This window comes from Ursus arctos, unplaced genomic scaffold (assembly GCF_023065955.2).
Source record: "Ursus arctos isolate Adak ecotype North America unplaced genomic scaffold, UrsArc2.0 scaffold_23, whole genome shotgun sequence".
In the NCBI taxonomy this organism is placed as follows: domain Eukaryota; kingdom Metazoa; phylum Chordata; class Mammalia; order Carnivora; family Ursidae; genus Ursus; species Ursus arctos.
This window is the reverse complement of record NW_026622908.1, coordinates 36,266,067-36,338,155: the sequence shown is the minus strand read 5'-3', so window position 1 is coordinate 36,338,155 and position 72,089 is coordinate 36,266,067. Positions and strand designations below refer to the sequence as shown.

At 40.6% G+C, this 72,089-nt stretch overlaps 5 protein-coding genes across 5 annotated transcripts; all 5 read left to right on the top strand.

The window, feature by feature from the left end:
* Positions 1-8,295: 8,295 nt before the first annotated feature.
* On the top strand, positions 8,296-9,240 carry LOC113246421 (olfactory receptor 5B2-like). Its single transcript, XM_026487031.3, has one exon. The coding sequence runs from the start codon at positions 8,296-8,298 to the stop codon at positions 9,238-9,240; it is 945 nt and encodes a 314-aa protein (XP_026342816.3).
* Positions 9,241-20,590: 11,350 nt separating this feature from the next.
* LOC113246403 (olfactory receptor 5B12-like) lies at positions 20,591-21,538 on the top strand. The gene has a single exon (XM_026487012.3). It carries the CDS (start codon positions 20,594-20,596, stop codon positions 21,536-21,538), a length of 945 nt encoding a protein of 314 aa, XP_026342797.2. The 5' UTR covers positions 20,591-20,593.
* Positions 21,539-31,432: 9,894 nt separating this feature from the next.
* LOC113250048 (olfactory receptor 10Q1-like) lies at positions 31,433-32,392 on the top strand. Its single transcript, XM_026491453.3, has one exon. It carries the CDS (start codon positions 31,433-31,435, stop codon positions 32,390-32,392), a length of 960 nt encoding a protein of 319 aa, XP_026347238.3.
* Positions 32,393-43,908: 11,516 nt separating this feature from the next.
* Positions 43,909-44,853, top strand: LOC113249982 (olfactory receptor 10W1-like). The gene has a single exon (XM_026491409.3). The coding sequence runs from the start codon at positions 43,909-43,911 to the stop codon at positions 44,851-44,853; it is 945 nt and encodes a 314-aa protein (XP_026347194.2).
* An 18,871-nt stretch (positions 44,854-63,724) lies between these two features.
* LOC113249981 (olfactory receptor 10W1-like) lies at positions 63,725-64,669 on the top strand. The gene has a single exon (XM_026491408.3). It carries the CDS (start codon positions 63,725-63,727, stop codon positions 64,667-64,669), a length of 945 nt encoding a protein of 314 aa, XP_026347193.3.
* The last annotated feature ends 7,420 nt before the right edge of the window (positions 64,670-72,089 follow it).

The following is a 72,089-nucleotide window of genomic DNA, read 5'->3' as shown; positions in this document are numbered from 1 at the left end:
GATTTCAATCTTTTTAATTTGCTAAGACTGGTTTGCAACCTAACTTAGTATCTGTGTTGGAGGATGCTCGGTGTGCATGTGAGAAGAATGTATATTCTCTTGCTGTGGGATGTAATGTTTTGTATATGCCCATTAGGTCCATTTGATTAAGCATAGTTCAATCCAAAGTTTCTTCATTGATTTTCTGTCTTGATATTTGTTCAGCATTGAAAGTAGAGTACTAAAGACCTTTACTATTATTGTATTGAGATTACTCCCTTCAAATTGTTAGTATTTGTTATATTTCCCTAATCTATTTAGGTGCTCTGATGTTGGATGCATATATACCTACAACCATTATATCCTCTCAATGAATTGATGCTTTTATAATATGTAATGATCTTCTTGGTCTCTTGTCAGTTTTTTTTTTTTTAAGATTTTATTTATTTGACAGAGATAGAGACAGCCAGCGAGAGAGGGAACACAAGCAGGGGGAGTGGGAGAGGAAGAAGCAGGCCCATAGCAGAAGAGCCTGATGTGGGGCTCGATCCCAGATCGCCGGGATCACGCCCTGAACCGAAGGCAGACGCTTAACCGCTGTGCCACCCAGGCGCCCCTCTTGTCAGTTTTTGACGTAAAACCTATTTTATCTGATATCAGTATAGCTACCTCTGCTCTCTTTAGTTTCCATTTGCATGAAATATCTTTTTGCATCCCTTCTCTTTGAACTTATGGGTGACTTTGAAACTGATATGAGTCTCTTGTAGGTAGCATATACTTGGGTCTTATGGGTTTTTTTTTTTTCATTCATTCAGACACACTATATATTGTGATTAGAGAATTTAATGCATTTATACTTAAAGTAGGGACTTACTATTGCCATCTTGTTCATTGTTTTCTGTTTTTTAATTCCTTCGTTCCTTTTTTCCTCTTGCTCTCTTCCTTTGTGAACTGATGATTTTTCTGTAGCATATATTTTGATTCCTTTTTCTTTTTCTTATTTGTTTCTACTATAGGTTTTTGTTTTGTGGTTACTCTGAGGCTTACTTGAGACATCTTACAGGTATAGCACTATTTTAAGCTGATTACAACTTAACTTCAATTGCACACAAGTCTACTCTTGAATTCCCCCTTCACATTTTATGTTTTTGATATTACTCTTTTCATCTTTTTATATTGTGTGCTTATTAAGAAATTATCTTAGCAAGAGCTACTTTAATAGAATATTCTGAATCTGACCACAAACTTACCTTTAACAGTACATCATTTCTATTTATATGCTTTTGTTACTAATTAACACTCTTTCACTTCAGCTTGAAGAGCTCCTTTCAGTATTTCCTGTAAGGCAGTTCTTGTGGTTTTGTTTGTTTGGGAGAGACCTTATCTCACCTTCATTTCTAAAGGACAACTTTGCCAGGCAAAGTATTCTTGGTTGGCCATTCCTTCTTTCACTTCAAATATGTTATCCCATTTTTTTCCTGAACTGCAAGGTCTCTGCTGAGAATACCCTGGTAGCATTATGGGGGTCCCCTTGTGTGAGATCATTTTTTTCTCTTGCTGCTTTAAACATCCTCTCTTTGTGATTTTAGTTTGAAAATTTGAGGTGATCTATAGCAGTGGAGGCCAGTGACAGGAATTAGGCCAGCACCGTACAGGTGCACAGCTGGAGGGGCTAGCCCTCAGTGCACTCACAGTTGTGCAGGTCAGCTTCAAGGGTCTAGGGTGGCATCTTACTCCCAGCACAGCTGCAGAGGCCTGTGTTGGCTGGTACTACATGTTCCAGGCTTTGGCAAGGAGATGGGACTGTTAGATCTTCCAATCATGAATACAGAATGCCTTTCATTTATGCATGGTAGTTCTTGGATTCTAACAAAATTCTGTAAATTTAGTGTAGAAGTCTAACATCACCTTGGTTAAATTTATTCCTGGGTACTTTATTCATTTGGATGCTGTCGTAAATGGAATTATATTTTAATTTCTATTTTGTATTGTTCACTGCTAACCTTTTTTGTGGATTTTGTAGCCTCTAACTTTGCTGATGTGTTTATTAGCTCTAAACTTTTTTGTGCAGCCTTTAGAATTTTGTATGAATGCAATCATGTTATCTGTGAATGGAGATAGTAATTCTTGTTTTTCATTTCAGATGCCTTCTATTTTTTTTCCTAATTGCTCTGGATAGGACATCCAGTACAATTTTGAATAGAAGTGGTGAAATTAATATCCTTTTCTTGTATTTTAACTTAGGGAAAGATTCCTGTCTTTCATTTTTGAGTAATATGTTAGGTGTGGTTTTCTTCGTAAATGCCCCCTCATCAAGCTGAGGAATTTTCACAGTCTTCTAGATTTCTGAGCTTTTCTTTTTATAGTAATAGTATGAAAGATTTTGATAAAAGCTTTTTCTAAATAAATGAGGTGATCATATTCTTTTTTCCTTGATTCTATTTAAGTGGTTTTGCTTTCCATATATTGAACCATCCTTGCATTCCGAGGATAAATCCTATTCGGTCCCGCTACACAATTATTTTATTACGCAGCTGGAATTTGGTTTGCTAACATTTTGTTGGGTATTGCTGCATCTATATTCATGAGGAATACTGGCTTGTGTTTTCATTTCTTGCAATGTCTTTGTCTGACTTTCATATTGAAGTAATATTGACTTCACAAAGTGTGTTTGTGATATCCCACTTGTGCATTGAGGAGCTACTTCAGTGGGGAGGTACATTTTTAAAATCAGATTTGGGGAAATTCTAGCCTTTATTTCTTCAAATAATCTTTCTGCCTCCTTTCTTCTCTCTTTCCAGAACTCTCATTATGCAAATGTGGGTACACTTGATGGTGATCCACAGGTCTCTTAAGTTCTGTTCAGCTTGTCTTCATTCTTTTTTCTTCCATTCCTTGCACTGATTAATTCAATTGAAATGTTTTGAAATTTGCTAACTCCTTCTTCTTTCTATTCAAATAATTGTCAAAGCCCTTTAGTGAATTTTTCATTTCAGTTATTATATTTTCAGCTCCAGAATTTATGTTTAGTTCTTTTATTATAATTTCTATAGCATTATTGATATTCTCTAATATTGAGACATAATTCTCCTTGTTTCCTTTAGTTCTTTCACTTTCCCTTTGCATCTCTCCCCTGCACTCACTCTCTCCCATGGATGGGACATATTTTCTTGTTTCACTGCATGTCTCAATTTTCACTGAAAAATGGATATTGTGACTGTATAGTTTGGTAACTCAGAAAAATCAGGTTCTCCCAACTCAGGATCTTTGGGGTTTTGTTGTTGTTGTTGTTAATTTAAATTCAATTAGCCAACATATAGAACATCACTAATTTCAGGTGTAGAGTTCAGTAATTCATCAGTTGCACATAACATCACACCAAGTGCCCTCCTTAATGCCCATCACCCAGTTACCCCACTCCCCACCCACCTCCCCTCCAGCAACCCTTGGTTTCTTTCCCATAGTTAAGAGTCTGTCATGGTTTGTCTCCCTCTCTGATTTTTTCCCATTCCATTTTTCCCTCCCTTCCCCTATGATCATCTGTGCTGTTTCTTATATTCCTCAGGTTTTTGGTTTTGCTGTTGTTTTGCTTGCTGTGGGTTGTATTTGTTTGTTTAATGACTTTATAAGCTATTTTTATTGACTGTGTATTTTGTGTGTGGTGTCTGATGTCTCTGTCACTTTAGCTTGAGGTCACTTACTTGTTTGACCTAATTGCCTTAAACACCATGGCTAAGTCATTTTCATGATTCAGTGTTTACTTGGTTGCTATACTTTTTGGTATTTTCCATATGTCTGAGTCCAAGTTTATTATGACAGTTTGGCTTGTATTTTATTTTATTTTATTTTATCTTTTTTTAATAATAATATTTTTTATTATATTATGTTAGTCCCCATACAGTACATCCCTGGTTTTTGATATAAAGTTCGATGATTCATTAGTTGTGTATAACACCCAGTGCACCACGCAATACGTGCCCTCCTTACTACCCATCACCAGTCTATCCCATTCCCCCACCCCCCTCCCCTCTGAAGCCCTCAGTTTGTTTCTCAGAGTCCATAGTCTCTCATGCTTTATCCCCCCTTCTGATTATTTTATTTTTGTTTTGTTTTGTCAGGGTTTCTGTGGAGTGCCAGGCCCTTGGAATCCTTACTCTTACATTTTCCTTGCCTTTCTCTTATAAGACACTGAATATTGCCTTTAGGGTGCAAAAATTAACCCATCTCCCATGTCTATGTGTTTAAGTTAACCGTAATTTCAAAGTCTTTGTTATATGGAAAACATTACATATTCCAGCCAAAAAGATCATATATTTGGGGGTAATTATTCAGTGTATTACAGATTTATTTCTCACATATGAGAGTATAAGTTTATAACACAGGTTGTCTGGGGAGGGGCAGGAGCTCTCCATGTCATCACTCAAAAACACAATTTGGCAGTTTCCATCTAATTAAACATATGCTTACTATCTGACCCCGCAATCCAACTCGACACATTTATCCAGATGAAATTAAAATCTAGACTAGGAAAAAATATTAGGTAAATGTTTAGCTATACTTTATTCCTAATTCTGAGACATTAGGTGGGACACAAGTGTCCCCTAACTGGGAAATGGATGAACAATCTATAGTGTCCATATAATGAAATATAGCCAGCAAGGAAATAAACAACTTACTACTAATATATTACGGGTTGAACTGTGTCTTCTAAATTTTATATGGTGAAGTCCTTACCCCCAGTACTTCAGAAGATGGTCTTTAAAAGTAGGGTCATGTCAAATGTATTAGTTAAGACGAGGTCCTACTGGAGCAGAGTGGGCTTCTAGGTCAATATGACTGCTGTCTTTTTTAAAAGGGAAAACTTGGAGAGACATAACACAAGGAGAACACCTTGTGAAGATGAACACAGAGATCAGAAGGAGGCAGCAGAAAACAAGGAAATCCAAAGATGGCCAGCAAACCACCGGGCAGCTAAGAGAAAAACATGAAGTAGATGCCCCTTAGAGCTTTCAGAGGGAACCAAGAGAACCATGTTGCCAGCTCCTTGATCTCAGACTTCTAGCCTCCAGAAATGTGAGACAATAAATTTCCATTATATAGGCCATCCAGTTTATGGTACTTTTTTATGGGAGCTCTAAGAAATTAATACAGCTAACAATACGGATGGGTCTCAGATGCCCCGTGCTAACTTGAAGTAGCCAGAGTCAAAGTCTCCATGTGCTAAGATTCTCTTTAAATGACTTTCTTGCAAAGGCAAAGCAATATGGACAAGAAATGGTCCAGTGGACACCATGGGCATTAGGTAAGAAAGGGTTGACCACAAAGAAACTCCGAGATTTTGTTTAGATGATGGAACTCTTCCACATTGTGATTTTGTTAATGGTTACATGACCATATAAATTTGACCAAGTTCAAAGAGTTGTTCAAGCTATAATATTAGAAACTATAAAAATTACTGTTTGTAAATTATGCTTTAATTATAAAGTGTGGGGGGAAACATGTAATACAAAAACATGCATGCACCCTCAACATATCCAAGTCCCCACAGGCAATTTAATTGATTTTTTCCTAGAAAAATAAGAGTTACAGATGCCCTCCTGGGAAGACATCCCCAGAGAGCTCATGTCTCTGGAACTCCCTCCTGATCCCCATGAGTTAGTCTCTAAAACTCCCAAGATGACTTAATGTGACCTCATTTGAGAAGGACCAGACTTGCTGAGCCCCTTTGGCCATCGTGTATTTATTTGTCTGAATGTTAGTGGTCTTTAGGACATGCAGCACTTTCCTCCCACCCCCAAATCCTGACCTGAGGATTTGTCATGAATCTCCAATCATGGCCAGGACAACACCTCAAGATGAAAATTATATTCATTGACTTTAGAATGATAACCCCTTGGACAGATGTTTTATAGAGGATCCCTCATTTGCTACTCACAGACACTATTCCTTGAATTATGTGGGAGAGGTAATTTTCTGCCTTTTTTTTTCTTTGAGATAAGAAGATTAGAGACTCCTCCAAGGGTACACAAAGAATGCATGGTGGATTCAGCATCTGAACATGGGTTCCTGGCTCCATCTTGTGTTCTTCCCCTCATTTACCTTAAAGATTTTGGAACTATTTGACCAGTACCTGATAGAGAATCTCTCTCACAGCATGTATGCACCATCCCATGGCTGGATTTCTGATTCCAAACTCACTCTTCAGGATTGACTGCACCTTCTTTTCCAGCAGCAAGGTAAGCTTCTATGTTCTATCTACACTTTTAGTGAGAAATGTCATTCAAGCAAAACTCATAGGGCATCGATCCCTGCTGCAAGTGATTTAAGTACAGAAATAAATTCTTAATGCACTGAGTTGAGGCTGTACGTATGTATCAAAACTTCCTCCTGTAGGGAGTTTGGTGATGATTTTGAAATTTACTGTGTTACTCTCCTAAAAGAGATCAGTAAAAATAGATGGATAGGGGATGCTCTGACTGGGTAGGTGTTAATTTTATCTTATTCACTACCTGTGGAAAGAATCAAGGAGGACTGCTGTAAACCAATGATTAACAAGTGACAAATGTCCTTCTAAAGGCTTCCAAGTCAAATGTAAAGATTAAAAACAAGATTCCTACATACAAGATTATATTCAAATAAACTATATTAAGACATGTAGGGGCACCTGGGTGGCTCTGTTGGTTAAGCATCTGCCTTAGGCTCAGGTCATGGTCCCTGGGTCCTGGGATCGAGCCCTACATTGGGCTCCCTGCTCAACAGAGAGCCTGCTTCTTCTCCCTCTCCCACTCCCTCTGTTTGTGTGCTCTCTCTGGCTCTCTCTCTGTCAAATAAATAAATAAATAAATATTAAAAAAACAAAACCAAAAACATGTACTTGTCCAAAACACAGATCTATGGGCTAAAGATACCAACAAACTAGGAACTTTCTACCCATTGATCCCTGTGATTCAACGGTGGGATAACTGTAATGAGAGAAACAATGAGTTTAAGAAAGGGGAACTTTCAACCCAAACTGAAACATGGATATTAAGAAAGAAATTAAGCAAAAGAATGACTCACGTGCAGTAACTGGAACAGCCACTTATGCAGGCAGAATATGGACAGACTGAGAAACACTGAGGACCCAGAAGATCCCGGAAGATCCAAGTGTGTCATATAAGGCATACTGAAGAGGAAGGCCAACTGGCTAAACATTCCTCCCCACCGAGCCTTGACTATCACCTCTGACCTTCCTGAAACCCACGGAGAGGCTACCATTCCATCCTAATACCAATAGTATACCTTATACTGACCAGGCTGTGCTAAATACTCAGCATTTTGCTCACTGGTTTTTATATATCATTTACCTCTTACAATCATACCTTGAGAAAAGTCTCATTACTATTTTCGTTTTATAGATGAAGCAAAACAGGTTCAGGGAGTTAAGTTAGGACCAACGACTCTTCAGGAGTGAATAGTAGGGCTGACATGCACCTGTTCCCAGAGCCCACCCTTTATACTCGATGCCATGCCATCCCTTCAGGCTGCCTCAGCTGGCTGTCTGAGCCCCTGCTGGTACCATTATCCAAGCACACGCACTATGCAAGTACCTCCCCATCACTTCCCTGTGAAACCCCAAACACTGAGGTTAGGGCATTGGAGACATAGAGTGATTGTTAACTGAATTAAATTCAATTTGATTTAAATTCAGTTGAGATTGATGGCCTTGAGAATCACTCTGCCTAGGCACAAAGTTTCGGGTTGGCAGTACTAATTTTGTAAGCCTAAATATAATATTCAAGCTCTGTGCTTCATAAATTACACGGGGATAACAAGTAATCAATCTCATAGGGTTGTTGAGAGTAATAAATGAATATTCATCCAGTGTCTAGAGCAGTTCCTGCCACATAACAACTATAGATATAAGCATTTACTTGGTTCAGGGAACTGAATTGACAGATTCATTCAAGACCTCTAATCATGATCAAGATGTTATATTTTCTACATCTCAGCTTATAAATTTACAAAATTGAAAAGTTAGAAAATAATCCGTGAAGATCCTTCACTTCAACAACATGAAACTTGACCAGTAATTTGTGCCTTAAATTTTATTATCTACTCCATATTTTAGATCTGGAGATATTAAAGTACAAATTATTGCTATAATGAAATATTGTGTGTGTGTGTATACATATATAGTATACGCGTGTGTGTGTGTGTGTGTGTGTGTACACACAAACAATATTGAATGAATCTCCATTCAATCTCTCATTTGTTTATGACTCTGTCCTTTTATTCCATTGCTACAGGGCTTCCTGTGATTCCCCAACAACACCCATGGAAAACAACACAGAAGTGACTGAGTTCATCCTGCTGGGACTAACCGATGCCCCAGAGCTGCAGATCCCCCTCTTTATCGTGTTCACCCTCATTTACCTCATCAATGTGGTTGGGAACCTGGGCATGATGGCGCTGATTCTCCTGGACTCCCATCTCCACACGCCCATGTACTTCTTCCTCAGTAACCTGTCTCTGGTGGACGTTGGTTACTCTACAGCTGTCACTCCCAAGGTCATGGCTGGATTGCTTATAGGAGACAAGGTCATCTCCTACAATGCATGTGCTGCTCAGATGTTCTTTTTTGCAGCCTTTGCCACTGCGGAGAGTTACCTCCTGGCTTCAATGGCCTATGACCGCTATGCAGCCGTGTGCAAACCCCTCCATTACACAACCACCATGACGACAGGGGTGTGTGCTTGTTTGGCCGTAGGCTCCTATGTTTTTGGCTTTCTGAATGCTTCTGTTGATGTTGGAGATACATTCCTTCTCTCCTTCTGTAAGTCCAATGTGATCCATCACTTTTTCTGTGATATTCCTGCAGTCATGGCTCTCTCTTGCTCTGATAAACATGTCAGTGAGCTGGTTCTTGTTTTTGTAGCAAGCTTCCACATCTTTTTGGCTCTCCTGGTTATCTTGATTTCCTACCTGTTCATTTTTATCACCATCCTGACGATGCACTCAGCTGAGGGATATCAGAAGGCTTTGTCCACCTGTGCCTCCCACCTCACTGCAGTGTCCATCTTCTATGGGACTGTCATCTTCATGTACTCACAGCCCGGCTCCAGCCACTCCATGGACACCGACAAAATGGCATCCGTGTTCTACACTATGGTCATCCCCATGCTGAACCCTGTGGTCTACAGCCTGAGGAACAAAGAGGTCAAGAATGCTTTCAAGAAGGTTGTTAAGAAGGCAAAATCATCTCTAAGCTTCACCTCTTAGGGTTGTAGGATCCACAGTAACCCAGTTCCATTCCTGTCAGTTCTTCTCCGTGCACTTACTCAGGGGTTACAGCCCACACAGCATTTAAATTACCAACATGATACTTTCCTCTTCAAAAGCCTGTCACTATGAAAGAAGATAGCATGTCCAGTTGTGTAACATCTGGATGAGAATAGCCACGAGGACCTTATATATTTAATGATCATGCTTATCAGGAACCTTATGAATTATAATTGATATATTCATATTGTTCACATTTTCTCCACCATATGTTAATGAAAGTATATTTGTAAAACAGGGCTCAAAACCATGAAAACAAATGCACGCAAGGATCCTATCTGTGTAGATACATACAAAAGTGGAAAATTTGCTTAAAAAGTAGCTAGAGTTGTGTATAATACCCAGTGCAACTAGTGGATTGTTGAACACTATATCAAGAACTAATGATGATGTACTATATGTTGGCTAACTGAACATAATAAAATAAAATAACAAAAAATAAAAAAGAATTATCAACATGTAAAAAAGTAGCTAGAGTATGGCTAGTTTTTAATACAAAAGTTAAAATAATTAATTATTGGATCAGAGTATAAGTTAACGTCTAGCATTTTTTGTTTTTTTTCTAGTTTAAAAAATTATTCCAGAATCATGGAACATTACATCAAAAACTAAGGATAGACTGTATGGTGACTAACATAACAAAATAAAAATTATTGTTAAAAAAAATAAAGACAAAGTGGCTAAAAAAAATATTCCAAGAGTCTAAAATGAAGAAAAACATGACATGGATTTTAAAAAAGATTTTATTTATGTGTTTATTTGAGAGAGAGAGAGAGACATAAAGAGAGGGAGAGAGAAGGGAGAGGGGCAGAAAGAGGAGGGAATCTCAAGCATACTCCAGGCTGAGCACAGAGCCCAACATGGGCTCGATCCCACAACCCTGAGATCATGACTTGAGGTGAAATTAAGAGTCAGATGTTTAACTGACTGAGCCACCCAGATGCCCCATGACACGGATTTTTAAATGAAAGTATGTATTTTTTTATTTAAATAAAAAATTTTTTAATTAAAAAAATTAAAAAGCATGTACTTTTTGTTGGAACATTTTTTTCAGAGCTATATGTCTGAGCTATAAAATCTTGAAGGAGTTAATATTTGTGTCTTCAGAAAGCCGTTTGGTAGAAAAAGTAATGAGAATTTTCGAAAGCTAGAAGACCAAGGTTTAAGAAGGGATCAATTGATGATAAAGAAATTTCTCAATCTTTCTGTGTAGGACTACCAACTCTTTGACTTTGTGATATAAATGCATGGAGTAATAATGATGTCATCCATACTATGAGACAGCTAATGCCACTCATGCAGGAATACTTTAGGTTCAGATAAATTATGTCTTGCTGTTCTCCTATTCATTCCCTCTTTACTCACACTGAGTTTCCTGTAGTTTCTGGACAATCCAAGCTCCTTCCTGTCTCAGCATCTTTCTACTTGCCAATGCTCAGAAAGCTCCCTTACTTCCCTTAGGTCTTCGTGTAAATGTTTCCATGCCATAGTCATCCCACCCCCCATGGACACTGTTCTCAACTTGCTTTATTCTTCATGGTTCTGATCACTCCTCAACTATTTCTATTTTTTTGTTCATTTGTTTATTCATTTACCTATCTACCTAGAATGTACACTGCACAAGAAGAGTGATTTTGTCTTGTTTACTAACAACTTCATCCCCAATACATAAAGTATAGCCTGGTTCACACTAATTTCTCAGTAAACATTTGTTAAATTAATCAATCAATCAATCAATCAATTGAGCTGTGAGTCCAACAGTTAATATATTTGAACTACTGATAATTTAGTTCATTACCTATTATGCATTCTTTAGAAAAGAATTCTAGAACATTTCATATGACACAACTAGTTTTGGGGCACTTGGTGGCTCAGTCAGTTAAGCGTCTGACTCTTAATTTCTGCTTAGGTCACGATCTCAGGGTTGCGAGATCAAGCCCTGTGTCAGACTTGACGCTGAGCATGGAGCCAGCTTGAGTTTGTCTCTTTCTCACTGCCCCTCTCCCTCTGCATGCTTGTGCTCTCTCTCTCTCTAAAAAAGAGGGAAAAAAGCCACAACTATTTTTTCACTCACTACTTGTATTGCCCAGATTTGGAAAAATTAATCTTTTGCAAACAACATTGTCAAATGGATAACATATAACCAACTTTTAAATTAAAATTTTCTCATTAAATGGCAAATAACATAAAATTAATTCTATTTACTAAATCATACAAAGGCAAAGTATATACAGTTTCTTAATTAAGAGAGCTTTAAAGTAAATTATGAAATCAGGTAAGAAGGTTATGCCAACTTTCTGGTTTTTAAGAACTACTTTAAGTAACCTACTAGCTTTATATCTTCATATACATTTTCAATCAGCTTGTTAGTATTTCCAAAATTCTTCCTCAAATTTTCGTTGAGATTAAGTCGAATCTGTAAATCAACATGAAAATGGCATATTAAAGTCTTCCGATCCATGAACATGAGACACCTTTCCTCCTGTATAGCTTCTCCCTGATTCTTTTCATTGGTGTTTTTGGTTTTCTACTTTCCAGTACGGCACATGTTAACTTAGATTCTACCTAATTGCAAATTAATGACCAGGGGGCCCTGCACACAGTCTGATTCCTCTACAATGACATCTTGTGGAGCCCTGTTGGGATTTCAGAGGATAATGATAAGAATGAGTAGGGACTTTTAGAGACATGGAGTTCTCAGGGGAACAGGACCCCTTGAGGGCATCCAGAGTTCCTCATCCAACTTACTTGCAGAAGAAGCAGTTTACTTCTAGGGACTTTGTTTGAGTTGTTAAGTGAGCACACAGATACATTGTCGTTTCTTCTTTTCCTATTTTTGAGAGACATTAGCTCTATAATATAAAGTTCTCACATTTCTGTATGCCCATTCCTGAGAGTTTAGAAAAATGTATGCAGTACCCACCCAGATCAATATACAAAACAGCCCCATCCACCCAGAATTGTCTCCTGCTTCCTTTGTGGTTAGCCCCTCCCATCCCCCCAGACCCTCATAACTTCTGATCTGCTGACCCCCCATATAGTTTCGCTTTTCACATTGTCATAAAATGGAATGATAACAATATGCAACCTCTTGAGTCTGGCTTCTTTCACTTAGCTCAGTGCAATTAAGATGCATGCATATCCTTGACTGTATCAGTAGTACGTTCCTTGCTGTCAAGCTTCATTCCTTTATTGAGATGTAATTTATCTATCATAAAACTCACCAAAGTATACAATTCACTGGTGTTTAGTATACTTACAAATTTGTGCAATCATCACCCTAGTTAATTCTTGAAGATTTCCCTCACCTCAGAAACACTCTACACACCCAACTAGCAGTCAATGTTCATTCCCTTGCAACCCCCTTCCTCTGGCCCTAGGCAACCGTTAACCACCTTCTATCTCTATGGAGTTGCCTAGTCTATACATTCCCACCATGTCTTGTGTAATATGAGATCAATTGTGAGAGACCTCTTCCACTTGTCATAATGGTTTCGACGTTTATTCATATCGTATCATGCACCAGTACTTCATTCTTTCTTGTTGCCTGGAAATACTCCTCAGCATGACTAAACCACACTTTGTTTATTCACTCTTCACTTGATGGGCTTTTGGGTGCAAGTGGTGTTAGTGTTTTAGGTATGGGTGCTCACAGAAGAGCCTTGGAGCTGGTGTTTGAGGAAGGCATGAACACAGCTCTGGGTCTAGTGTGTGGGTATTCCTGTGGCCACGGTGGTTCCAGTGTGCTAGGTGTAGGCACTAGTGGAGTGGCTGTGCAGTGGAGGTAACTATAAAATAATGCAGAAGAAATTAAGGAAGATCTAAATAAGTTGAAAGACATGCCATGTTCATGAGTAGGAAAATTTAGTTTTAGTGTAAGATGTCAATGCTATCCAAAGTGATCTAGAAATTAAATAAATTCCTTTCAAGATTCTAATAGCTTTTTTGGCCAACACTAAAATGCCAATCTTAAAATTAATTTGAAATTAGAAAGGACCCAGAATTGCCAAAACAAGCTTGGGAAACAAAGTCAGAGGAATCACACTTCTTGATTTTAAAACTTACTACAAATTTACAGTCATAAAAACTGTGTGGTAATGACATTAGGATAGACTAATCAATCAGTGGAATAGAATTGACAGTCCAGAAATAAACCCATACATATGTGATCAATTGATTTTTGCAGGGATGCCAAGTCCATTGAATGTGGAAAGAACAGTCCCTCCAATAAATGGTGCTGAGACAATAGGATTTTCATACATTAAAAAAAAATTAAAGTTGTATCCTTACCTCACATCATATACAAAAAGGGGACTCAAAATGGATTAATGACCTAATATAAGAACTAACCCATAAATTTTTAAAGGAAAACATAGAGGTAAATTTTCATGACTTTAAATTTATGTATGGACTTTTAAATATGACATCAAAAGCATAAGCAATAGGAGAAAAAAATAGACTAATTGGACTTCATCAAAATAAAAACACCAAGAAAGTGAGAAAATAACCAAGAAAGTGAGAAAATAACCCACAGAATGGGAAATACATTTGCAAATCACATGTCAGATAAAGGTTTGATCTTTAGAATGTATAAAGAGCTCATACAATTCAATAATGAAAAAAACAACACAAATTAAAAATGGGTAAACATTGCTGCTAAGAACATTGGGGTGCATATGGCCCTTCTTTTCACTACATCTGTATCTTTGGGGTAAATATCCAGTAGTACAATTGCTGGGTCATAGGGTAGCTCTATTTTTAACTTTTTGAGGAACCAAACTGTGGAAGGAGCTGAGATGCCCTTCAACAGATGAATGGATAACGATGTGGTTCATATATACAATGGACCTCCTTCTTTCTCTGCCTCTTTGCTTGCTTGTGCTTTCTCTCTCTCTCAAAAAAAAAATTAAACATAGAGTTACCATATGACCCCACAATTTCACTTATAGGTTTATGCCCAAGAGAATTGAAAACATACATTCAAACAAAAACTGGTATAATAATACTCATAGCAGCATTATTTACAATTGCCAAAAAGTTGAAACACCCCAAATATCCATCAGCTGATGTATCAAATGTGGTCTGTCCATATAATAGAATATTATTCAGCCAGAAAAAGGAATGAGGTACTAACACATGCTAAAACATGGAAGATCCTCAAAAATATTATGCTAAGTGAAAGAAGCCAAACATAAAAGGACAAATATTGTATAATTCCACTTTTATGAATTAGCTAGAATAGGTAAACCAATAAGAAAAATGATTACTTGTTTACAGGACGTTAGGGAATAGGAGGAATGAGGGTAAACACTAACATATATTGGGTTTAATTGTATGGTGATGGAAGTGTTCGGGAAGAAGGTACTTGGATGTTGCAAAGCATGAATATGAAAAGCCATCAATGGTAGACTTCGAAATGGTGAATCTTATGTGATTTATATCTCAGTAAAAAATACTGAAAATAAAAAGAATGAAATTGAGCCCCTTCTTCACACCACATACAAAAATTAACTCAAAATATAAACCTGAGTGTAAAAGTTACACCTCTAAGATTCCTAGGAGAAAATACAGGAATAAATCTTCATAAACTTTGGTTGGACAAAATCTTTTTATGTATACTACCCAAACCACAAGCAATAAGAGAAAAGATATATATATTGGATTGCATCAAAATTAAAATATTTGTACTTCAGAAATCACCATCTAAAAAATGACAGGTCAATCTAGAGAGTGAAAGCAACTATTTGAAATCTTATATCAGATTAAAATCTGACAAAGAGGAATGAAGTATTGATACATGGTAAAAACTGGATGAACCTTGAAAACATTATTCTAAGTGAAAGAAGCCACTCACAAATGATCACATATTCTATTATTCTATTTATATGAAATTTCCATACAAGGCAAATCTATAGAATTGGCTTTGCGGTTTCCTGGGGCTGGGGTGCAGGTGGAAGGCAATGGGAGTGACCGATAATCAGTACAGAGTTTCTTTTCCATGTGATAAAAATGTTCTCAAGTTGTGGTGACGATTGCACAGCTCTGAATATGCAAAAAAATCATTGAATTATAAACATCAACAAGTGAATTTTATTTTTTTAAGAATTTATTTATTTATTTTAAGAGATTATGCCCAAGTTGGGGGGGAGGGAGAGAAAGAATCTCATGCAGATTCCACGCTGAGCATGGAGTCCAATGCGGGGCTCCATCCCAGGACCCTGAGATCATGAGCTAAGAGAATTGAAAACATACATTCAACTGACTGAGCCACCCAGGCGTCCCAACGGGTGAATTTTATAGTCTGTTAATTATATAACAATAAAGCTGTAATTTTAAAAAGACATAATAAATGATAAGGGGACCAGTACTCAAGGATCTGTTAAAAAAAAAAAAAAAGAAAGAAAGACACACAGACAACAAAACATACATAGCTTATTATATGCGTATTAGGGCAGGATAGACTTTGTCATTTGCAATAGCAAATCAGCCCCAAAGTCCAGGATTTAACACAACAAAGATTTATTTCTTACTTCTGCTGCTACGTGCCTCTCTGCATGTGTTCATTCAAACCCGCAGCTGGTGGAGGCTTTGTCGTCTGTAGCTACCCCCCTGGAACGGGGGTACCGTGGCAGGGGGAGGCAGAGGAGAGGCAGTCCATAGCTGTGTACTGGCTTTTCTATACTTCAACCCAGAAATGACACACATCACTTCTTGTCCAACCCATCACATGGAACTCGTTCATGGCTCTACCTGGTTGCTAGCAGACGAGGAAACGAGGGGAGCAGATGCAATGTTTGAGCACCACTATTTTTGTTCCACATAATGTATCATTTTTTACTGATGGTAAAGTAGTAGCGCTTAAATTTATTGACCTCTTGATATGTGCTGGACATCTCATTAAATCTTTAGGACACTCCTATGAGGGATATATAGTATTATCCTTCTTTTTATAGGTGATACTTTGAAGTTTTGAGAGACTGGATAACTTGGCCAAGGTCACCCTGCAACAGGGGGCAGAACTAGAATTTGAAGGCAGGCCCCATGACTACACAACTCAGACTTGCAGCAGCTACATTGCACTGCATTGATGAAGGAGAGATAATTCTACCTGGTGCTTGTTTATGGTCAAAGATGACTATGCAGATGAAAGAATGGATCCACACCCTTAGTTCTAAAAATGGGGGGGAATCCCCCCAAATATCCCTGAATCAGCTCTGTAGGTTAAGATAAATGAGTATTTTGTTTTAAAAAACTTTCCTGGAGGGACGCCTGGGTGTCTCAGTTGGTTAAGCATCTGATGCTTGATTTCAACTCAAGTAATGATCTCAGGATTGTGAGATCGAGCCCCATCTTGGGCTCTGTGCTCAGTGTGGAATCTGCTCGAGATTATCCCTCTCCCTCTGCCCCTCCCCACCACGCACTCTCTCTCTCCCAAATAAATAAATAAATAAAATCTTTTAAAACTAATTTAAAAATATAAATAAATAAATAACATTCCTGGGGATAATTGGAGGCCTTTAAGAAAGATGTAGATTTGAGAAAGCTCGCGTGAGTTCCTGACATCACCCAAGCCAAGATCTTAGTGAGGTTTTTTATTTTTGTTGCCTAGCATGGCTATGGTACTGCTGATTTGCCGATTGGAGGCTCCTCTCTAAGCTTCCATTCCCTTGTGTCTTCAAAAGCTCTCTCAGCTAAAATACACACAGACGCTATCCTCTGATAGGTCCTGTCAGGTTCAGGTCAGAAGGACCAATCCTGGATCGGGAGCCTCCTGAGATATCCACTCACCCAACACTAAATGTTCCCCTGAGATCTGTGGTATGAAAAGATCATTGTCTCAGCCCTGGTGTTTGTAAGGGCACAAATTATGTTCTACAGCACAGCGCTTCTCCAGCATGATGCTCCCCTGGTTAGGGACTTCCGGTCAACAGTGTGGCCATGAAGGTTTTCCGTACTCCCAACTTTGTATCCTCCTTTGTTCCTAGGACAAAAGTAAGTATCAAGAAAACACACAACCGTAACCGATTAGAAAGGAAAGGGGCTCTAGAAGGTCCAACGATGTTCATTTTACAAATGAGGAAAACAAAGCCAAATCAGCTAGATCACAGATCCCCTGTTAGCTGATCATTCACCACTCTCTCCGCTGATGGCAATCAGATGTCTTAAATGAATGGTTGGGGTGACAAAGTCAAAAAGGGAGATCGCGCCTCCTTATTCCTTTTATTTAGAGCATGCTAGAGGAATAGCAGTACAAATACAGCTCCCTTTCTGAACCTCAGGAGTTGTACAACTTTCAACATCTGTTTGGGTATCTTGAGCATAAAGTCATTTTCTTTGGGAACGTCAAAGTTTGGATTTTCAATATTATGGGCTGAATATCCTGCAGTAACCATGAGATGAGATAGACCGTGGAAAGTAATGGCTTAGAGTGCTTGACTAAAATGTTAGCATCTTTTATGCTTTTCAAAGAACTTTCATATTTCTTGTCACATCAGAGCAGAAAAGCAGCCTATGAGGAAGATGGACAGTGTTTCATTGTGAATTAAGAAGATATGGGCAGCATCAGGTCTATACCCAACTGATTATCAACAGAACCAGGATCAGAATTGGGCATGTATTTGTGGTAGAGTGGTATCCACACCCCTACATCTCAAATTCCTGCATCAGAAGAAGCTGTTTTGTGTCCTATTATACCTACAGACTGTATAGATAAGAAATTTGGTCAGTATGTTGGCCAATCTTGGTACATCAGTTACAGAAATTAACTTTTTTTCAAAACTAAATGCAATTGGATTCACATGTGCATTTGGGCCAAATCTAGAAACTCTAGCCAGCACAGACATTTACGAATTGAAGAACCAGTCTCAGAAGGAAGTAACTTCATTGTCACTAGGGTGTTCTGGCACATACCGGACACTTTCATGATAATTTTGTAATACTTTATACATGCATTTATAAAAGCGCTTACCACGTTGGGGAGATAATTTCTAGAGCCGACTGACTCTACCCCTTTAAGAAGTCGGGATCATGTTATTCATTTTGTAATGCCGGCTGCTGGTGCAGAGGTGGCTTATGTGCCAAGGCAGCTATGAGGAGAACAAGAGGGAGTTATCACCGAAAACATGCCACGTGCTAGGCATCGCGTTAGTAGAGCTCCAGAAATCACTTAATTTCATCTTTTCAGCTGTGTAAAGTCGATACATTGGGCATTATATGAACTAGGTCTTTCACAGACAACGAACTGAGGTTCACAGAGTATAAGTAATGTTCCCAAGGTCACATCCCGTCTAGGCTGCTAATCAGTGAGTGACATTTATCGGTACTTCTATGGGTCAGTTATACATGGCATAAATAGTCCCCTTAGGCTTTTCTTCTAAATGGTTGTATTAGATCTATCACCTGACACATTTTTTCTGCGCATTTTTTCTTTTAGGTTTCAATCCTATCTGTCTCATTTCTACCGACTACTTTTGCACATCACTCCTTAATTGAGATTTTGATTGTGCCCTGCATTTTCCTAATTACTAATACCTTTTTGCTTATAATTGCCTATTTATACAAATGTGCTTACCAATTCATGCTTTTATCCATGATGTTTCTTCTACCTAGTATAGTAATAGTTGTAGTAATAGCTTGAATTACTTGAGTACTTGCTGTGTAATTGACATTATTTGAAGTGTTTTGCGTGATCTAAGTTATTCTATTCATCTACTTCAAAAGATGAAAATTGTGATCATTCCTGCTTGAAAGATCAGGAACCTGAACCACAGGAAAGATGATTAACTTGACCCACTATTTTGAGAAAGCTGCTTAGTATTATGGAATTTATACAATATTGGCTGGGTTCAAATCCCAGTTCTACCACCAGATTTGCTACTTTGGCAAGTAACTTACTTCTTTAAGCCTCATTCCCATTTGAAGTAAAACTGGGGTAATAATAGTATTTGCCTCCCAGAGTTGCTAAATGAGTTAATATATGTGAACAGCCTAGAACAGTTTCCTGATACAAAATAAGTACTATATAAGGATTTGTTATTATAATAACTAATAATTGTTATTATATTTCTTGAGTCTCCAAAGCCACCACTCAGGAGTAATCATCTCCAGAGGGTTTTCCTTAGTCCTTGTGTTGGGCTAACCATACATCCCTTCTACTTCCAAAGCTCCCTGGAAATACATACTTCTACTTTAGGAATACATTATGGTGAACATATCTTTTGGATAATAGGTCTCTCTCACAAGGCTATTTGTAAAGGCAGGGCTATATCATATCCTTCCTTCATTATGAAGGATTTTTAATCCAACATAAATGAATGTGATAGGTTCGAGTGAGAAGTGTCTCTTGGGTTGGGAGGGCTTCTCATACTTATACCCAGGGCAGCCATAGTAAGCTCTTAGCTAAGCTGCCATAGGAGGTGAGCACAACCAGATACACCAGAAAACATGGATGGACATCCATGGCTTGGTTGAGGATACAAAGTCTCTAGGTGAGAATGAAAGTGACTATTGCATCTCCCCCCATTCTTCGTCCCCATGAATAAAGCAAAGACATGGGTGGTGGTAAGAGATAGAAAACATCAGCCTAGGAGAAAAAGGGTGTGACAAAGAGAGAAAACAACTAAAGTTTTGCTTCCACCTTTTGGAAAGCCGTTTCTTCTTTTTTAGAGTTACTGAAAGACGCCAAAATATAGCTAAGAATGTGCCAGAAATCATGAAGTTTCCTTCAGAGGCCAATGGTTAATGTGGAGCACCCAATTGAGGGCCCTCGCAAATTAGAAAGATTAGAGCAGGGCCCCAAATCACTGCATATCTTCAGCCATTATGAATATTATGAACAAGTCAGTGAGGGGTCCCTCAGAGACAGGGAATGTATTTGATGAAGCTTGTCATATCATATGCCAGTGACTTTCTTTTCTATTCTGTTGATTAAGCTTCCTATGTACTTGTAATAAGAGTGCTTTCGAGGTACGGCAAGTAGTGGGAAAGAGTACTACTGGTGTAGTGTAATAGCGTGTACCACACAGCAGGCAAGCTGAAATGTGCCTCCAGAGTCATAAGGACATTCCAGTGTCCTTCCACATCACTTTTAGACGAAGAGCCGCACTCAACCCACCCCTTCCCGGTGTTCAGTCCAACTTGTTGCCCACGGACTCCTGCCCTTGGCAGAAAGCTGACACATGTGGACAAGAGGCACTGTTCACAGTCAGTTCCCATGCTAGTGATCAAATAACATTTTCTTGTGTTTGCCCATCTTGTCATAGGTGGCTCTCATGATGATTCCCAAGTGACTTTGATGGAGAACATCTCAGAGGTGACTGAATTCATTCTTGTGGGGTTAACAGATGCCCTAGAGATGCAGGTCCCTTTATTTACAGTCTTCACTATCATTTACTTCATCATTCTGGGTGGGAACGTTGGGATGATCGTGTTGATTCTGTGGGACTCTCGTCTCCACACACCCATGTACTTCTTCCTCAGCAACCTCTCCCTCGTGGACTGTGTTTATGCCTCAGCTATCACTCCCAAGGTAATGGTGGGGTTTCTCACAGGAGATAAGATCATATCCTACCATGCGTGTGCTGCCCAGATGTTCTTCTTTTCAGCCTTTGCCACTATTGAAAGTTTCCTCTTGGCTTCAATGGCCTTTGACCGCCACACAGCAGTGTGCAAACCCCTGCATTATGCCACCACCATGACAAGTGCAATGTGTACCTCACTGGCCACTGGCTCCTACATCTCTGGACTCTTGCAGGCTTCCATCCATGTTGCCCTCACCTTCCACCTCTCCTTCTGTCATTCCAACATAATTAATCACTTTTTCTGTGACATTCCCCCACTGCTGGCTCTTTCTTGCTCTGATATCTATGTGAATGAGATTGTGCTCTTCACATTGGCAGCATTCAATGTCTTTTTCACCCTCTTGGTTATCTTGAACTCTTATCTGTTCATTTTTGTTGCTATTCTGAGGATACGCTCAGCTGAGGGACAAAAGAAGGCTTTCTCCACCTGTGCATCCCACCTGACCACTGTTTCCATCTTCTATGGGACAATCATCTTCATGTATTTACAGCCAAGTTCTAGTCATTCCATGGACACAGACAAAATGGCATCTGTGTTCTACACCATGGTCATCCCCATGCTGAACCCTGTGGTCTACAGCCTAAGGAACAAAGAGGTCAAGAGTGCATTTCAGAAGGTGATTGGAAAAGCAAAGTCTCCACTGGGTTTTTCCTACTAATTAAAAATAACATGCAAACCATGTGATACTTCTATTGGACTTTTAGTACCTAAGAATATTTTTTTGAATTTTAATTCTTTCTTGTCTTTTATTTCTCTGAGAAGTTCCTTCTCCAATGAGACTGGTTCTATTCATGCTTTGGGAATGTGACTGGGCAGGAAAAATTTTGGATATTTTTTTCCAGAAAGAGAATGTTGCTTCTATCTTAAAATGAAGATTATAGTCCTGGATACTGTAAGATCCTAGACTACTACTACATTGGTCTAAACATCTTTGTAGATGAATCTCTAAAGTGTATGGTACCAGAATTACATTTTTAATTACTAGAATTCAAAATAACTCTATGATTTTTGCATATGGTATGGTTCTCAGACATTCATGCTCTTAAGAATTACCTTGAGAAACATTGAAATGTGGAATTCTAGGAGCTATCCAGATAATTTAACATAGTATATTTCTGATAGAGCCTAGACATCTATAGAGTTATCCCCCACTATTCACATATACCTGGATCCTGAACTTAGCAAAAATGCCAGTGGTGAGCGTAGATAATGAGGGATACTATTTGAGCTTAATCTACTTAGTGCCTGAATTTCAGAGAGAAATACATAGTTCAGAGGGTGAAAATATATCCATACCTATTCCTTAACAGCGTTCTCATAAAGTTCATGTAAGAGACTATGGATAGGGAGGACTGCCTGCATTCTAACAAGCTTCACCTGTATTCCAGGTGAGCTTGGTGTGCAGATCACACTTTGAGAACTGTGTCCCTAGAGCAGCAGTTCAAAAACATTCTTGCAAGACCAGCAGCATCAGCTTCACTTGGAATTTATAGAAATCCCCACCCCAGACCTACAGATTCAGAAACTCTAGGAGTATAGCCCAGCTATCTGTGCCTTAGCAAGCCCTCCTGGTGACTCTGAAAGGTTTGGAAACCACTGGACTCAACCTAGTAACACTAATCTAGAACAAGGGTTCTCAACCTTGGCTGCACATGACAATAATCTAGAGGAGATTTTTAAAATACTGCTGCCTGAATCCACCTCCAGAGTGTAGGATCTAAGGAAAAGACCTGGACACCAGGAGATTGTCAAATGCAGTCCCTTCCTCAGAGCCTGGTATAAAGAGGGGATTGAGACCAAAGAAAAGAGTATTTATTTAGCATCTAGTGCCTGCTCACTATCTGCCTATGTGAACTCATTCAGATCCCACACTACCTCTGAGGGGATCAGCCATATAGAGAGGAGGAAATGGAGGCTCAGACACAGGCAGAGGGTGGCTAAGTGAGAATTTTGAACCCAATTCTGTGGGACCCCAAAACACACCCTTTCCAGTTTAGTTCAGCTAACAATTGTTTAATAGCATAATACAATGTAGTGGGCATAAAGGATATTAGGGTTAAGAATTTTTCTTTTTTGAGGTGCCTGGGTGGCTCAGGTGGTTGAGCGTCTAACTCATGATTTCCAGTCAGGTCATGATCTTAGGGTCATGGGATCGAGCCCCATGTCAGGCTCTATGCTCAGAAAGGAGTCTGCTTAGAACTGTCTCTCTCTCCTTCTCCCTCTGCCCTTCCCCCTGCTCTCTTTCTCTTTAAAAAATAAAAATAAAATATAATTTTTTGAAAATTTTTTCTCTTTTATCAGGGACCACTAGTCTTCTCAGTACAATACAATTATCTTTGTAACGAAAGCGTTAAGACACAAGGAGACATGAAAAGTCACAATAATATTGATCTAACATCTCCTTGAAACTGTTCAAATCTCCTTCAGTGTTGACATTCTGAAGACCCCAAATCCCCACACTCATCACAGCTCTAAGCAAGAGCACATTAAACAACATTGGTCTTTGAGGTCCTCAGAGGAATGTAAAGCAGACCAGAGCGCATGTGTTCTATCCATGCATTGCTACTATTACAATGAAGCCCTTGCTATCTGGGAAGGTCTGTCATCCCTGTTTGCTAGAAGCTTTATGCTACAGACTCACTTAGATAAAGCAGCTGAGCTGGGAAACCTGCATGTTCCAGTGAACATCTATTTTTAGGACGGATGATCGTGAACCTGAACATTGGATGTGCTCCCCTTCAAATCCCAAATGTCTCATCACCTTACTGGAAAGAAATAGGAAAAACAGTAAAAGGTGAATGTGTGCCCAGAAAGCCTCCATGCCCTGACCTTCTAAGTCCTGGTGGGCTTGTGTGGGGTATGAGTCACAAGGGCTGTATATCACATTCAGCAGACAGGTTTAGACCATGATTTAACCACGTCTAACACCCTGTGGGGGACAGCAATGGAATAATGTAGCAATTCATCTCCTCTCAAAGATGTCTGTAACTTTTTAATAAAAATGTTTAATAAATGTATACAACTAAAAGTTTCTGTCCGATTATTTGTGGGAATGGGAGCTGGTATAGACAGGATGTGTGCCCCCAACTTTCATACATTAAATCCTAACGTCCCATGTGATGGTAGTAGAAGATGGTCTTTCAGAGAAGACAGTTTAAGTGTCTGGTGAAGGTGATGAATGCTTTTAAAAAAGAGATCCCAGAGAAGTCCCTTGCCCCTTCCACCATGTGACAAAGGAGCAAAAATGCAGCCATCTGTGGACCAGGAAACAAGCTCTCATCAGACAGCAAATCTGCCAATGCATTGACCTTGGACGTCCCAGCCTCCAGAACTGTGAGAAGAAATAAATTCATGCTGTTTATGAGCCCCCCAATCTATGATGCTCTGAGTAAACTAAGACACAAGCATCAGGAACAGCCGAACGAACTCAAACCCTCCCCCAAACTAGTAACTGTCACTTTGATTTTAACAAGACACTGAATTCCAGATCAATAGCGAGGGAAAATCTTTTTAGTTGAGCCACAGAAGAATGAAATGATATCCTTGGTCACTCAGGTTCAATCAGGCCAAGTGGGAGTTTTCTACAAGTCAAAAGATGATCCCTGGACCTGGCATCTGACGGGAATTGTGCACGCCTGAGGATTGCTATTAGCTCATACATCTGCCCTTTCATCTCTACCAGGCTTGATTTTTAATAGGAACCATTAAATGTTTATTCAGTGAAAAATTAAACTAATGAGTGAGGGAGTGTGTGACTGGGTGATTACATGAGTGAATAAATGAACGAGTGAATGAACTGAGATTGAGTAAATGAGTCAGCACCAAGCTGGGTCCCTGACAGCTAATTACAGGACTCATGATTTGCTCATTTTATGTGCCCAAATCACGGAACCTCTCAGATCACCACACAATGTTCTTTCTTCCCTCATTCCTTAAAGTACAAAGCATATTCCTTCTCACTAACTAAACCCAATGCTTTTGTGTTAGGATAGAGTCCACCCGTCACCCTGCAAGCTTTTGAGGCATTCCAGATGATCACAAAATTCAAGAAATTAAAAATGATCAGTTTGAGTCTAACACAGGGAAACAAAAAATAACAGGATGTCTAACCCTTATAGGAAAACCTCTACTGGTGAATATGGAATAGGAAAAAATATAATGACCCCAGGGCACCTGGTTAAGTGGATGATTCTTGATTTTGGCTCAGGTTGTGATCTCATGGTCCTGGGATAGGGTCCCACGTTGGGCTCCATGCTCAGTGGGGAGTCTGCTTGAGAATTCTCTCTCTCCCTCTCCCTCTACCCCTCCCCACACTTGTGCTCTCTCTAAAATAAATAAATAAACCTTTAAAAAAGAAACAAAAAGAAAAAAATAATGACCCAATCTTTTCTATCCCATGGCCTGATAGCCAGATAGAAAAGCAGAGGGGATAAGGACTGGCGTCCACTGAAGGTTCTCACTGTAATAGTGTTAGATACTCTCAATCTATATGACAGCGGAAGTCTTTATTCCTCACGGAGGCCTCATAGTTTGCATTGTCACTCCTTGAAAACCAGACTGCAAGGACAAGGACAAGGACAAGGACAATACTGTTTTTTTCTCTCAGGAATTCTCATTAGAAAGATAAACATCCAGTAAAGAGGAAACTAACAGCCTTGCAACCATAAGAAAATTTTTTCATGAATTCTCCATTCCAAAGGAGTCTGTTGTGCTAGTAGTTGGAAAGAAAGAAAAAGAAAGAAAAGAAGGAAGGAAGGAAGGAAGGAAGGAAGGAAGGAAGGAAGGAAGGAAGGAAAAAAGGAAGGAAGAAAGAAGGAAGGAAAGAAAGAAAGAGTACTAAAGCAAGAGTTAAATCAAAAGCCTTTGATATGAGATAATCTGGATTCAACTGTATTAATAGTGCCTCAGTTACCCTGTCTACAAATGTGCATAATAAGAGTACCTACTTCATAGAGTTGGGGTAAGATTTAATGAGATAATACATTTTATGTACTTGGTACAGTGCTTTGCATAGATTAAGAAATAAATTTTAAAATTATTTTTATTATACATTTAGCAAAATTAACAGAGACAAAACTGGACCATCAATCTCTCTGCCTCTCTCCCACTTCATAATCACCTCACCTTATTTCTCCTCTCCTGAAGGTTCTTGAACTTTCTGACCCAGACCTGTGTTTATACAATACCTTCACCTGAGGACATGGTGCCAAGGACCGTATGGAGAAACCATAGCAAAGACCAAGTTCTTTGTCTGACTTTGTTTAACCCAACCAGTGAAGATACGATATGTTTCACGTTGTGACCTCCATGAGTACTTCATAAAAGTAGCCATTTCTACTGTTCTAGTGAGATAGAACCAGATGTGCTTTGGGATAGCGTGTGTGCATTTTGTTGGTGGCTTTCCCAAGGGAGTACTATTTGCTGAAAATGTGGGTAGAGGGTGAAAAGAAGAGGGAGGGTGGGGCAGAGAAGATGCTGAGTACGTGTGAACATAAGGGAGTATTTCTGTCACATCCTGTCATGAAGAGTTGCTTCTTTGCATGGTGTGATACCCCTTCCATACAGTTTTTGATGAATCCATCAGGAATTATTTATTCCGAGTCCAAATTCTACCATGAGTGTGAGTGTCAGCATAATTATACAGGCAAACACTTCTGAGCTTCTTGATTGGGATAAACCTTACCAATTCAGGGGTTAGAGCACTTGGAACCCATTGAAGGTAATCTGCGACTCGATTGTCAATATTCTTCCTTACGGATTGAGTGAAATTTCATCAGTCATTGTCCATTTAACATCGAAGAAGAAAGTAATGAGAAAAATCTTCTTCCACTACTCTAACTACATAGAAATTATATACCATGTTAACAACCTACTTTTGCTCAAAGTTATGACGGGACTTGTAACCTGCCCATGACAGGCGGAAAGTGCTCTGGTGACTTAGGTGGGTGAATACCAAAATAACGTGCGTGCTCGTGGCAAAGGTATTCAAGAACACAATAGCTAAGTCAAGCCACCCACTTGCTTGGGGCATGAAATCATAAACATAAGCACAAACATGCTCATTATAAATATAATATCCAAATTCATTATCATCACAGAAATGAATGGGAACAGGGCAGAGAGCAGTAGGATATGATTGACAGGGGAAATGAGAAAGCTACAAGTGACAGCTGGGACACAGTTCTTCCATATGTTCTCTATGCCTTGAGAGAGAAGGAGAAATTGTAGAGTTTTGAGGAGAGAGGGACCATGAAAATCATCTAGTTCAACCACTCATAATATAGATGAGGAAATTCAAATATAAAAATCTTTAAAATTTGCCTGAGGTAACTTAGCATTTGAGTGACAAAGCTCAGCCTAAAATTGGCACTCCCAATTGCCCAGGCGAGGGTAGTTTTAATGCAGTCTACGCCTTCTGGGAACCCTCAGCTGGCATGAACATTTCCCGCAGATCGAATTTGCCAGAATATCTATCCATAGGTTCCTACAGGTTGGGTATGGTAGGAATGAGGACACCATCTTGTGGCCCCCAGAGGACAGTTGTCTGTGACTGTCATGTGAAAAGTTGCCCATTAAGTTTGTGACAGTTGATCAACCCAGGAAATTTCCTCCCAGTATTTTTTAGTTGGATTTGGTTTAAGAAAGGCCACTAGGGAAATTCCTTCTCTTTGGGACCCATTATCTTATGACATCCTATAGGGCAGTAAATTATCTGGCTAAATCAGGCAAGAATGGCTGTAAAGAGTAAAAAAAAAGAGTGCAGAAAAGGATCCTGGTCCTTCCATGCAGGACTCTGGCTTAGAATAATTCCAAAGTATCCCTACTTTCCTGAGTTCCTCTTCATCTTGTCCTATCCCAAGAATGGTTTTCTAAAACCTGACTCTTCCTAAACACAAGCACACTCTTTCCCATGCACATCGAGATGTTATGAAGACATCGCCTACTGGTCACTTTTCATTTCTAGGGGATTATACACATCTGGATCCTTATTTCCTGAAAGTAAGGAATACAGGGGGTCAGGCAGCATTCTGGAAGAGCTGCCTTAGTCATCTATAGGCAGAAACAAAAATTTTGCCCTTATGAATGTTCTCTGATGGCTGATGGAATGCAGTGAACTGCGAAGAGGTAAGGAAACGTCTTGAGACTTGACTTTGTAAAAACTAATGGCTATTTTGCTTCCTAATTGATCTTAACCTGCTGTGTATAATACTTTAGAGCAAGGGTAGGCAAACTAGACTACAGACCAAATTCAGCCTCTTTTGGTACTGCCCTTGAGTTAGGAATGTGTTTTGTATTTTAAGAGAAAAGAATGAAAGAGAGAGGAGATGGGGAAGGAGAGAGGCAGAAAGACAGAGAGAGGAAGGGAAGGAGGGAGGAAGGGGGGGAGGAAGGGAAAGGCAGGGAGGAAAGTGGGATCTAGGAAGTGGTGAAGCCAGGGTCCAAACTTAGATCTTTCTTTTCTAGATCCAAAATGCTTGGGCTGACATCACAACTCCACCACGGACTAGCTATTTAATCTCAGACGATTTAATCTTTTGGGACCTCGGTTCTTTATCTGTAAAATAGGTATAACATATTACCTGCCCCATGGTGTCGTTGCGAGGTACATCCGAATTAACACATGGAGAGAATTTAGAGGAGTGCCGTCACATTATGGCACAAGCCATTATTATTATTACGTCTGAGGACGCTTCCAGGACACCTAAAGAAGCTTTCGTGAAACATCAGAGAAATAAGTTTTGAGGAGTTAAATCTTTTCAAAGGTTTTATTTTATTTATTTGACAGAAGGAGAGAGAGCACAAGCAGGGAGGGCGGCAGGTGCAGGGAGAGGGAGAGGAGAAGCAGGCTCCCCACTGAGCAGAGAGCCAGACGTGGGCTCAGTCCCAGGACCCAGGACCCTGGGATCATGACCTGAGCCGAAGGCAGACACTTAACCAACTGAGCCACCCAGGCACCCCTGAAAAGTTAAATTTACACATACTTCCCATTAGGATTCTAAGGTCCTTTTTTTTTTTTTTTTTTTTTTTAAGATTTTATTTATTTATGTGACAGAGAGACAGCCAGCGAGAGAGGGAACACAGCAGGCGAGTGAGAGAGGAAGAAGCAGGCTCCCAGCGGAAGAGCCCGATGTGGGACTCGATCCCGGTACGCCGGGATCACGCCCTGAGCCGAAGGCAGACGCTTTAACGACTGCGCTACCCAGGCGCCCCTGATTCTAAGGTCCTTTTAATGCTTATTTCCATTGTGGATCACAAAGAGAATTTTTAGTTTTTCCCAAATGTGCCTGACTATGTACATATGCGTGCATGTATCTATTAACCTATTTATTTATAAATGTATCATGTTTGTTTGTGTGCATGTATCCGTCTTTCTATCTGGGAGGAGGAGCATTTTATAGCTCCGGTATTCTAGAAAGATCACATGAAACCCTCATTTAGAAGAGTTTTTCCCAAATTCTATTAAACATCAGGTCTCCCTTGCATGATTAAGGACACAGATCACTTGTTTTAAGATTTTATTTATTTATTTGAGAGAGAGAGAGTAAGAGAAAGAGAGAGAGCAGGAGCAGGTGGACGGGTAAGGGGAGAGGCAGAAACAGACTCCCCACTGAGCAGGGATCCTGATGCGGAACTTGATCTCAGCACCCTGGGATCATGACCTGAGCCAAAGGCAGATGCTTAACCTACTGAGCGAGCCAGGCGCCCCTCATTTCTTAAAATTTCTCATAATTATGGTCAAATGATAAATGTTTCATGAATGCTTATACACAGATCATTTTTTTTTAAAGATTTTATTTATTTATTCGACAGAGAGACAGCCAGCAAGAGAGGGAACACAAGCAGGGGGAGTGGGAGAGGAAGAAGCAGGCTCATAGCGGAGGAGCCTGATGTGGGGCTTGATCCCATAATGCCAGGATCACGCCCTGAGCCGAAGGCAGACGCTTAACTGCTGTGCCACCCAGGCGCCCCCTTTTTTAATATTACCCTCTAACATATACAGTAGTTCTGCCCATTTTAGCTAATTCATCAGTAATTACTCATTTGCAACTCATGTTTCTCAAATATTTCCAAAACATTACAACTGATTTGCCTTGATGAATGGATATAAAAAAATATGGGGTCGGTCTATCTATCTATCTATCTATGTATCTATCTATCCACACACAATGGAATATTACTCAGCCATCAAAAAGAATGAAATCTTGTCAGTTGCAAAAATGAGGATGGAACTAGAGAGTATTATGCTAAGCAAAATAAGTCAGTCAGAGAAAGACAAATTCCATATGATTTCATGCATTGAAAAATTCTTTTTTGCATTCATGGTTCAACATTTCATACACTATTCTATTAACTTGAACAATAATAAGTGTACTTGGCTTGGTCACGGTTGGAAACAAAATCAATGGACTTGATAAGCAAAAACTTCAACTGGAGGGAGCATAAATGTTCAGATGTACAGAAATGAAGACTACTTGCCTAGAATTAATTCACTGTGCTATGAACACCCTACAGGACATTTTATAGAGGGAAAGGAGATCAAGGTGGTTAAGTACAAATCAGTTAACTATTGGCCATCTTAAGACATTTCCTTATCAGTTCTAACCACTTCTCAGTTGGCTGCCTTGGGATTTTCGTAGAGACAATCAGATGCCTGTCATCTTTTTTAGTTGGGGATCGTGGTTTATTTCATATTTCAGAATTTCCAGAAAATTTTCAGATAAAAAGAGTGGTAGTTTTTACATGACACTGTTTTTTTGCCTCTCCTCTTAAAAATATGTTGTTTCTTAAATCAATCTGAACATCTTTATGGTTTAATACAGCGTATAAGCCCATCTGTATTTATTGTCCTAATTGATAATGTATCATTCTGCTTCTGACCACATTTCTTAAAAGATTTTTGTTCTATGGAATTCTGCATCCACTTTGCTCTTCTTTTTCTTTTGAATGATAACTTCCTTCTTTCATTTTTCTCTTTAATTTTGGGGAAAGATATATATATGTTTATATTACATATATCTGGAAAAATACATTGTTTTTGTGCTTAATATTAAGGTGACTCATATTAAATTATTAACGTTAAATAAAGAATAAACTTTTCTCTGATCATCCACATCTAAAAAATAATGTGGTTAATACTGGTGACTCTATATGATTTGAGAAAATTAGCCCAGTTTTACCTCTCTCTCCTTTCTCTTACCCATTTCTTATATTTGTATATCAGCTGAGAGGTTTTAGATCTGGATTACTTGAAAACTTATTTTTCATAATGAACTTCTTAAGAATTAGATCTGAATTGAAATAATTATTTAGACACAATGGTGTTTTTATGATCTTTTATGATCATATGATCATATGATCTGTCATGAACTTTTATGATCACAAAATACCCAACACTAAATTTTTATTTAAATTTTTAACAAACTAGATTATTTGAGTAACTGAGTTACTATTCTTGCACCAAACAAAACTTGCCATTCTTTATTTTACCCAGGCAATAAAGCAACTCGGCAAAGGAAGATTCAGCACTTTCTGCTCTTCCTTCGCAGGAGGCATGGTTGCTAGGAGCCCTGTCCTCAACCAGTCCGGCCCGGCTGAGTTCGTGTTCCGCGTGTTCACCACCGTCCCTGAATTCCAGGCCCTCCTCTTCCTCCTCTTCCTCCTCCTCTACTTGATGATCCTCGGTGGCAACAGCGCCATCATCTGGGTGGTGCGCACCCACAGCTCGCTCCGCACCCCCATGTACTTCTTCCTGTGCAACCTGTCCTTCCTAGAAATCAGCTACACCTCTGTGGTAGTGCCTTTGATGCTTTCCAACATTTGGGGGGCCCGGAAGCCCATTCCCCTGGCTGGCTGTGGGGCCCAAATGTTCTTTTTTCTCACCCTCGGCGGGGCTGACTGTTTTCTCTTGGCAGTCATGGCATACGATCGCTATGTGGCCATCTGCCACCCACTGCGCTACACCCTCATCATGACCCAGAAGCTGTGCATCCAGATGGTGGCGTGCACCGCGGGCCTGGCCCTCCTCCTGTCCCTGCAGCTCACGGCCTTAATCTTCACCCTGCCCTTCTGCGGGCACCGCCGGGAAATCAACCACTTCCTGTGCGACGTGCCCCCGGTCCTGCGGCTGGCCTGCGCGGACATCCGCGTGCACCAGGCCGTGCTCTACGTGGTGGGCATCCTCGTGCTGACCATCCCCTTCCTGCTGATCTGTGTCTCCTATTTGTTCATCACCTGGGCCATCGTGCACACGCGCTCCGCCGAGGGCCGCCGCCGGGCCTTCTCCACCTGCTCGTCGCACCTCACCGTGGTCCTGCTGCAGTACGGCTTCTGTGCCTCGGTCTACCTGCGTCCCCAGTCTAGCTCCTCGGTGGACGAGGATCGCCAGTTTGCCCTGGTCTACACCTTCGTCACCCCCCTACTCAACCCGCTGATTTACACTCTTAGGAACAAGGATGTCAAAGGTGCCCTGAAAAAGGCCATCAGTAGCAAAGGAAGAGCTGAAGCTCTCTGAAGTTTTTGGGGGACCTGAAGGAGGTCCTTGAGCACGTGACAACAGTGAAACTCTTCCATGCCAGATTTACATTTCTTTCTCCAAAGTTTGGATTTTCATGAATTCTGCAACGTTTCGTTGCTACAGTTCATTTTCATTTTTTTAAAGTTCTCTGAAACTTTAAAACTCTGTAAACCGGACAGGGATACTGTAGGCTACTGTTCACTTAGCCACAAATTAAAGTCTACATTTCTTCTGAAGTAACATCATTGTCTTTGAAGCCTCCTCTTGAGAAGCCATGGTATTAACTGATTCCTTGAAGAATGTTCATAAGGATATTTCACTTCATACACCTTATTCTTGTGTTTGTCTTTAAAGTGTGACAAGTAACTGCCTGGTCACTTTACCCGTTTCTTTCATTAAGCCTCTTTCTCCTGTTACAAGGTCCCTGTGGGTGGGTCTAATCTACGCTCCCACATTTCAATCCAGGAATGTACAAGTAGATCGGGAAAGATGGCGCATGATGAGGTCGGGGATATACGAGAGGTTCAGTGGGGTGGAGTCCGGAGCCGACCACCAAGAAAGAATTCTTGAGGCATCTTTGGTGCAAAATCGGTGGTTTATTAAAGCACGGGGACAGAACCCGTGGGCAGAAAGAGCTGCTGCACCGGGGTTGTGAGAGGTGGCTGATTATATACTATGGGGTTGGGGGAGATAAGGAAAAAGGGAGGTTGAGGAAATACTTTCATATGTTAAAGAAGACTCACAAGATACCAGAGGCCTTGCCATTGTCAAGTTAAGGTTTTCCCTCTAGCAAGGCATTAACATTAAGATGGTTGGGAACTTCCTGGAGGCTGCAGATTATGAGGACATTTAATTGTATCTACATTCCCATCCAGAAGCTAGGTTATTGGTAGAAATGCTTCATTCCTGTAAACTGCTAAAGACATTTGTAAACTGAGGGAGACTCAAGTTTTGCTGGATTGTGGTATCTATAGGTTAACTATTTCTTTGTCCTTTAGGGCAGCCAGGAATGCCTGAGGAATGTCAGGTACATCCCATGGTGGGGGAGGGGTTGCAGGGTGTCAGTTTCTGCTTTGCCCTCAGCTTGCCTTCTGTTCCCTCATCAGGGCAGAGCCAGTTTGCTCGGAGAATTAACATGGGTTGAGAGAACACTGCAGATTTCCAACATAAGACCCCTAAATTTGGGAAAACAAGAGTGGCCCATCAAGTCTTGTGGTCAAACACTCTAGCAGTCATCCTCTGTATTGGTCAGCACTCTCCAGAGAAACAGAACCAATAGGAGAAACAGAGAGGTGCTTTTAAGCAATTGGCTCATGTGATTGTGGAGTTTGGCAAATCCAAAATGTTCAGTCCAGGCCAGGAGGCTGGAAGTTCCAGCAGGGGTTGGTGTTGCCACCTTGAGTTTGAAGAAAACAGAAGAAGAATCCCTTCCTTTTCTGGCCATCTCAGCCTTTTCTCTCAAGATCTTTAAGTGATTAGATGAGGCCATCCACGTTACAGAGGGTAAGCCACTCTACACAAAGTCTCCAGATTTACATGTGAATCACATCTAAAAACACCTTCACAGCGCCATCTTGACTGGTGTTTGACTAAACGACCAGGTACCATGGCCTCGCCGAGTTGACTCATAAAAGTAACCATAACAATCCACGCCTTGTCAACTTGGCACCCAGACTCATCTCCTTAGACCATATTTGATCTCATAAAGACAATAGCAAAGTCATACTTCTCCCTAACCTGATACAATTATCCTGCATATGACCAAAAATGTACTAACCCTTTCCCCGGAAGAGGATGCAAAGTCCTTGGGCAATGGTCAACGTCTCCTTTTTACTCTGGAGCATAAATACTATGATGTAAAGTTAATACATTTTATGTTATATTATAATGGGGTAAGAGAGGGAAGAAAATACATACATACATATAAACATATTCATTTTAAAAATAAACACACACAATTATAGTCCTCCGCAAATGGTATGTGGTCCAAACTGGTATTTATAAATCCCTTCTTCCAATACCCATTCCATATTCCCTTTTTCCTCAGAAAGTATCACAGCTTGTTATGGTTCTTTACCTAGCAGGGTGACCCAAACTTTTCTTCCTGAAAGGCCTGGGACTTTAGCAGTCCTGCTTGAATTGGGTTATTGTAGTCCGTTAATTTTAACCACAGGGCATGCTAGTGCTAAGAAATACTCCAAGGGATCTCCTGTATTAAAGGCATACTCTTCATTACGTCCACTGTGGAACAGCAGTCCAAATCCCCCTTAGTAATCAGGATCAGTTACCCCAGTCACCTATATTTACTGGTTGATTCAGAACCACGAGGAGCTCAAAGTGGCCAGGTGACAGTCTTAATTTCCAGTTCAATAGAATCATTGTTGTGTCTCCTAGTGGAGTCGTTCCTCCCATTGGTACAAAGACCTCTTGACCAGAGGAGCTTACGGTCATGGGGACAGAAAGCGATAATTTTGCTAGTGGATAAGCAGGGTGCCACTCCCATTTCCACCCACTGATTTGTAAGAACTGCCTATGGAAAAAACAGCACCACAACCCATTTGGAGCACATATAGCCTCCTGAAGAAATCTGCCCCAGCCCTGAAAGGTACTGCCAGCTAGCTGGTGCTGTAACTTAGTCTTCGAAAGGTCATTCACCACCGCACCAAGCCAGATGCTTCAGGATGGTGGGGAACATGGTAAGACCATGAACATTTATGCACTTAAATTTACTATAAAGTGAGTTCCTTGAGCAAAAACAATGCCATATGGGACACCATGACTGTAAATAAAATATTCCGTAAGTTTGTAGTTTTGGCAGAAGCATTGTGTGCAGGGAAGACAAACTCATATCCACAGTAAGTGCAAATATGCATCCCAAACTGGGGGGAAAAAACCTCGGGATGGGTTTAGGGGCCCCCTGGACCCACTGTGAGATGAACTTGGACTAAAAAAAAAATCCATTAATCACCTGGCCTCCATCCGCACCTACTCTGACTAGGGACTAGAGTGACATCTGGGTCTCCTGAAACTAGTGTCAACTCATTGCCAGTGTACAGTAGTCCCGAAAATTCTGATTATTTCCTTTCCCGCAATGTAGTGATGGTGCTATAGGTCTATTGGCCCATTTCGGGAAGGTTGGGGAAAAGATTGATGGTATAAACTTTTGGCAGCACAGTAGGGTCCTTCCTCATGAGGACCCAGCCTCCCCTTCATTCAAGGGGTTCTAGGTCTGTAAATTAGCTCAAGTCTGGGAACTGATTCTCTGTTTTATGATTCAAGTTAGACTCGTTCACTTGACGTGGAACTCTTCCACTTACACAGATCAAGTAAGAATGTAGTAGACTTCTCATCCAGTGTCCTAGGAAGACTGTGATCAGCTAGCCAAGGCCATCGGTCTCTGTAATCAGACTATTCTGATCACTGCTTTGACTCTGTGCGCATCATGGTAGCCATGCCCACGTTGCCTTTCACAACTAAGTACCATCACTTGGCCCTCGCCACCTTTGGGATCCCATTATTTCCGTTGCATTTAGGTTTCCCAGTTTAGTGGCAGGAGATCTCACTGTAATTTCTGACAGAGCGAAAAGCAGTCACTCAGCTCTTCAAAAATGCTGGGGCTCCCTTTACAAATTTGTTTCTCACAGCCATGGTGAAAAGTGTGTCTTCTGGACTCTCCTGGGGTAGGTAAGCCAGCAAATCCACTCTAACATCTAGTCTCCTAAAGCCTTTGAATTGTTTTCTCTACAGTATACCAAGGCAAGAATGGTATTTCAACTTATTTTGGTGTAGGCCACCACGTTTGAGCCAATCAAGTCCTTAGAGCCCTTTCTAGCACCCCAAGGTGCAATGTGAATCTAGAATCTATGCTTTGTGGGCCCTTGTCAATAAGTTCAGCCCGATCCAACATTGTGTACCTTCCATCATTAGCCCACATATATAACATCCATTTCTACACACATTCCCCAGATGTTTGTTCGTGTAAATTGGAAAAAAAAATCATGTAGTTCTTGTATAGTGTAGTGCACCTCTTCATAGGTTAGACTTTGTACCTCACTTTTCAGGGCTGCTGGGACTTGAGCCTAGTTACAAGTCCAGAAGCAAAGAGGGGTTGTGGGAATGGGTCCAATGGAGAACGAGCAGTATCTCACAAGACAAATCCCTCGGAGGAGGCCATTACAGGCATAGCAGGGTTAATCTTCTCAGTGGGAGTGGTATGGTCATTCTACTGGCAAAGAAGACTCATCAGAATTTAGGGATGCTATGTCCCCAGATTCATTAGGATTATCCCATATGTCTCTGTTCCAACTTTCAGGATCCCATTCCTTCCCGACTAATGCCTTCAGGTTTCAGAAGGAAACCCTGTGAGATTGGGAATCTCATTTGCACTGTAAATCAGACACTCACAGAATGATATTCTGGGTTTGGTTTTCGGCACCCTCAGCTCAGGAACTATGGATACACTGGTCTTTGAAGGCACACACATAAGTTTTCAGGTCATTTATGCAATAGTTGAGCTGAGAATTTGAGTCTCCAAGTTCAAACTTCTCTTTCCCACTTATTTTAGTGCATTTAGAAGCAACCAGCCAATCTTATTATATTCATCACTTTGACAAAAATGTTTGAAGGTATCACGTGCATGGTCACCCAAAACCTTGTCCCTGTAAGTACTGATTTTTTCTATCCAGTGGTGACATTTTGCAGATCTCTGTTGCTGTATCACACCACGGATTCTCAGTGTTCTCTTTACAACAGAAATGGAGTCATTAGTACCTTTAAATCTAATCAGATCAGAGAATCAATTCCACAAACAGCAGAACCGATTCAGAAAATTCATCCTTAATATTTTGTTCCTCAGGAACCACTCTTGGTATCAAAAGCCATATTAATGAGGATTCTCCAGGAAGCAGAACCAATGGAAAGAGTTGGAAAGAGTTGGCTGTATGGAGAGAGAGGGGAAAAAAGAAAAATTTATTTTATGCAGTTGGTTCGTGCAATTGTGGGTCTGGTGAGTCCAAAATCTTCAGGGTAGGCCAGCAGGAGGAAGACATAGGGATGAGTTGATGCTGCAGCTTGAAAAGGAAGTTAGTCTAGAGGCAGAATTCCCTCTTGCTCAGAGGGCCTCAGTCTTTTTTCTCTTAAGACTTTCAACTGATTAGATCAGGCCCACCCACATAACAGATGGTAGTCTGCTATACTCAAACCCATCTCATTTAATTGTTAATCCCACCTAAAAATACCTTCACAAGTAATATCCAGACTGGTATTTGACCAAATATTTAAGGACTGTGGCTTAGCTAAATTAACACATAAATGGACTACTACGGCCCAGGAAATGACAAAAAATGATCTGATACAACTTCAAAACTCAGTGGTATTACTTATGTTTCTATCTTAGAAACTGTGAGGAAATCCTTTAACAGCATTTTATTCACTAGAAACTTATCATATAAAATATTATGTCAAAATATGCAGTTATCTAGGTCTTCAAAATACATTGAATTTCAAAAAAATTCTCACACTGTTTAGTTTTAATCTTTAGAAAAAGATTAAACCCTTGGTCTAAGCAGTTACTGAAAGCAGTGTGACATTCTTTTAAAAATAGATACTTATTCTCTCACTTCCATTGGGATTCTTAAAAATCTCTGGGTTTTCACGCTCAATTGTCAGTGGACATTATTAGATGAAATCAAAAGAACCAAGTGAGTCCTATTTTTGCCACTGACTTGTTGGACACTCTACAAATCAGGCCACTTCTCTGCATCTCATTTTCTTAATGAAGGTCTCTGGATGATAGGATTTCCAATATCCTCATGCCTGGATATGCTTCAATTTCAGTATTTTTTACTTTAGGCATGCTGGGTTGGGTTTTTTCGTTTGTTTATTTGGTTGGCTTTTTTTTTTTTTCCCCAGCTTTGGGTTCTTTACTACTTCCATTGCATTCCCCTCTGTTTGAATTGTTTTCCCCCACACATTTCATGGCTAGCTTCCTGTCATCACTTATGTTTCAGGTTAAATGTCACCTCCTCAAAGACGAGGCTTTTGATGACCTTCCTCCCCTAATCACTAACCATCCCTGTAACTTGTTATGTTTTCTTCATGGGACTCGTCACTATCTGATGATATCTAACTGACTTCTTTACCGTGTTTATTGTCTGTTTCATAGCAACAATGTAAGCTCCGTGAAAGCAATCTTGTTTGTCTTATCTGTCTTTGTGCCCAGACTCAGACAGTGATGGGCACATCATATTACATAAATACGTGTTTAATCAGTCAATCACTGATGAACCAAACTCTAAGTGAGTGAACCCTAAGTCTGTGTAATTCTCAGCTAGCAGAAAGAGTATATCCAATGTACGTTCCATTGTGGAAGATCTAACAGACTAATGGAGACAAGGGAAAGAGAAATGCAATAAGGGTAAAGATACTAAAAATTTGCAAGTTTAATAAGGCCAAGTAATATCCGAGCAGGGACATGATCGAGCCTATAGAGTGTATGGTACATTGAGTGAAAACATGTGGTTTCTTCAAATCCTGGAAGACCACCCACTCTAAAGGAGTTATTTAAAAAGTACCAGGAAAGTTAAATGTCTGCCCAGTGTTACCCTCAATTAGTTCTTTTCTATACAACCAAGTTTACCAAGCCCTCTTTTTCATATAAAATATAAACTTCGGTCTCAGTTCCCCAGGGCAATAATAATTTGGGATGTGGGCTAGCCCAGCTATGGCTATCTGGTGAGATTCAAATCCTTGAAACAGGAGGCATAGATTACCTTGATTAGTGAGTTTCCTATTTCTTAGGAAATTAAATTGGATGCTTAGAATGTTGATAAAGGGTTTAATACTGGTATTCACTTTGGGGTGCCTGGGTGGCTCAGTCGTGAAGTGTCTGCCTTTGGCTCAGGGCGTGATCCCAGCATTCTGGGATCAAGCCATCCATCAGGCTCCTCCATTGGGAGTCTGCTTCTTCCTCTCCTACTCCTCTGCTTGTGTTCCCTCTCTCGCTGGCTGTCTCTCTCTCTGTCAAATAAATAAATAAAATCCTTAAAAAAAAATACTGGTCTTCACTTTGACAAGCATACCACAGATCACCCATTGACAGGAGATCCCAAGTGCAAGGACAGTTTTAGTTTGGACTCATTCTCTGGTAACAGGGGAGATCAACAACCATCCAACTACCTCCTGGGAGATGGAACTTATGGGATAAGACCCTAGATCGCAGAGCAATTTACTCCTCCCACGGCTTTTGTTGGGAAGGTTACTAAAGCCTCCGTCCCACGGGGCAGCCTCTCCAGGCTCATGGTCCTCCTCTCTCTCTCCACCATAGCAGTCAGACCTCATCTGCCAGCTTCTGTCCCTTGTGAACATAACCAAGGAGACTGGCTCCATACACCTCCTTCCCTTCTCATGATAAAGGTAAGAGGAAGTCTTTTGCTGCCTCCTTCTAGAGTCACAATAGACCAGGCACGCGCTGACTCGCTGGCACTGGGCTAGAAAAGCGAGTAATGGTTTTACAAGTAGAGACTCTAGGATTTCAGAGCTCATTCAGCCCACAGCTTACGGTGTTTCTCTGAATTCCCTTGGAAGCCCTGTTCTTCTGATGAAAACGGTAATAACTAATCTTAGCCCAAAAAATATTGAAGGGATGGCTACTGTAAATTTGGGTGAGGTTTAAGGATTAATGTAAACCCTTTTCCTGTGAGGTGCTTCATTTAATCCTCTGCTATGAAGCAGGTATTACTAATATCATCCCTTTAATAGATTCAAAGAAAGGGGAGAATTAACATTTATTATGCAACTTAATAGGTTTCACACATCAAACCAACGGTCTGAATACTTTATCCCATTTAATTTCATCAGCTCCATTAGGTGAATATTATTATTTACATCTTCTAAATATGAGGAAACAGAAATTAATGTGAGTTCATCTGCCCCGGTGACACTGCTATTAATAACTGATTGGGATCCTACCTCGACCTGGTATTGCCAAATCCGCTAACGCCATTATTTTACACAGTGCTGACTCAGCAATTCGAGAGCCATCCAGTCTAGACTCCTTGTCTTTCCAGAATGCACATGGACAAGGTTTCCCACCACACTCTGGCCACCTGGCACTGGCCTGGCTGGAGAGGTAAGAAGGAGGATGCAGATACGATGTGGGATGTGACTTGGAGATACTGAGGGGGGTGTGGATTCATGAACAGATGCCAGGCTGGGCAGATTTCTGGGGATGTGGCTGAGGTGCTCGTACCTTGCCTCTGTCCTATGCAACATGCTTACTAACCACTTGGAATAACAAGGGGATCATATGTGGATGTAATAAGTTTCACTCTCTTTGAACCATAAAATCCACTATTTCGTCTGGCCAGAATATGGACCTCATTACTCTGCCCACCTCTTTTCTAGTTAATTCCTGTTTTTCAGATCTTCGCTTAAATATGACTTCCTCTAGGAAGCCGTTTCAGAATCCCCTAATCACAAACTGTGCCAGGGTCATATGCTGTATAATCTTAGAACACACTGCTCCTTTAAGCCTCAATCACAGATTTATTTACATAAATATATCATCATACATATAAAATATCTGTAACATAATATAAGTCATAAATACAAATATAAATACACCGAATTCTTTAACAGCTTCTCTCTTTAGGATAACCAACTACTTGGCAACACTGTGCCCTTTTGATCACCATTGTATGCGGGGCTTAGCACGTAATCAATACAAAATAAAGGTGAGGGATTGCAGGAAGGCTAGTTAAGATGTGGAGCCACAAATTGAAGATTTTTTATAATGTCAACCTAAACAGACCACAGCAATGAACCACTGTTAAAGGAATGACGGTGTGTGCAACTGATGAATTATTGAACACTGCATCTGAAACTAGTATGTTGGCTGATTGAATTTAAATATTTAAAAAAGGAATGATGAGCATGTTCCCGTTCTCTGAAAATGAAGAAAAAAAGTTTAGAATTTTAGCATCCAAGTCTGAGGAGACTATCAAAACAATCAGTCAAAACCATGTCATTCGAGGAATACCAAAAGGAAATTGGGAAAACGATTTAGGGCTACATGATAAGAGCTCTTAGCTCCTGAAGTGTTTCATGGAGAAATGGTCCAATGGGATAGAACCGAATGACATGTACAAGTTACAGAGGCAGGTTCCAGCCATCACACGAGGAATCCTTGAGGGAATGATACCATCCAACAGCAAAGCAAGCAAGTCGGGAGGTAATGACATTCCCTAGGCTTTGAAGATGACCTGATGTTCAGATACTGTATGGAAGATTCAAGTATCTGACAGAGGACTGAACTAGGCAATTTCTGAGGTCCTCTCCAGCATTCGTGGCCAAAGATAACTCAATTATAAACATTTTATTATAGATCCTGGAAAACACCATTAAAATGACAGAAGTACGGTTATCATATAATTCTCCAAAGTCATCATTAGTACACAGATTCCAAAGCCCTCTGGCAGATATAAGTGGAAAACTAGCCCTAGATGAGTTTGCTGTTGCCTTCTCCATGTTATGTTCCTTAGTGCCAGGATTTTCTCCACAATGCAGCCCTAATGCTGGTTACCAAGCTTTCCGTGAGGGTTCTTAAATAGGTGATTTGACTCTGAAATCATCTTAAAAGAGAAAGAGAAAATGACAGAAAGTATAACGACATGCTTTTCATAGTGTATCCATGCAACATATATTTATTGAATGCCTATAATGCATACATTAGGCTTGGTGATATGGGAGATAAAAATATAACTAAGGATAGATGGCTGCCCTTGAACTTACTAACAATAATGCTCATAGGGAAAGGGAGGGACAAATGAATGGGAAGAAGTCAGAGAGGGACACAAAACGTGAGACTCGACTCTGGGAAACAAACTGAGGGTTCTGGAAGGGGAGGTGGGTGGGGTGACTGGGTGATGGGCATTAAGGAGGGCATGTGATGTGATGGGCACTGGATGTATACGGAACTGATGAATCACTGAACACTACATCAGAATCTAATGATGGACTGTATTTGGCTAATTGAATTTCAATTAAATAAATAATAATGATCTGCGATTGGGCTGCTCTTACTATGGACTATGCATTGCGGTAGTTACTTTACATAATGATCTCCTTTAATCCAAACACAACCCTCAGAACCAGGTATAATTATTATTCCTATTTCTCAGATAAAGAAGTTAGGACTCTGAGAAATTATATGTTGCCTAGCATCCCAGAGCCAGGACTTGGGATTATACAAACCACATCATTTAATTTCAAACTGATCCCACACACTGATGCACTGCCCCTACTCCTCATGTTTTAATAAAATGTTGAATATGACAGATGACATTAGAAATCATTCAGAACGTGATTGAAGGTCAGAACAGGAGAAGAGAATGAATAGGAGTTCGCGCCCTACGTGCTCTGAATGTTTGTGACAGTCTAATTACGTTTCTCCCTAAGTTTGCGACACAGAGCTGGGTCCATGTGGATGATCTGTCCTGGAGTGCTGCTTCTGGATTAAGATTTTTCTTTAAAGCTCTTCATAAATAATTAAGGTTGAAATTAGGCAAATTGAAACAAGATCACATGTCCCCTCTTTTCCTTCTTAAATATGAGTTGATCTTGGGAAAACAGTAGAATAGATGCCCTTTGTGAGTTATGTCTGTTCATTCCAAGGTTTTCAAGGAAGCAAGAAATCCAGGAAGTTGGATTTCCCTCTGGCCCCTTAGAGGAGAAGAAAAATAGATGGAGACTGACTGTCTTTCTTATTCATCCCCAAACTCACGGGAAGGAATCTCAGCTCTCCAACAGTTCATGATCACATATTTCCCCATACCACCACAAGCCAGGAGGAGCCCTATGATAAAACTCCCCGTTTACTCAAGTCCTGCTATCTCCTGATTACTTATGGAGAGAGAAACCAGGAGAGGGAAGGTTTTGTTTCTGAGGCTCATCCCTGATACTGTTGATCTCAGACCTATGTGAGCTCTTTGTCCATGGGCCTAGTTTTCTTTCTTCCTTTTCCATCATATGACTAGGTTTCAGTGTTACATCCATACATGTCCATACATGTGTGAGTCAATACCTCATGAAGCATTGTGTGTCCATAAATAGATGAATGAATGAGTGAATGAATGAATAGCTTCTACCTCTCACCGTCATGACCCCTCCTTTCAAGAACTCTCTGATACGTTCTTGCAAATTTACTGAAAGCATTAATTTTCATTCCACGTCCACTAAAAATCATTTTGAAGACCATAAACTTCTTCTGCCTCATTTTCTCAAAAGATTCTTACACAATTTAGGCCAACTCTTGGCACTTAGAAATTAAGTTATAGATACTTATGTGAAGAGACTTGATAAAAGAGGAGCAAAAGAGAGTTAGTTCTAATAATTCTCCGTTTCTAACTCCAGACCTGCTTAGATTAGATCATGGCTCAAAATGTGAACTAATATATCGTTGGTCCAATGTTTCCTCCTGTCTTTGTAACTCTCCGCAGAGAAAATCTGTTCGCTCAATGATCTGGGGAAATCACTCACTGTTGATGGAATTTGTGTTCCTGGCCTATCCCTCCCAACCAGAGCTCCGTGCCTTGTCCTTCCTTGGAGTCAGCCTAGTTTATACCTTGATCATCAGTGGGAATGTGCTAATTATAATGGCCATCCAGACAGAAGCCCGCCTACACACACCCATGTACTATTTCCTGGGCAGCCTCTCAGGAGTAGAAGTCTGCTACACGGCTGTGGTGGTGCCCCACATCCTGGCCAACACCCTACAGTCAGAGAAGACCATCACCCTCCTGGGCTGTGCCACTCAGATGATTTTCTTCATCGGGCTTGGAAGTGCCGATTGCTTCCTCTTGGCCGTCATGGCCTATGACCGCTATGTTGCCATTTGCCATCCCTTGCAGTACCCTCTCACCATGACTTTAACTCTCTGTGGCCGTTTGGTCATGGCCTCTGTGGTCATTGGCTTGTTCCTGTCCATACAACTGGCGGCCTTCATCTTCTCTCTGCCATTCTGCCGGACTCGCACTCTAGAGCACTTCTTTTGCGATGTGCCACCAGTGATGCGGCTTGTTTGCGCCAACAGCCACATCCATGAGCTGTCAGTGCTCGTGGCAGCCACACTGGCCATTGCCATCCCTTTCTTCTTCATTGCCACCTCCTATGTCTTCATTGTGGCTGCCGTGCTCAAGATCCACTCAGCAGCTGGGCGTCACCGGGCCTTCTCCACCTGCTCCTCCCACCTGTCTGTGGTCCTGCTGCAGTACGGCTGCTGTGCCTTCATGTACTTGCGCCCCAGCTCCAGCTACTACCCCAAGCAAGATCAGTTCATCTCACTGGTGTACACACTGGGAACTCCAGTGCTCAACCCGCTTATCTACACCCTGAGGAACAGCGACATGAAGGGGACCCTGGGGAGACTGCTTACCAGGAATTGCCTCTCCCAGAACAACTAGGGGAGCGTCCAACCTTCAGGCAAGGGTTTGATTCCAGCTCATGCAAATCTCCATGCAACTGGGATTTCTCCCAGAAAATGCTAAGAGTAATCTTTTAAAAATGGCATAAACTATCTGGATATCGTTTAGCTACGTGTATCAGAGACCTTTAAAATGCTTCTACTATTTCACTCAGTAATTCTCTTCTAGAAAGGAAATTAACTAATGAGCATAACAATGAGAAGTATAACACTACATCTCAGGTATCAGCTGGAAAGACATGGCTCATTCAATAAATTTTGACTGAAAAAAATAATAAAACGATTGTATTTAGAAATCTGAGTAAAGGAACCAACACGGTAGCAACACATTTCATCCTAGCAGTCGCAAGAAGCCACGATCATTCCTAGACCTCACAGACGCAAGAGGGTACAGTATTATCAGAGACCTGTAAGAGCTAGGTTTATGGAGAGAAAACACTTGGTAGGAACTGTGGCTTTGGGGGGAAGAAGCAACAGTTGACAGAACTACAGCCAAGCAAGGAGAGCAGGGAGATAAATACCCCAACCTCTCTCTGTTTGTACCCTCCCAACTTGTGCCCTGTTTCCTATTGGCCCCACCCAACTGGAAGCAAGAGGGAAGTGTGGACTGAATGATTCAGTTCTCAGAAATTAGCCTTTTGGAGCAAGACAAGCCAGAGAAGGACTTTGAGGGTTAGGGGCAAACAGAGCATAACCAGAAAAAGATTGTTTCTTATGTAGTATTTTGTGTAGAAATGAAAGTATGTTAACCATCCAATTTCCCCATAATAAAGTATTGGCTAAACAACTAATGTATGAAAGAATATTGTTCACACCCTCTGGCCCCTGATGCATGTCCTCCAAAGAAGCCTTATTTTCTGGGAAGAATAAAAGCAGCTTTCATGCTCATTCACCTTACTGAATTCCTGTCTTCCTGGTAATATTTTGTTATCTTGTCAGCCATTCGGGGTTTTTAAGGAGATGATTTTTTGTGTGCGTCTTTTTTAATATTCTCTCTGTCATCTAGCGTTTTAGGTATAATTGACTTCTCAGTAACAAGTTCATTTATCAGTGATTTGCTAAAGTCAATAATCCCTAATTAGTTATAACATTAAAGCAGTGGCGATCGTGCAGGTTTACAGATAGGCAATGAAGAAGGTTTGTGGGACAGCACAGACCCTGGCTTTGCCTCTTTCTACCTGTGTGGCCAGGAAAAAAATCACTTAAACCCTCTGTGTCTTGACTTTAATTTCAGTCAAATGGAGACTACAATAAACCAATCATTTAAGGATCAAATGAATTAATATGGGTTTTATAGTAAGCCCTATAACCATGATATCAATTATTATTGTATTACTCTTGCTACTACTATTACTATCATTATTTGGGGTACACAGTGGTAAAATAAAGGAAAAGAATTGGGGAGACTATGTTCACAGGTGATGTTTTGAGCAGTTCCTCCAGCATCTTCTCTACACTCCCTTGGAATGTTCTGCCGAGCTCATCAAAGAGAGTTTAGCTCCACACCATTTTCAGCCTTGAGGGGATTAACAGTAACAATGAAAGGTAAATTTACCTGAGAGATTCCTTCTCTTTGAGATTTCCCAAAAATATAAGCCATTTAAGGTACTTTGAGGTTGGAAAATTGTATTTTAGTTTGTAATTTTTGTAGTAGTAATGAATGTCATGACTTTAAAGGAAACTTTTCCCAGTCTACCTAAACCCGTTGAATGGGATACTATAGCAAAATACTGTAGACTGGGGGAGTTTACATAGTAGCACCCAGCTCTTGGTTTTGGCTCAGGTCACGATCTCAGTGTTGGGAGATGGAGCCCCACGTCAGGCTTCACACTCTGCGGGGAATTGGCTTGAGGTTTATCTCTCTCCCTCTCCTTCTGCCCTTCCTGCCTCTTGCGCATGTGTTCTCTCTCTCTCTCTCTCTCTCAAGTAAATAAATAAATATATATATAAAATCTTAAAATAAAAAAAAACTATATTAAGGTCTCAGAGAAAGCTTACAGTTGTTAGTAAAGATTGAAGCCATGACACCTACAGGCAAACTGGGATTTTCATGCCACTGACCTACCAAAGTATCAGTTAATTGTTGATAAAAAGCAAATTGCTCCACACTTTAGTTCCTTGAAACAAAACTACTTATTAATTTTCACAATTATGTGGTTTGGTTTGGCTGGGCTGATCACTGCTTCAATTTCATTACTGGTTATTGGTCTATTCAGATTGTCAATTTCTTCTTGTTTCAGTTTTGGTAGTTTATAGGTTTCCAGAAGGCATCTATTTCTTCCAGGTTGCTTAATTTATTGGCATATAGTTGGTAATAATAATTTCTAATAATTGTCTCTCTTTCTTTGGTGCTAGTCGTGATCTCTCCCCTTACATTCATAATTTTATTAATTGGGTTCTTTCTCTTTTCTTTTGGATAAGTCTGGACAGAGGTTTATCGACTTACTAATTCTTCAAAGAACCAGCTTCTAGTTCCGTTGATCTGCTCTACTGGTTTTCTGGTTTCTATTTCATTGATCTCTGCTCTAATCTTTATTATTTCTCTTCTCCTGCTTGGTTTAGGTTGTATTTGCGGTTCTTTCTCCAGTTCCTTTAGGTGTAAGGTTAGCTGTGCATTCAGAATTTTTCTACTTTTTTGAGCCAAATACATTTGGCTATGTTTTTCCCCCTTAGGACCGCCTTTGCATTATCCCATAGGTTTGGGACCAATGTGTTTTCATTCTCATTGGTTTCCGTGAATTATTTAAGTTCTTCTTTAATTTCCTGGTCGACCCAAACATTCTTTAGCAGGATAGTCTTTAGCTTCCAAGTGTGTGAATTCCTTCCAAATTTTTTCTTGTGACTGAGTTCATTTCAAAGCATGTGGTCTGAAAATATGCAGGGAATAATCTCAATTTGTTGGTATCAGTCAAGACCTGTTTTGTGAGCCAGTATGTGATCTATTCTGGAGAGAGTTCCATGTGCATTCAAGAAGAATGAGTATTCTGCTGTTTCAGGGTGGAATGTTCTGTATATATCTATGAAGTCCATCCTGTCCCATGTGTCATTCAAACCTCTTGTTTTTTTGTTGATCTTCTGCTTAGATGATCTGTCTATTGCTGAGAGTGGAGTGTTGAGGTCTCCTACTATTCAAGTATGATTATCAATACGTTTCTTTCTTTTGGGTAACAGTTGGCTTATGTAGTTGGATGCTCCCATGTTGGGGGCATAGATATTTATAATTGTTAGGTCTTCTTGTTGGATAGACCCTTTAAGAATGATATAGTGTCCCTCTATAATTCTTTCTACAGTCTTTAGCTTAAAATCTAAATATGAGAATTGCTACCCCAACTTTCTTTTGAGGTCTGTTGGCATGCAAAATGGTTCTCCATCCCCTCACTTTCAGTCTGGATGTATCTTTAGGTTCAAAATGAGTCTCTTGTAGACAGCATATGGATGGGTCATGTCTTTTTCTCCAATCTGCAACCCTGTGCCCTTTTATCTGAGCATTTAGGCCATTCACATTGAGAGTGATTATTGAAAGACATGATTTTAGTGCCATCCTGTTGCCTGTGAAGTCCCTGTTCCTATAGATTCTCTCTGTAAATTTCTGGGCTATACTACTCTTGGGGTCTTTCTTTTATAGAAACCCCCTGAATATTTCTTGCAGGGCCGGCTTGGTGGTCACATAGTCTTTCAGTATCTGCTGGTCCTGGAAACTCCTTCTCTCTCCATCCATTCTGAATGACAGCCTTGCTGGATAAAGTATCCTTGGCTGCATGTTCTTCTCATTTTGTACCCTGAATATGTCTTGCCAGCCCTTTCTGGCTTGCCAGGTCTCTCTGGACAGGTTTGACATCATTCTGATGTTCCTCCCTCTGTACGTAAGAAATCTCTTCCCCCTCACTGCTTTCAGGATTACTCCCTTGGTTCTAAGATTTGCAAGTTTTACTATTATGTGTCCAGGCATTGATCTATTCTCTTTGATCTTGGGAGGGGGCCTCTTTGCCTCTGGGACACAAATGCTTGTTTCATTCCCCAGATTAGGGAAGTTCTCAGCTACAATTTGCTCTAGTATATCTTCTAGTCCTTTCTCTCTCTCTACCCCCTCAGGGATCCCAATAATTCTGACATTGGAATGTTTCATGGCATCATTAATCTCTCTCAGTCTGATCTCTTGGGCTTTCAGGAGTTTATCCCAGGCCTCCTCGGCATCCTTCTTTTCTATCATTCTATCTTCTAGCTCACTAATTCGTTCTTCAGCCTCATTTACCCTGGCTGTCAGAGTATCCAGTTCAGACTACATCTCATTCATAGCATTTTTACATTCGGCTTGATTAGATCTCATTTCTGCCATTAGAGATTCTATATCATCACTAACATTTTTCTCAAGCATAGATATCAACTTCATAATTGCTACTCTAAAGTGTATGTCTGACATCTTGCTTATATCCATATCCATCGGGTCTGTGGCAGAAGCCACAGTCTCTGATTCTTTTCTGTGTTTGGGGTTCCTCCTCTTAGTCATTCTGTTGCGGGGTGGTTGAGGGAATGTACAGAGTCCAGAGTATTAACCACGACCCAAGCAAGATGCACCTGTCTTATAGGGACCCTAGAGTTGTTGTTCTCTTGTTCTTCCAGCCTGTCTTCTGGGGGAAGGTCCTGCCCTGCTCTTACTCATGCAACCCTGCTTGGGCAGAGCTGCCCTGGCCCCTGTTGGGGCTGGGGGGCACTCAGTGAAAACTGGTTTTTGAGCTTTTGTTCTCCGGTGGCTTTCCATGTCTCTTCGGTGTCTTCGGAGAGTCAGAGCAGAAATGACCACACCCAAACCTCTGTCCTAGACCAGAGAAATCATGGTCTGGCCTTCACTGAGATCTCTAGGACACACAGTCTCCGTTTCTGTCTGTGCTGCTAAAAACCACAGCCTCCCGGCTGGTGTGCCCCACAACAGTTCTCCCAGAGGTCGATCGAAGGGCCAGGCATGTCTCTGCCCCTTGTGCTTCTAAACCCGCGAGCTGCCCACGTTCGCATGTACGTACCTGCGGCACCTGGGTCCTGTCTGGGGACTGCACTAAAGTTCTTTCCCCACTGCTACTAGTCTGCGAGTCTGTGCCCGGTCCCCAGCACAGGACCCTTTTGTGCTCCACTGAAATATCACCTTCTTGGGACGAGCTTATGGCATCTCCCTCCCCTTTCTGTTTATTTTCAATATCTGCCCACAGAATCACAGCTCCACATTTCGTACCTCAAGATGCTGGAGATTTTCTGCTTGTAGAGATCCAGATATATATTCTTACATCACAGGCTGATTTTGTGGGTGTTCAGAATGGTTGGTAGATATCTAACTAAGTTCAGGATACCAGTTGAAATAGGGTCCCTACTCCTCTGCCATCTTGCCTTTCTAGTACCTTGAAATCTAATCTGATCATAGAACCAATTCCACAAACCCCAGGACCAATTCCGAAAACTCACCCTTAATATTTTGTTCCTCAGGAACCACTCTTGGTATCAAAAGCTGTATTAATTAGGGTTCTCCAGGAAGAAGAACCTATAGGTTGTATGGAGAGAGAGAGGGAAAAAGAGGAAAAATTTATTTTATGGATTTGATTCATGGAATTGGGGGTCTGGTGGGGCCAAAATCTGCAGGGTAGGCCAGCAGGATGAAGACATAGGGATGAGTAGATGCTGCAGCTTGAAAGGGAAGTTAGTCTAGAGGCAGAATTCCCTCTTGCTCAGAGGGCCTCAGTCTTTTTTCTCTTAAGACTTTCAACTAATTAGATCAGGCCCACCCACATAACAGATGGTAGTCTGCTATACTCAAACCCTCCTCATTTAGTTGTTAATCTCATCTAAATAACACCTTCACGAGTAACATCCAGACCGGTATTTGAAAAAATATTTAAGGACTGTGGCCTAGCCATATTAACACATAAAATTGACTACTACGGCCCAGGAAATGACAAAAAACGATCTGATATAACTTCAAATCACAGTGGTATTACTTATGTTATTATATTAGAAAACTGTGAGGAAATCCCTTTAACAGCATTTTATTCACTAGAAACTCATCATATAAAATATTATGTCAAAATATGCAGTTACCTAGGTCTTCAAAATACATTGAATTTCAAAAAAATTCTCACACTGTTTAGTTTTAATCTTTAGAAAAAGATTAAACCCTTGGTCTAAGCAGTTACTGAAAGCAGTGTGACATTCTTTTAAAAATAGATACTTATTCTCCTCTCACTTCCGTTGGGATCCTGAAAAACCTCTGGGTTTTCACGCTCAATTGTCAGTGGACATTATTAGATGAAATCAAAAGAACCAAGTGAGTCCTATTTTTGCCACTGACTTGTTGGACACTCTACAAATCAGGCCACTTCTCTGCATCTCATTTTCTTAATGAAGGTCTCTGGATGATAGGATTTCCAATATCCTCATGCCTGGATATGCTTCAATTTCAGTATTTTTTACTTTAGGCATGCTGGGTTGAGTTTTTTCGTTTGTTTATTTGGTTGGCTTTTTTTTTTTTTCCCCAGCTTTGGGTTCCTTACTACTTCCATTGCATTCCCCTCTGTTTGAATTGTTTTCCCCCACACATTTCATGGCTAGCTTCCTGTCATCACTTATGTTTCAGGTTAAATGTCACCTCCTCAAAGACGAGGCTTTTGATGACCTTCCTCCCCTAATCACTAACCATCCCTGTAACTTGTTATGTTTTCTTCATGGGACTCGTCACTATCTGATGATATCTAACTGACTTCTTTACCGTGTTTATTGTCTGTTTCATAGCAACAATGTAAGCTCCGTGAAAGCAATCTTGTTTGTCTTATCTGTCTTTGTGCCCAGACTCAGACAGTGATGGGCACATCATATTACATAAATACGTGTTTAATCAGTCAATCACTGATGAACCAAACTCTAAGTGAGTGAACCCTAAGTCTGTGTAATTCTCAGCTAGCAGAAAGAGTATATCCAATGTATGTTCCATTGTGAAAGATCAAACAGACTAACGGAGACAAGGGAAAGAGAAATGCAATAAGGGTAAAGATACTAAAAATTTGCACGTTTAATAAGCCAAGTAATATCCGAGCAGGGACATGATCGAACCTACAGAGTGTATGGTACATTGAGTGAATGGTACATTGAGTGAAAACATGTGGTTTCTTCAAATCCTGGAAGACCACCCACTCTAAAGGAGTTATTTAAAAAGTACCAGGAAAGTTAAATGTCTGCTCAGTGTTACCCTCAATTAGTTCTTTTCTATACAACCAAGGTTACCAAGCCCTCTTTTTCATATAAAATATAAACTTCGGTCTCCGTTCCCCAGGGCAATAATAATTTGGGATGTGGGCTAGCCCAGCTATGGCTATCTGGTGAGATTCAAATCCTTGAAGCAGGAGGCATAGATTACCTTGATTAGTGAGTTTCCTATTTCTTAGGAAATTAAATTGGATGCTTAGAATGTTGATAAAGGGTTTAATACTGGTATTCACTTTGGGGTGCCTGGGTGGCTCAGTCGTGAAGCGTCTGCCTTTGGCTCAGGGCGTGATCCCAGCATTCTGGGATCAAGCCATCCATCAGGCTCCTCCATTGGGAGTCTGCTTCTTCCTCTCCCACTCCTCTGCTTGTGTTCCCTCTCTCGCTGGCTGTCTCTCTCTCTGTCAAATAAATAAATAAAATCCTTAAAAAAAATACTGGTCTTCACTTTGACAAGCATACCACAGATCACCCATTGACAGGAGATCCCAAGTGCAAGGACAGTTTTAGTTTGGACTCATTCTCTGGTAACAGGGGAGATCAACAACCATCCAACTACCTCCTGGGAGATGGAACTTATGGGATAAGACCCTACATCACAGAGCAATTTACTCCTCCCACGGCTTTTGTTGGGAAGGTTACTAAAGCCTCCATCCCACGGGGCAGCCTCTCCAGGCTCATGGTCCTCCTCTCTCTCTCCACCATAGCAGTCAGACCTCATCTGCCAGCTTCTGTCCCTTGTGAACATATCCAAGGAGACTGGCTCCATACACCTCCTTCCCTTCTCATGATAAAGGTAAGAGGAAGTCTTTTGCTGCCTCCTTCTAGAGTCACAATAGACCAGGCACGCGCTGACTCGCTGGCACTGGGCTAGAAAAGCGAGTAATGGTTTTACAAGTAGAGACTCTAGGATTTCAGAGCTCATTCAGCCCACAGCTTACGGTGTTTCTCTGAATTCCCTTGGAAGCCCTGTTCTTCTGATGAAAACGGTAATAACTAATCTTAGCCCAAAAAATATTGAAGTGATGGCTACTGTAAATTTGGGTAAGGTTTAAGGATTAATGTAAACCCTTTTCCTGTGAGGTGCTTCATTTAATCCTCTGCTATGAAGCAGGTATTACTAATATCATCCCTTTAATAGATTCAAAGAAAGGGGAGAATTAACATTTATTATGCAACTTAATAGGTTTCACACATCAAACCAATGGTCTGAATACTTTATCCCATTTAATTTCATCAGCTCCATTAGGTGAATATTATTATTTACATCTTCTAAATATGAGGAAACAGAAATTAATGTGAGTTCATCTGCCCCGGTGACACTGCTATTAATAACTGATTGGGATCCTACCTCGACCTGGTATTGCCAAATCCGCTAACCCCATTATTTTACACAGTGCTGACTCAGCAATTCGAGAGCCATCCAGTCTAGACTCCTTGTCTTTCCAGAATGCACATGGACAAGGTTTCCCACCACACTCTGGCCACCTGGGGCTGGCCTGGCTGGAGAGGTAAGAAGGAAGATGCAGATACGATGTGGGATGTGACTTGGAGATACTGAGGGGGGTGTGGATTCATGAACAGATGCCAGCCTGGGCAGATTTCTGGGGATGTGGCTGAGGTGCTCATACCTTGCCTCTGTCCTATGCAACATGCTTACTAACCCCTTGGAATAACAAGGGGATCATATGTGGATGTAATAAGTTTCACTCTCTTTGAACCATAAAATCCACTATTTCGTCTGGCCAGAATATGGACCTCATTACTCTGCCCACCTCTTTTCTAGTTAATTCCTGTTTTTCAGATCTTCGCTTAAATATGACTTCCTCTAGGAAGCCGTTTCAGAATCCCCTAATCACAAACTGTGCCAGGGTCATATGCTGTATAATCTTAGAACACACTGCTCCTTTAAGCCTCAATCACAGATTTATTTACATAAATATATCATCATACATATAAAATATCTGTAATACAATATAAGTCATAAATACAAATATAAATACACCGGATTCTTTAACAGCTTCTCTCTTTAGGATAACCAACTACTTGGCAACACTGTGCCCTTTTGATCACCATTGTATGCGGGGCTTAGCACTTAATCAATACAAAATAAAGGTGAGGGATTGCAGGAAGGCTAGTTAAGATGTGGAGCCACAAATTGAAGGTTTTATAAAATGTCGACCTCAACAGACTAGAGCAGTGAACCAGTGGTAAAGGGATGATGATGTACGTAACTGATGGTTATTGAACACCGCATCTGAAACAAATGATGTACTATATGTTGGCTAATTGTATTTAAATTTTTAAAAAAGGAATGATGAGCATGTTCCCGTTCTCTGAAAATGAAAAACAAAAATGTTTAGAGTTTTAGTATCCAAGTCTGAAGAGACTATCAAAACAATCAAACACAAGAAGTGGATTAATCTAATTTTGGTTAGACTGAAGAAATAGACAGCCAATGCACAGATAGGTGATATCCAGATCTTTTTAAACCTTTTTTTAAAATAATACTTAGTTTTATTAGTCACCATACAATACATCCCCAGTTCTTGATGCAATGTTCCATGATTCATTAGTTGTGTATAACACCCGGTGCTCCATGCAATACGTGCCCTCCTTAATACCGATCACCGGCCTATCCCAATCCCCCACCCCCCTCCCCTCTGAAGCCCTCAATTTGTTTCCCAGAGTCCACAGTCTCTCATGCTTCATTTCCCTTTCTGTTATACCCCCCTTTCATTCTTCCCTTCCTTCTCCTACCTATCTCCCCACTATTCCTTATGTTCCATAAATGAGTGAAACCATACGATAATTGTCTTTCTCTGCTTAACTTATTTCACTTTGCATAATCTCCTCCAGTCCCACCATGTTGCTGCAAATGTTGTGTAATCGTTCTTTCTGATGGCTTAGTAATATTCCATTGTATATATGGACCATGTCTTCTTAACCCAGTCATCTGTTGAAGGGCATCTCGACTCCTTCCACGATTTAGCTATTGTGGACAATGCTGCTATGAACATTGGGGTGCATATGGCCCTTCTCTTCACTACGTCTGTATCTTTGGGGTAAATACCCAGTAGTGCAATGGCTGGATCATAGGGTAGCTCAATTTTTAACTTTATAAGGGACCTCCACACTGTTTTCCAGAGTGGCTGTACCATCTTGCATTCCCAACAACAGTGTAGGAGGGATCCCCTTTCTCCACATCCTCTCCAACATTTGTTGTTTCCTGCCTTGTCCATTTTTGCCATTCTAACTGGTGTAAGGTGGTATCTCAATGTGGTTTTGATTTGAATTTCCCTGATGGCTAGTGATTTCGAACATTTTTTCATGTGACATTTCTATGTCTTCATTGGAAAAGTGTCTATTCATATCTTCTGCCCATTTATTGATTTGATTATTTGTTTCACGTGTATTGAGTTTGAGAAGTTCTTTATAGATCTTGGATACAAGTCTTTTATCTGTAGTGTCATTTGCAAATATCTTCTCCCATTCCGTGGGCTGCCTCTTAGTTTTTTTTTACTGTTTCCTTGGCAGTGCAGAAGATTTTGATCTTGATGAAGTCCCACAAGTTCATTTTTTCTTTTGTTTCATTTGCCTTTGGAGATGTGTCATGAAAAAAGTTGCTGTGGCCGATGTCAAAGAGGTTGCAGCCTATGTTCTCCTCTAGGATTTTGATGGATTCCTGTCTCACATCGAGGTCTTTCAACCATTTGGAGTTTATCTTTGTGTATGGTGTGAGAGAGTGGTCAAGTTTCATTCTTTTGCATATAGCTGTCCAATTTTCCCAGCACCATTTATTGAAGAGACTGTCTTTTTTCCACTGGATGTTTTTTCCTGCTTTGTCAAAGATTAGTTGCCCAAACAGCCAAGGGTCCATTTCTGGGTTCTCTATTTTGTTCCATTGGTCTATGTGTCTGTTTTTGTGCCAGTACCATGCTGTCTTTGTGATCACAGCTTTGTAGTATAGCTTGAAATCTGCCAACATGATGCCCCCAGCTTTGTTTTTCCTTTTCAACAATTCCTTGGAGATTCGGGGTCTTTTCTGGTTCCACACAAATTTAAGGGCTGTTTGTTCCAGTTCTTTGAAAAATGTCATTGGTATTTTGATCGGGATGGCATTGAAAGTGTAGATTGCTCTGGGTAGCGTAGACATTTTAACTATGTTTATTCTTCCGATCCATGAGCATGGAATATTTTTCCATCTTTTTGTGTCTTCTTCAATGTCTTTCGAGAGTGATTTGTAATTTCTAGAATATAGATCCTTTATGTCTCTGGTTACGTTAATTCCGAGATAATGTATGATTTTTGGTGCTATTGTAAATGGAATTGATTCCCTAATTTCTATTTCTTCAGTCTCATTGCTCGTGTATAGAAATGCAACTGATTTCTGAGCATTGATTTTGTATCCCGCCACATTACTGAATTGTTCTATAAGTTCTAGTAGTTTGGGGGTGGAGTCTTTTGGGTTTTCTATATAGAGTATCATGTTATCTGCGAAGAGAGACAGTTTGACTTCTTCTTTGCCAATTTGGATACCTTTTATCCCTTTTTGTTGTCTGATTGCTGTTGCAAGGACTTCTAGTACTATGTTGAACAATAATGGCGAGAGCGGGCATCCTTGTCATGTTCCTGATCTTAAGGGAAAGGCTTTCAGCTTTTCCCCATTAAGAATTATATTCTCTGTGGGCTTTTCATAGATGGTTTTTATGAAATTGAGGAATGTATCCTCTATCCCTACACTCTGAAGGGTTTTAATCAGGAAAGGATGTTGTATTTTGTCAAATGCTTTTTCTGCATCAATTGAGAGGATCATATGGTTCTTGACTCTTTTCTTGTTGATATGATCTATCACACCGATTGATTTGCAAATGTTGAACCACCCTTGCATCCCAGGGATGAATCCCACTTGGTCATGGTGGATAATCCTTTTAATGTACTGTTGGATCCTATTAGCTAGGATCTTGTTGAGAATCTTGGCGTCCATATTCATCAGGGAAATTGGTCTGTAATTCTCCTTTTTGATGGGGTCCTTGCCTGGTTTGGGGATCAAGGTAATACTGGCCTCATAGAATGAGTTTGGTAGTTTTCCTTCTGTTTCTATTTTTTGAAACAGCTTCAGGAGAATAGGTATTATTTCTTCTTTGAATGTTTGGTAGAATTCCCTGGGGAATCCGTCAGGCCCTGGACTCTTGTTTTTGGGGAGGTTTTTGATCACTGCTTCATCTCTTCATAGTTAATTGGTCTGTTTAAGTCATCAATTTCTTCCTGTTTCAGTCTTGGTAGTTTATAGATTTCCAGGAAGGCATCCATTTCTTCCAGGTTGTTTAAATTATTGGCATAAAACTGTTGATAAAAGTTTCTAATGATCCTTCCTATTTCATTGGTGTTGGCTGTGACCTCTCCCCTTTCATTCATAATTTTATTAATTTGGGTCCTTTCTCTATTCTTCTGAATAAGTCTTGCCAGTGGCTTATCGATCTTATTTATTCTTTCAAAGAACCAGCTTCTAGTTCTGTTGATCTGCTCTACTGTGCTCCTGGTTTCTAATTCATTGATCTCTGCTCTAATCTTGATTACCTGCCTTCTTGTGCGTGGGTTAGGCCTATTCTTCTGTTCCACCTCCAGCTTCTTGAGGTGAGAATATAAAAACTGCATTTTAGATTTTTCTCTTCTTTTGAGTGAGGCTTGGATGGCTATGTATTTTCCCCTTAGGACTGCCTTTGCAGTGTCCCATAGGTTTTGGACCGATGTGTTTTCATTCTCATTGGTCTCCAGAAATTACTTAAACTGATTTTTAATTTCCTGGTTTACCCAATCATTTTTGAGCAGGATCATTCTTAGTTTCCAAGTGTTTGTATTTCTTCCAAATTTTTCCTTGTGATTCAGTTCCAGTTTCAAAGCATTGTGGTCTAAGAATATGCAGGGAATAATCTCAGTCTTCTGGTACTGGTCAAGACTTGTTTTGTGACCCAGTATATGGTCTATTCTGGAGAAAGTTCCATGTGCATTCAAAAAAGAATGAGTATTCTGTTGTTCTGGGGTGTAGTGTTCTGTATATATCGATGAGGTCCCTCTGTTTCAGTATGTCATTCAAAGCTTTTGTTTTTTTGTTGACTTTCTGCTTAGGTGATCTGTCTATTGCTGAGAGCGGAGTGTTGAGGTCCCCTACTATTAATGTATTTTTATCTATATGTCTCTTTATTCTGGTTAAGAGTTGGCTTATGTATCTAGCTGCTCCCCTGTTGGGGACATATATATTTATAATTGTCATATCCACTTGTTGGATACATCCTTTAAGAATAATATAGTGCCCTTCTGTATCTTTCACTACAGTCTTTAGTTTAAAATCTAATCTGTCTGATATGAGAATTGCTACCCCAGCTTTCTTTTGGGGTCCATTGGCATGAAGAATGGTTTTCCATCCCTTCACTTTCAGTCTGGATGTATCTTTAGGTTCAAAATGAGTCTCTTGCAGACAGCAAATGGATGGGTCATGTCTTTTTGTCTAGTCTGCAACCCTGTAGCATATTATGGGAGCATTTAGGCCATTCACATTGAGAGTGATTATTGAGAGATATGATTTTAATGATGTCATGTTTCCTGTGAAGTCTTTGTTTCTATAGATTGTAAATTTCTGTTCTGTATCACTCTTGGGGCCTTTTTACTTTTATAGAACCCCCCCTAATATCTCCTGTAGGGCTGGTTTCATGGTTACAAATTCCTTGAGTTTCTGCCGATCCTGGAAGGTCCTTATCTCTCCATCAATTCTGAATGACAGCCTAAATGGATAAAGGATCCTTGGCTGCATGTTCTTCTCAGATAGAGCTTTGAAAATACTCTGCCAACCCTTCCTAGCCTGCCAGGTCTCTGTAGACAGGTCTGACGTTATTCTGATATTTTTCCCTCTGTACGTAAGGACTTTCTTCCCCCTGGCCGCTTTCAATACTGTATCCTTGGATCTAATATTTGCGAATTGTACTATGACGTGACGTGGTGTAGGTCTGTTCTCATTGACCTTGGGAGGGGTCCTCTCTGCTTCCTGGACACGAATGCTTTTTTCCTTTGCCAGATTAGGGAAGTTCTCAGCTACAATTTGTTCAAATATCTCTTCTAGACCTCTCTCTTTCTCCACCCCCTTGGGGATGCCAATGATTCTGACATTGGAACGTTTCATTGAGTCAGTAATCTCCCGTAATCTACATTCTTGAGATTGGATTTTTTTTGAGGCAAGTTTCTGTTTTAGCTTTCTCTTCTACCATCCCTTCCTCCAATTCACTAATTCGTTCTTCCACCTCATTTACCCTGGCTGTCAGAGCATCTAATTTAGACTGCATTTGATTCATAGCATTTTTAATTTCTGCCAGACTCGCTCTCATTTCTGCCCTTAGAGATTCTATATACTTGTTAATATTTTCATTAATAGTTTTTTCAAACCTACACATCATCTTGACCATTGTTACTCTGAACTCCATTTCTGACAATTTGGTTATATCCATATCCATCAGTTCTGTGGCCAAGGCCACAGACTCATTATCTTTTCTTTGCTGGGGGGGGATTTCTCCTTCTCGTCATTCTGATGAGGAGAGGTTGTGGGGATGCCCAGAGCCCAAGTTATTGACCAGGACACAGACAGTATGCACTTGTTTTATAGGGACCTTAGGGATGTCGGCTTCCTGATTTTTCAGGCTTCCTTCAGGGCAAGGGGCCTGCCGCGCTGATATTCAGGAAACCCTGTTTGGGTAGAGTTGCCCCGTCCCCTGTGAGGGGGGATGGGGACGGGCACAATGTGAGCTGGTATTTCCGGACTTTTGTTCTCTGGTGGCTTTCCCTGGCGGTTTTCTGTGCCACTTCTGAGAGTCAGAGCAGCAATGGCCGTATCCTAGCCTCTCTCTCAGAAGAGAGAGATCATAGTTCGCTCTCCACTGAACTCTCTTGGCCACTTTAACTCTGTTACTATCGGTGCTGCTAAAAACCCTGAAGTGACCCACTGCCTGTGTCCCAGCCCTCACTTCCAGGGCCGGCGTGTCTCTGTCCTTTGTGCTTCTAACACTGCCAGCCGCCCCCCCCCCCCCCCAGTTCCCACGCATGCTCCTGAGCTCCCGAGCTCCCTGTTTCAGTATGGTTCACGGGCACTCTGGAGCGCAGGTTTTCAGTCTGGTCGCACGTGCACTCCTGAGCTCTCGGTTTCAGTCTAGTTCGAGTGTACGCTCCGGAGCTCCTGTTTTCAGTTTGGACACGCGCACGCTCCCGAGCTCCAGGTTTAATCCAGTTCCAGTGAGCACTCTAGAGCTCTAGTTTTCAGTCTGGTTGCACGCGCTCCTGGCTCATGGTCTCAGTCTGCTCTCTTGGGGGTGCCAGTCCACCAGTCCGGCGCGCTCCCCAGTGCAGGTGGCTACTGCTTTCCGATGTCCGTGTGTGGAGGCTCCCTCCCCCTTCCGTTTCTCTTCCTATATCTGTGCGCGGATTCACAGCTCCCCGTTTCATACCTCAACACTCAGTGCTAGAGATGTCAGTTTGTAGAGATCCAGGTATATCTTCCTGCATCTCAGGCTGATTCCGTGGGTTTTCAGGATGGTCTGGTAGATATCCAGCTCGACTCGGGACCAGCTGAGAAAGGGTCTCCTATTCCTCCGCCATCTTTTCTCCTCCTTGCAAAAATTGGTCACTTTTCTGTTCGTAGAATTTCTGCTACTCTTTTCGTCATTCTCCGGTTGCATTCATAGGTATTCAGAATGGTTTGGTAGCTCTCTCGCTGAATTCCTGGGACCAGGAGAACTTTAGGTCTCCTGCTCCTCTGCCGTCTTGGGACGCTGAGCTGAAGCTCAACTCCTGTTTTAAACTGGGTTCCTTGCAGAAAGTGGTCGCTTTTCTGTTCATATAGTTGCTGCTATTCTTTTCTTCATTCTCCAGTTGAGTTTGTAGGTGTTCGGAATGGTCTGATAGCTATCTAGCTGACATCCTGGGACCAGGTGAAATTAAAGCCTCCTGCTCCTCCGCCATCTTGGACTCCAGATCTTTTTAAACTTGACCATCCCTGTGATCTCTCCCATGCACTACACTTCTAATTAAGTTATTTAAAATGAGAGCAGTTCCAGGGCTAAAATTGTGAGACATATCAAAACCATGTCATTCAAGGAATACCAAAAGGAAATTGGGAAAACGATTTAGGGCTACATGATAAGAGCTCTTAGTTCCTAAAGTGTTTCATGGAGAAATGGCCCAATGGGATAGAACAGAGTGACATGTACAAGTTACAGAGGCAGATTTCAGCCATCACAAGATGAATCCTTGAGGGAATGATACCATCCAACAACAAAGCAAGCAAGTCAGGAGGTAATGACATTCCCTAGGCTTTGAAGATGACCTGATGTTCAGATATTGTATGGAAGATTCAAGTATCTGACAGAGGACTGAACTAGGCAATTTCTGAGGTCCTCTCCAGCATTCGTGGCCAAAGATAACTCAATTATAAACATTTTATTATAGATCCTGGAAAACACCATTAAAATGACAGAAGTACGGTTATCATATAATTCTCCAAAGTCATCATTAGTACACAGATTCCAAAGCCCTCTGGCAGATATAAGTGGAAAACTAGCCCTAGATGAGTTTGCTGTTGCCTTCTACGTGTTATATTCGTTAGTGCCAAGATTTTCTCCACAATGCAGCCCTAATGCTGGTTACCAAGCTTTCCGTGAGGGTTCTTAAATAGGTGATTTGACTCTGAAATCATCTTAAAAGTGAAAGAGAAAATGACAGAAAGTATAACAACATGCTTTTCATAGTGTATCCATGCAACATATATTTACTGAATGCCTATAATTCATACATTAGGCTTAGTGATATGGGAGATAAAAATATAACTAAGGATAGATGGCTGCCCTTGAACTTACTAACAATAATGCTCATAGGGAAAGGGAGGGACAAATGAATGGGAAGAAATCAGAGAGGGACACAAATCATGAGACTCGACTCTGGGAAACAAACTGAGGGTTCTGGAAGGGGAGGTGGGTGGGGTGACTGGGTGATGGGCATTAAGGAGGGCATGTGATGTGATGGGCACTGGATGTATACGGAACTGATGAATCACTGAACACTACATCAGAATCTAATGATGGACTGTATTTGGCTAATTGAATTTCAATTAAATAAATAATAATGATCTGCAATTGGGCTGCTCTTACTATGGACTATGCATTGCGGTAGTTACTTTACATAATGATCTCCTTTAATCCAAACACAACCCTCAGAACCAGGTATAATTATTATTCCTATTTCTCAGATAAAGAAGTTAGGACTCTGAGAAATATATGTTGCCTAGCATCCCAGAGCCAGGACTTGGGATTATACAAACCACATCATTTAATTTCAAACTGATCCCACACACTGATGCACTGCCCCTACTCCTCATGTTTTAATGAAATGTTGAATATGACAGATGACATTAGAAATCATTCAGAGCGTGATTGAAGGTCAGAACAGGAGAAGAGAATGAATAGGAGTTCGCACCCTACGTGCTCTGAATGTTTGTGACAGTCTAATTACATTTCTCCCTAAATTTGCGACACAGACCTGGGTCCATCTGGATGATCTGTCCCAGAGTGGTGCTTCTGAATTAAGATTTTTCTTTAAAGCTCTTCATAAATAATTAATGTTGAAATTAGGCAAATTGAAACAAGATCACAAGTCCCCTCTTTTCCTTCTTGAACATGAGTTGATCTTGGGAAAACAGTAGAATAGATGCCCTTTGTGAGTTATGTCTGTTTATTCCAAGGTTTTCAAAGAAGCAAGAAATCCAGGAAGTTGGATTTCCCTCTAGCCCCTTAGAGGAGAAGAAAAATAGATAGAGACTGACTGTCTTTCTTATTCATCCCCAAACTCACAGGAAGGAATCTCAGCTCTCCAACAGTTCATGATCACATATTTCCCCATACCACCACAAGCCAGGAGGAGCCCTATGATAAAACTCCCCATTTCCTCAAGTCCTGCTATCTCCTGATTACTTATGGAGAGAGAAACCAGGAGAGGGAAGGTTTTGTTTCTGAGGCTCATCCCTGATACTGTTGATCTCAGACCTATGTGAGCTCTTTGTCCATGGGCCTAGTTTTCTTTCTTCCTTTTCCACCATATGACTAGGTTTCAGTGTTATATCCATATATGTGTGAGTCAATACCTCATGAACCATTGTGTGTCCACAAATATATGAATGAATGAGTGAATGAATGAATAGCTTCTACCTCTCACCGTCATGACCCCTCCTTTCAAGAACGCTCGGATACGTTCTTGCGAATTTACTGAAAGCATTAATTTTCATTCCACATCCACTAAAAATCATTTTGAAGACCATAAACTTCCTCTGCCTCATTTTCTCAAAAGATTCTTACACAATTTAGGCCAACTCTTGGCACTTAGAAATTAAGTTGTAGATACTTATGTGAAGACACTTGATAAAAGAGGAGGAAAAGAGAAAAATTAGATCTAATAATTCTCTGTTTCTAACTCCAGACCTGCTTAGATTAGATCATGGCTCAAAATGTGAACTAATATATCGTTGGTCCAATGTTTCCTCCTGTCTTTGTAACTCTCCGCAGAGAAAATCTGTTCGCTCAATGATCTGGGGAAATCACTCACTGTTGATGGAATTTGTGTTCCTGGCCTATCCCTCCCAACCAGAGCTCCGTGCCTTGTCCTTCCTTGGAGTCAGCCTAGTTTATACCTTGATAATCAGTGGGAATGTGCTAATTATAATGGCCATCCAGACAGAAGCCCGCCTACACACACCCATGTACTATTTCCTGGGCAGCCTCTCAGGAGTAGAAGTCTGCTACACGGCTGTGGTGGTGCCCCACATCCTGGCCAACACCCTGCAGTCAGAGAAGACCATCACCCTCCTGGGCTGCGCCATTCAGATGATCTTCCTCATTGGGCTTGGCAGTGCTGATTGCTTCCTCTTGGCCGTCATGGCCTATGACCGCTATGTTGCCATTTGCCATCCCTTGCAGTACCCTCTCACCATGACTTTAACTCTCTGTGGCCGTTTGGTCATGGCCTCTGTGGTCATTGGCTTGTTCCTGTCCATACAACTGGTGGCTTTCATCTTCTCTCTGCCATTCTGCCGGACTCGCACTATCGAGCACTTCTTTTGTGATGCCCCACCAGTGATGCGGCTTGTTTGTGCCAACAGCCACATCCATGAGCTGTCAGTGCTCGTGGCAGCCACACTGGCCATTGCCATCCCTTTCTTCTTCATTGCCACCTCCTATGTCTTCATTGTGGCTGCCGTGCTCAAGATCCACTCAGCAGCTGGGCGTCACCGGGCCTTCTCCACCTGCTCCTCCCACCTGTCTGTGGTCCTGCTGCAGTACGGCTGCTGTGCCTTCATGTACTTGCGCCCCAGCTCCAGCTACTACCCCAAGCAAGATCAGTTCATCTCACTGGTGTACACACTGGGAACTCCAGTGCTCAACCCGCTTATCTACACCCTGAGGAACAGCGACATGAAGGGGACCCTGGGGAGACTGCTTACCAGGAATTGCCTCTCCCAGAACAACTAGGGGAGCGTCCAACCTTCAGGCAAGGGTTTGATTCCAGCTCATGCAAATCTCCATGCAACTGGGATTTCTCTCAGAAAATGCTAAGAGTAATCTTTTAAAAATGGCATAAACTATCTGGATATCGTTTAGCTACGTGTATCAGAGACCTTTAAAATGCTTCTACTATTTCACTCAGTAATTCTCTTCTAGAAAGGAAATTAACTAATGAGCATAACAATGAAAGTGAGAAGTATAACACTGCATCTCAGGTATCAGCTGGAAAGGCATGGCTCATTCAATAAATTTTGACTGAAAAAAATAATAATAGGATTATATATAGAAATCTGAGTAAAGGAACCAATACGGTGGCAACACATTTCATCCTAGCAGTCGCAAGAAGCCACGATCATTCCTAGACCTCACAGACGCAAGAGGGTACAGTATTATCAGAGACCTGTAAGAGCTAGGTTTATGGAGAGAAAACACTTGGTAGGAACTGTGGCTTTGGGGGGAAGAAGCAACAGTTGACAGAACTACGGCCAAGCAAGGAGAGAGCAGGGAGATAAATACCCCAACCTCTCTCTGTTTGTACCCTCCCAACTTGTGCCCTGTTTCCCATTGGCCAAACCCAACTGGAAGCAAGAGGGAAGTGTGGACTGAATGATTCAGTTCTCAGAAATTAGCCTTTTGGAGCAAGACAAGCCAGAGAAGGACTTTGAGGGTTAGGGGCAAACAGAGCATAACCAGAAAAAGATTGTTTCTTATGTAGTATTTTGTGTAGAAATGAAAGTATGTTAACCATCCAATTTCCCCATAATAAAGTATTGGCTAAACAACTAATGTATGAAAGAATATTGTTCACACCCTCTGGCCCCTGATGCATGTCCTCCAAAGAAGCCTTATTTTCTGGGAAGAATAAAAGCAGCTTTCATGCTCATTCACCTTACTGAATTCCTGTCTTCCTGGTAATATTTTGTTATCTTGTCAGCCATTCGGGGTTTTTAAGGAGATGATTTTTTGTGTGCGTCTTTTTTAATATTCTCTCTGTCATCTAGCGTTTTAGGTATAATTGACTTCTCAGTAACAAGTTCATTTATCAGTGATATGCTAAAGTCAATAATCCCTAATTAGTTATAACATTAAAGCAGTGGCGATCGTGCAGGTTTACAGATAGGCAATGAAGAAGGTTTGTGGGACAGCACAGACCCTGGGTTTGCCTCTTTCTACCTGTGTGGCCAGGAAAAAAATCACTTAAACCCTCTGTGCCTTGACTTTAATTTCAATCAAATGGAGACTACAATAAACCAATCATTTAAGGATCAAATGAATTAACATGGGTTTTATAGTAAGCCCTATAACCATGATATCAATTATTATTGTATTACTCTTGCTACTACTATTACTATCATTATTTGGGGTACACAGTGGTAAAATAAAGGAAAAGAATTGGGGAGACTATGTTCACAGGTGATGTTTTGAGCAGTTCCTCCAGCATCTTCTCTACACTCCCTTGGAATGTTCTGCCGAGCTCATCAAAGAGAGTTTAGCTCCACACCATTTTCAGCCTTGAGGGGATTAACAGTAACAATGAAAGGTAAATTTACCTGAGAGATTCCTTCTCTTTGAGATTTCCCAAAAATATAAGCCATTTAAGGTACTTTGAGGTGGGAGAATCGTATTTTAATTTGTAATTTCTCTAGTAGTAAAGAGTGTAATGATTTTAAAGGAAACCTTTCCCAGTCTACCTAAACCTATTGAAATGATGAACAAAACACATATATTGTAGTCAGTTTGGGCTGCTATAACAACGTACTGTAGGCTAGGGGGTGGGGACTTAGATAGTAGCACCCAACTCTTGGTTTTGGCTCAGGTCATAGGGTTGGGAAATGGAGCCCCACGTCAGGCTTCACACTCTGCAGGGGATTGGCTTGAGGAGTCTCTCTGCCTCATCCTCTGCCCCTCCCCCTGCTCACATGCATGTGTTCTCTTTCTCTAAAATAAATAAATAAATAAAATCTTTAAAAAACAACAACTACGTTAAGGTCTCCGTAAACATGAAGCAAAGAAAACTTAGAGTTGTTAGTAAAGATTGAAGCCATAAGACCTACGGGCAAACTGAGATTTTCATGCCACTGACCTACTAAAGTATCAGTTAATTGTTGATATAAAGCAAACCGCTCCACACTTCAGTTGTTTGAAACAATAACTACTTACTAATTTTCACGACTATGCGGTGCGCTTTGGCTGGGCTCAACAGAATGGCTCTTGTGTTCTGTGCTTTTAGGGTCACAAATTGTTGCATTCAGCTGGAACTTTGGCTGGGGCTGAATTTTCTAAGATAGCTTCATTCACATCGTTGATGTTTTGTGTGTTGGTTTCACCTTCCTCTTTCTCCACACGGTGTTTCACCATTCAGGAGTCCCGCACAAGCTTCTTTATATGGCGTGCGGATCCAAAGATTGAAAGTGGAATCTACAAGCGTGCCTGGGTGGCTCAGTCCGTTACGCATCTGTCTTCAGGCGTCTGCTTCTCCTTCTCCCTCTGTACTCTCTCTCTCAAGTAAATAAATAAAATCTTTTTTAAAATCTTTAAAAATATTTAAAAAATAAAATGGAAGCTACAAATGTCTTGTGGCTATGCTGCAAGTCCTAGAACTTCATTTCTGCTCCATTTCATCTTGGAGGAGGAGGATGGTGGTGAGGATGAGAATGATGATGATGGTGATAACGATGATGATGGTGATGATGATAACCAACCCCTACATGATCGCTTACATGGTTTGATTCATTTAACCTTTCCAAAACCTTAGGAGAGGAATATCATTATTACCCTCAGTTCACAGATAAGGAAACTGATGCACAGAAAGTTTAAATTGCTATCCAAGGTAAACAAACAAGCAAACAACAATGGTAAGAAGCATAACCTGAATCAAACCCAGGCAATATCGCTTCTGAGGCCATACATTTAATCAAATATGGTCTAATGCTCTTCCCAGAACAGTAAGTGCTCAGTGCCCAGTGCCCAGTGAAACAAACAGCAAGGAGGCTGTGTTACTTGAGACATGGAGTGAAACAGAGAGCGAGAAAGGGTGGTATCAAGAGAGGGTGGTATGGTGGAGGACAGGAGAAAATATGGCATGAGATAAGATAAGAAATTACACAATGTCAAAATCATGGAGCAATTTATAGACCATAGTAAGAACTTTGATTTTACCCTAAGTGCAAGGCCACCAAACAGATTTGAACAAAATGGTGGCATTGTCAGCCTTGCATTTTAAGTGACTCACTGTGCCTACAGAGTGGAAAATCTGCTATTTTAGAGGAAAGAGGGGATCAGAGTCTTGTCAGGCATCTATTATAATAATCTAGGCAAGTAATCATATTTTGGATGTCTTCTGAAAGTAAAGCCAATAGAATTTTATACAGACTGGACATGAGGAGTGAGTGGAAGAGGGGAGTCAAGGATGACTCTAAATTTTTTTGACCTATAAAAGTGGAATAATGAGATGCCATTTACTAAAACTGAGAATCCTACAAGAAAATAAAATTTAGTGCAGAAAATCAAGAATTGTGTTTTGGGTATGTTGCATTTGAAAAATATTTTGGATATCTAGATCAGAAGAAAGGTGGTTGGTACCATCATAAATTCACAATGATTGACATGTGGATGGTACTTCATTAAGCCTCCCTGTCCTTATTTTCATCGTCCTCACTCTCCTTGGCTGGATTCTCTTTATTGTCCTGACACCCAAATGTCAGTGCACCCCAGGGCTCAGTCCTCGGTCTTCTTCTTTCTGACTTCGGTCACCTCTTAAAGTAATCTCACTTGATACCATGGTTTTAATATATTTGTAAATTCATATATATTTAAAATTACTACTATTGTCTGGCATCGATTAATCATTCAGAAATTATTAGCAATGTTATTATCTATTATCACTGCACTGCAGCCGCGGACCACAGCAGACTTCATGATATTAAGCTTGGACCAGTTTGTCATTGCAATTGCTGTGGAGTGTGCTTGATTATGTAGTATTGATCTTATCGTGGCTGATTCTACTGAACTCCAGAAACTGCGACTTTATCAAGAAGTCCCCATAAAAGGCAAATAAGTCTGTAAAGATCACTGATATCGAATTTACCATAATTGAGTTAATTAGATACCATCATTGGCAAATATGATGCATGAACTTTTCATAGCTGATTTCTACAGAACTTTTCCTGATGTTTTAAAAAGACACCTGCTACACTTTAAAAATACTTATCGTGGTTCTAAAAGAATTTTATTATGGTAAGAACACAACATGAAATGTATCCCCTTAAGAAATGTGAAGTGTATCACACATCATAATTACCTTCTAAATCACACAAAAATATCCATGACAATTGAGCAAAGGGGCAGTAAGAAAGTATATGGGATGACTAGAGGAATCAAATGATCTAAATTAGCTATGTATTTATCTGAAGTAGTAAAAAATAAAATAAAAACACACTAAATGTCCAATATTAGGGAATAGTTTAATAAACTGGAACATCAATACTACTAAGTAGTCACAAAAAGTTATGAGTGAACATGACATTTAAAAAGGAATTTAGGGGCACCTGGGTGGCTCCTGATTTCAGTTCACATCATGATCTCAGGGTCCTAGGATCAAGGCCAGGTCAGCCTCCACACTCAGCAGGGAGTCTGCTTGAAGATTCTCTCTTCCCTCTTCCTCTGTCCTCCTTTCGTGCATGCTGTCTCTCTCTCTCTCTCTCTCTAAAATAAATAGATAAATCTTTTTAGAAAGAAAGAGAGAGGGAGGGAGGAAAGGAGGAGAGGAGAGGAGAGGAGAAGAGAGGAGAGGAGAGGAGAGGGAAAGAAAGAAAGAAAGAAAGAAAGAAAGAAAGAAAGAAAGAAAGAAAGAAAGAAAGAAAGAGAAAGAAAGAAAGAAAGAAAGAAAGAAAGAAAGAAAGAAAGAAAGAAAGAAAGAAAGAAAGAAAGAAAGAAAGAAAGAAAGAGGAAGGAAGGAAGGAAGGAAGGAAGGAAGGAAGGAAGGAAGGAAAGAGAGAAAGAAAAGAATGAAAGAAAGGGACATTTATAACCTAGTGTTACTTGGAACTATTGCACGAGTATAAAATCTGTTCTAGGAATGAGGTCATCTGAACAAATAAATGAATCTGTGTGGGAGAAAAAAGGAAAACACGTCTGAAGACAGCCTCCATAAGCATTTACCCACCCATTCAGTTACAAGAACCCGCACAGACTTAATTGTCCATTGCTGTGAATATAAAGGGCAAGCTGTCTTCATTCACATGGACTCTAGATATTTTGGAGTTTCATGGATTAATTTAACTTGCTTATTTTGGCTTCAGGGAAGACCTTTTCATGTGAAGTTGCCTCTGCCCTAAGCTTTCTCTTCTCTTCTCCTGGCTGGTGTGTCGTTTCATAGACTAGTTGAACTCCTCGCAGAGGCCTTCCCAGAACGCCAAGTAAGTAGCCCCTGCACCCAACTTGTCTACAACGTTGCTCTCCTCCACTCTCTCTCCCATTGTCCTTACCCTTCTGTGCTTCTTTTCTAGAACACCCACCCCTCCAGCACACTATTAAATGTGCTTATTCTTATTTAGTGCTTATGATCTGCCTTCCTCACTCTGAGAACACAATCTCTATGAGGACAAAATTGTTGTCTGCTTTGTACCCTGAAGCATCTCCAGCATTGAAAGTAGGGCCTGGCTGACAGCAGGAATTCAATAAATATTTGTTACATATTGAATAAAATTTTGTTATTGGTAACAGACATGAAACAAGGAGGCCGAACATGGCTAAAAATTAATGGCAGCCATGATGAGAAGGTATGTGATTTTAAGTCCATGAAGTCTGGAGGGAGGTGGAAAGGGAGAAACAAAGAAGAAAAACATGGTAAGGCGGAGTTGGAAATATAACTATAATAACAAGAAAGAAAGAAAGAAAGAAAGAAAGAAAGAAAGAAAGAAAGAAAGAAAGAAAGAAAGAAAGAAAAGAAAAGAAAGAGAAAGAAAGAAAGAAAACATCTTTTAAAGACTAAGAAAGTATCAGCAGAGAAAAACCTAATCAAGAAACAAAAATAAATAAGATAAGAGAAAAGGAAGCCAAAGATCAGAAGGAAGGATTATGGAAAAATCCCTCATAAATTTTCTGCTTCTCAAGAAAAAGTTACCCACCATTCAACAGAATTATAGACCTAGAAGGATCCATGACGTCCATTGAATACCATACCTCACAGCCCAGATGAGGAGCCCCACATAAGAACTTCAGTACTTGCCGGAGGTCAAGGTACCACATGGCAGAGCCATTACTAGACTCCAGATTCCCCAGGTGCCTAGGCTAGTGCTGAATTAGCTTGTCACACATGCGCCATGAGCTGCGGGTGAAATGAACGTGTGCATTCAACAATGCTCACTGGGAGTTTGTCTGGAACACAACATGGGAAGGTTCCCTGGTGGGTACAGGAGAGGAATGAGGATACCTTCATGGAATTCCCAGATAGTCATTGTGTACAGTGACCGCACAAAAGACTTGCCCAGTAATGTGGCTTAGTTGATCAACACGGGAAATTTTCCTCAAATTCTTTCTCTAGATGGGTTCAGTTTAAGGGGAAACCACTGGGGAAATTCCTCCTCTTTGGGGACCCATTAATTTTAAAGACCTTTCATAAAGGACACTAACCAATCGGACTAAATCAGGCATGACTGGACTCTGAATGGATGTAACAGAATCTATTTTCTGTTGTTAAGGAAGAGACAGGCCTTCTAATTCAGAACTTGAATTAGGATTATTTCATAGTGTCATCCTTCCAAAGGATATCTGTCTTACCCTGCTCCACTTTGATCATAAATTTCTAAGGGGTGTCTCTTCTCTTGAATATTAGCATGTAAATGACATTTCTCTGTGTTTATCTGGACATCATGGAGGTATCATATACCATCTACTTGTCTTCTCCATGAGATACTGGGCAACACAAAGTTTGTGGATCTTCATTCCATTTTACCCTGTAAGAGTCGGTGAGTTCTCTGGGAGAGCCCCTTTATCTTCTATGGCAGGAATTCATCATCTCAGCAAAAAAGTTAACCTTCTCTTTAGTGAATTTCCTTAGGTGGCTGATGGAATGAAACCAATTTCAAAGCAGTAAGGGAACATTTCAAGAGACTTAATTCCTTTGATAGATCTGATTTTGATTTTGTTTTAAAAAATAATAAGAGACACAAATTCCTATAATGTTTTACTACTGGAGAAGAATATTCATATATATCAATATTGAATTGTGGGGAAAAATGAGTTATCAGAGTAGGTGTTTCTATCCACTTGTACAGATGTGGAAAAGTAACTCTGATAAATGATTGAATTGCTCCGTATTATATACCTAGGAAGTGTAAAGCCATAATGAAATGGGTCTTTTGCCTTTTCTTTCACTATTTCTTCC

What these genes read in the sequence shown, in the direction of transcription:
- LOC113246421 (XM_026487031.3), top strand. Translation starts at nt 8,296, where the DNA reads ATGGAAAACAACACAGAAGTGACTGAGTTCATCCTGCTGGGACTAACC.
- LOC113246403 (XM_026487012.3), top strand. Translation starts at nt 20,594, where the DNA reads ATGGAGAACATCTCAGAGGTGACTGAATTCATTCTTGTGGGGTTAACA.
- LOC113250048 (XM_026491453.3), top strand. Translation starts at nt 31,433, where the DNA reads ATGGTTGCTAGGAGCCCTGTCCTCAACCAGTCCGGCCCGGCTGAGTTC.
- LOC113249982 (XM_026491409.3), top strand. Translation starts at nt 43,909, where the DNA reads ATGATCTGGGGAAATCACTCACTGTTGATGGAATTTGTGTTCCTGGCC.
- LOC113249981 (XM_026491408.3), top strand. Translation starts at nt 63,725, where the DNA reads ATGATCTGGGGAAATCACTCACTGTTGATGGAATTTGTGTTCCTGGCC.